Source organism: Haliotis rufescens, unplaced genomic scaffold, assembly GCF_023055435.1.
Source record: "Haliotis rufescens isolate VD_foot unplaced genomic scaffold, xgHalRufe1.0.p SCAF_2, whole genome shotgun sequence".
NCBI lineage: Eukaryota > Metazoa > Mollusca > Gastropoda > Lepetellida > Haliotidae > Haliotis > Haliotis rufescens.
The window spans coordinates 7,292,973-7,344,045 of NW_025963890.1; the positions used below are offsets into that span (position 1 = coordinate 7,292,973).

Sequence of the window (51,073 nt, forward strand, 5' to 3'; positions counted from 1 at the left end):
AATGTGGGTGGGCCAGTAAGAGAGAATAACGATACATCTCTGAATACTGTTATATATCACATGTTAACATGTGTCTTTTCCAAATGATAGCATTTTTAGTTGGGCGTGTCATGTTTTGATACAACGTTCACGTGATATTTCCGACAGAAACTTAAATATCAGTAAAACCACTGAAAGCCTTGCCACACATGATGCATAGGGTTTGGTTTGGTTTGTTGTTTTACGCCGCACTCAGCAATATTCCAGCTATATGATGACGGTCTGTAAATAATCGTGTCGGGACCAGACAATCCAGTGATTGATATCATGAGCATCGATCCACGCAATTGGGATCGATGACATGCTTCAACCAAGTCAGCGAGCCTGACCACCCGATCCCGTTAGTCGCCTTGTACGACAAGCATAGTCGCCTTTAACGGCAAGCATGGGCTTTTGAAGACCTATTCTACCCCGAAATCTTCACGGGTCTGATGCATAGGGAGAACCTCTTAAAAATTGTTAGTCAATCTGGACTTGGATTCAGTCAATATGTATATTACTGAAATATTTAGGCATTCTAAAAATTGCCTGAGTGAATCACATTTTACACATTGAGTGTAACATACATGTATACATGCGCACGAACCATTGTATCAAACATCTTTAAGACACTGCTTATTACTGTCTACAAACTGAAAAAGTTGGAAGAATGATGTTGGATGATGAATAAAATTTCACGCTCGTGTCTTTTGACATCAAAACGACGAGATGAACCACAGCGTTCATAGAAATTTCTGCTTTGCAAATTAATGCAGTTTATTTCAAAATGGTTGCTCAAAATCACGTGACTTTTGACAATGTTAGAATGCAAATTTTCCAAGTCTTTTGATTATACAGAAATATATATGTAGACTGGTAACATAATAAAGTCAAGAACACGCTCCGTTTCTTGCCTGTAAACTGACTGAATTTGACAAATATTGTCTGACAACTAATAGTCAAATACCCAACATGGATGCCTATGGTATTTTTCAGAAAGATTTTGTTTGTTTGTTTGTTTGTTGTTAACGCCGCACTCAGCAATATTCCAGCTATTTGACGGCGGTCTGACATCAAATATATCAACACTCGTTAGGGTGGCCCAGTCGTCTAAGGCGCCGCGATTCTCTGTGCAGAGTTGCGTCAGTTGGGCACGCCCGAAACCTATGATTGTGGGTTCGAATCCCGGTTCGCCCTGATTATGTTTCTTGTTTCACCATATCCGTTCTCGTGGGCTTCATCGAAGAGGTAAACGTCTGAGACCTGCATCACTTCGGGCTTTCCTCTCATATTAAACTCGTCACGATATGGCTGAAATATTGCCGATGTGACGTAAAGCATTAACTCACTCACTCACTCTCATATTAAGCTGACACAGGTACATCTGGTTTCATTACCCTGTGTGCTATTTGTTCTTCTTACGGTACATCTGCTTCATTACTATGTGTGCTATTTCTTCTTCTTAAGGTACATGTGGCTTCATTACCCTGTGTGCTATTTGTTCTTCTTACGGCACATCTGGTTTCATTACCCTGTGTGCTATTTGTTCTTCTTACGGTACATGTGGCTTCATTACCCTGTGTGCTATTTGTTCTTCTTACAGTACATCTGCTTCATTACTATGTGTGCTATTTCTTCTTCTTAAGGTACATGTGGCTTCATTACCCTGTGTGCTATTTGTTCTTCTTACAGTACATCTTGCTTCATTACCCTGTGTGCTATTTGTTCTTTTTACGGTACATCTTGCTTCATTACCCTGTGTGCTATTTGTTCTTCTTACGGTACATCTGGTTTCATTACCCTGTGTGCTATTTGTTCTTCTTACGGTACATCCGGTCTCATTACCCTGTGTGCTATTTGTTCTTCTTACGGTACATCTGGTTTCATTACCCTGTGTGCTGTTTGTTCTTCTTACAGTACATGTGGCTTCATTACCCTGTGTGCTATTCCTTCTTCTTACGGTACATCTGGTTTCATTACTATGTGTGCTTTTTGTTCTTCTTACGGTACATCTGGTTTCATTACCCTGTGTGCTATTTGTTCTTCTTACGGTACATCTGGTTTCATTACCCTGTGTGCTATTTGTTCTTCTTACGGTACATGTGGCTTCATTACCCTGTGTGCTATTTGTTCTTCTTACGGTACATCTGGTTTCATTACCCTGTGTGCTATTTGTTCTTTTTACGGTACATGTGGCTTCATTACCCTGTGTGCTATTCCTTCTTCTTACGGTACATCTGGTTTCATTACCCTTTGTGCTTTTTGTTCTTCTTACGGTACATCTGGTTTCATTACCCTGTGTGCTATTTGTTCTTTTTACGGTACATCTGGCTTCATTACCCTGTGTGCTATTTGTTCTTCTTACGGTACATGTGGCTTCATTACCCTGTGTGCTATTTGTTCTTCTTACGGTACATCTGGCTTCATTACCCTGTTTACGATACATGTGGCTTCATTACCATGTGTGCTATTTGTTCTTCTTACGGTACATCTGGTTTCGTCCAACTATCTGTGTAATACTTTTTTATCAGTTCAGTTTATTTCTCAGAAAGACCCACCAACGGTGGTACATGAGAAAAATTATAATATGAATAATCATATCAATACCATAATGACAGGAGAATTGTGCAAATACATAGAGTGATGAAAGGTTACAAAGAAATATGATAGAAATAAAGTAACAAGAATATCATACACGTTTTCTAACAGCTTCAACATTTCTAAACATGGTATTGATGAGGAACACATCACCTGTTGTTAATCTGCTGTTTGTCACAACATAGCATGTACATATACCTCTCATTAGTTGGTTGCAGTCACTCCAGCTTGATAACGGTGTAAGAATCTGCATCGTAGCGTCGCTAATTGCAAAACATAAAATAGTTACGCCATAAATCGCAAAGAACAATAAAGGACGAAGCGTGGTTTATTTCACGATAAAACATTGTTCTATCTTGACATCACTTCTGGTAATTCGAATATGCGCTCGCAACTTGATGACGTCATATATTGGACGACGTTATTTTTTTGAGGGAAATGTCCAGTAAGTTGTTCTCCATCTATTAGCTGGACTACGCAGATAAACCCAGTAGCCGAACGATCGCATCCGAAAGTGGGAGAGAGATGACATTCAGGATAAGGAAAAATGTACAGATAATCGTCGTATGAATTGTGAGAATATGCGGGAAGTTTCGAACTTAATCCGCCTGTTCGTAAAATTTAATTGTCCGACGTTTCCGAGGTCGCATTCTATTCAGGAAGTCATCATTATTAAAATTTTGGTAAATATTTTTAAAGTTTGTACATTTCATCAACATCCTTCCAGAGACTGTCCATAATGTTGATATGCGCCCCTCATGGTTTATTCACCCTGCAGTGTTTTATTGTACGATAAACAACTCCCACTTGTCGTTTATTTTTTTAAATAAGGGAGGTTGTTATCCATAAAGTTGTGTTTTCGCATTGTTTCATCTACTTCTAGAATGGCAGTCAAACAGTTGGACCACAAGCACAATCTATAATTGGTTTTGCAGCTATAGCTGAAAAATATCTAATCTCGATTACAACATGGATGCTTTTATATAAATTTGGTTTAGTTTAAGCACGAGACACTAAACATTCAACAAGTGCGTTGTGGGGCCGAGTGGTCCCAAGTTGCCCTAGCCGAAGTCTCGCATTGCAGGTTATTTTAAGTTGGGGTCTTTTCCGTCGTAAAGTCGTGGGACTTTGGTGACATCGTCGTCTTTTTTAAAACCCACATTATTTGTTGGTCAAACATGAATGGCCCTTACTAATACATATTATCACACATTTGGTATATCACTTAGCAGGTTATAAGAGAACAACGTCATTTGTATTGACACTACTTAGCACAACGTAGCCTTTAATTGTCACCTTGCGCTTGACGTTGTCTGACATGTTGATAGATAACAACGGAATGAAACAATGGTTACGCGAGGCGGATTTGTTTACAGTTAGGTCTTAACCTGATGAGAGATAATACTGTTACGTATACACTGAGCCAGAGCAAAACGTGGGCGAAAGGGTATTCTGTATCAAGCTGAATCCTGGCATAAACGAATAGCCGAGGAAAGGTTGCAAGACTATGAATTTGTCAAGTAACGCTGGGAAATATACAAAAGAGGGTACGTACTCTCTTGGGGTTATCTATTTTGTGGCATCATTGCTGGTGATGTCCGCTAATGGAGTCGTCGTTTTCGTCGTCGCTAAAACAAAAGAGCTGCATATGCCAACGTTGTGGATCGTGACTTGGATGGCCATCTTTGACTTCTTGATGGGGTTGTACGCCTTTATTTTTGTCGTTCCTTCTGCGTTTCTCAACCGTTATGCATATTCGGAAAGAACAATTGGATTTGCTTCCTGTTTAATTATATTCATAATTGGCCAAGTTGTTTTCAACGTTGCCTTGACCGCCATTGACCGCTGCATCGCAGTGTGCTGGCCACTTCAATACATCCACATTGTTACCACCAAGCGATTCATAATTACAGTGCTCATCACGATGATCCTCAGTGCAATCCGCCTGGTTCTGATAACTGTACCTGATGGGGATTTCTACTACAATGGGTATCTTGCATACTGTATTGTGGAATTTGATACAGCGCCGACTGTTGTTGCAGCCACTGGATTCCCCATCGTAACGCTATCTCTGATCGTCATCTGCATCTTGATGATCTTCACCCGAAGACTTTCTCTGAAAACTCCGGTGGGTGTCTACAATCGACCAGAGAGTCGGGTAAAATTTCCAATGATGTGTTTGGTGTCAACAAGCGTGTTCTGCATTTCATACATCCCTTTTACCATGGGGATTATTTTGAGCTACGTATCCGGTAAAGAAAGTGTACCTACAATCCTGGTCCGGATCGTCATGGTAGGGCTCCTCTCCAACAGCCTGTGGAATGTGTTCATCTACACCGCCACCTACGAGCCATTCAGGGATGCCCTCTTCCACCTCTTCTGCAGGAACTATCACAGGAAAGTTAAACAAAGGGAGATTTACTCTCTTCATAGTGCTCACTGACCGTTCAGCCTGAACATATTATATATTATTGGACGCTTTCCGAAACTATGTCGTGTATGTTTCACAAATTTAAACTTTACTCACATGTTAGGACATAATTTTGCTCATTGATATGAATAAGGCCATTTCAACCCGAGGCCAAGTCCCTCCTTACTTCAACCATGAGACCCGTGAAGATTCCGGGGTGGAATAGGTCTTCAGCAACCCATGCTTGCCGTAAAAGGTGACTATGCTTGTCGTAAGAAGCTAGGCGACTAACGAGATCGGGTGGTCAGGCCGCTGACTTGGTTGAAGCATGCCATCAATCCCAATTGCGTGGATCGATGCTCAGGATATCAATCACTGGATGATCTGGTCCAGACTCGAATATTTACAGACCGCCGTCATATAACTGGAATATTGCTGCGTGCGGCGTAAAACAGCAAACCAACCAACCAACTTTAACCATGAACGTTTATTATGTTAGAAGAAAACTGTTATGTTGTCCTTTACTTTTTTTTCCATAAGAAATACAGTGTTTCGGAGTGCGGAGACGTTAAACTTAACACACGCTGAAGGAAAACTACCCAACGTTTAGACAGTCGTTCATTTCCGCTTTCTATGTAGTTCAACGGTCCCACCTGTATGTCACTGAATTGTGTTGATTTCAAGATTGATCGGCCATGTAAGATTATGTTGTACAATTGACAATTTGTTCACGTGGGACTTCATGTTAGTGAATAAAGATGTTTATTGACACTAGTGTCAGTGCCACATCTTGTAAAATGTGTCATGTGCTCTTTCTACCAAGATTTCAAAGAGCGTCATACGACTCTTGTTCAGTAGTTGTTTGTAAAGGCCTCAGTGAAGCTATCCAAAAGTTTTATGGTAGACATGTGGAGAATATTTCCAAATTTGTCACATCAGTACAATTCCCTACCTTGACCATACGAGGCCACCGGTCGGGCAGGATACGCTCATCTTTTCGCGAACACCTGGTGTTATCAATATCTGATAGTGATCATAGGCACAAGCTCATGATATTGTCGAAATCTTACCAAAGACTGCTTTTAGCAAAGATTTCTTATGAACATGAAAAGGGTTTTGTCGCTTTTATTTTCTATCTCTTTCGTTGGATAGGGAAGGTCGGGGGTTCGATCCCCTGGCCGCGTCATACCAAAGGGGTTAAGAGATGGTACTTGTTGTTACCCTGCCTTGTTCTCGGCATTTAGGGTATAAAACCAGGACTGGGCGGTTCGATGTCATATAATGTGTCTGAGTGGGAGATCCATGTTAAATTGCGACATGATAGATCAGTTGGCTAGCACTATGGAAATCGGTATAAGTCCAGCCTTGTACAAGCAGCCATAACATATGGTGCATGCACATCGCTAAATGAATGACATATCCTAAACGCGACGTTAAACCCCATTTCACCACACCTCTCCTCACCTCACCACACCTCTCCTCACCTCACCTCGCCTAATCTCACCTCTCCTCACCTTACCTTACCTTACCTCACCTCACCTTACCTCACCTCACCTCACCTCTCCTCGCCAGAAAATCGTTCATATCCATCAAACAATAACAATTAATATATACAGACTTGAGATACTTGAGAGCTGCTCAGTGGCGCTGCTACAAAGGAGCCCAAGGGGATTGTAGGGGTTTAGTCTCTAAGGCTTCTTATTGAGAGAAGAAGAGGGTTCCATAGGGTAAGGGCTGCAACAGACAAGGATCCATCTAATAGTTTCGTTCTGGGCTCTGGAACCTTTAAATTCTTCTGAACGTACAGAGGTGCTCGGCCTGGGTGGATAGTCAGGCTCGTTTAGCGATTTGTAGGTGATGGTCAGGAATTTGAATTTTATACGCTGTTTGATAGGAAGCCGAAGGAGGCTCTGCAGAACTGACGTGATACCCTACAGGTCTTAACCTGGTTGTGATTTTTATGACAGTGACTATATGATATTCCTGATCATGAGACACAGTGAGTGAGTGAGTGAGTGAGTATGGTTTTACGCCGCTTTTGGCAATATTCCAGCAATGTCACGGCGGGGGACACCAGAAATGGGCTTCACACATTGTACCCATGTCGGGAATGGAACCCGTGTCTTCGGCGTGACGAGCGAACGCTTTAACCACCAGGCTGCCCGACCGCCACAGTATGTGGAGACGCGCATGCTTTCTACAAGTGTTACATACATAGCAGTAGAATATAAATAACATGTATGAGCTATATTCTGATTATGCTATCATACGGATGTTTTTTAAAATTATTTTGGCCTTGTTATAGGTCCAACATCAATCACGCTTGCCGTGAAAGGCGACTATGCTTGTCGTAAGAGGCGACTAACGGAATCGGGTGGTCAGACTCGTTGACTTGGTTGATGCATGTCATCGTTACCCAATTACGTGGAGCGATACTCATGATGTCAATCACTGGATTGTCTGGTCCACACTCGATTATTTACAGCCCGCCGTCATCTAGCTGTAGTATTGCTGAGAGTGGCGTTTAACAACAAACAAATAAACAAACAAACTTTGACCCGAGGCAACGAAGAGGGTCAATACAGCCTGTCGGTGGCAAATATGACCGTCCGAGGATCTCTAATAAGGCCAATCTGAAAACACCCATTTAATGAAATATTTAACAATTGACTACCTTAACTCTGTGTTTCAAAGTAGTACCAGTCAAGAAAAACAAGAAAAGGGTAAACATAAGAAAACAGGATTGGCCCGCTAAAACTGTATTGGCCCGGCAAAGCCGTATTGGCCCGGTAAGCCCGTATTGGCCCCCCGATGCTTCTATTTGACGCGGGCCGATATGAGCGTATTGCGGACAATCGATTTATAAAGCGGGTGTTGCAAGTTTTAAAATGAATTAATCATTGACGGCCAGGTGGCAGCCAGTATGTACATGTATCAGCATTTGTCAACAAGGTACATATGTATATGTAGTTCGGTATTCCAAGCTCACATGGGGATTTCTGACTAGAGTAGGGCCCTCTGGTGGTCGTACGAGGCAACTAAATGGATGGTATGGTCAAGCTCGGTAATTGTTTGATTGTGTCATCATACCTCGAATACGTGGGACGTTGCTCTTAATATCAATCTCTAGTTGTCTGGTCCCCACTAGAGTATGTTCAGTCTGAAGTATTACCGATCAACAAATAATCAGCGATTTATATCAGATAGGAAAGTGATGAGTGAGTATGGTTTTACGACGCTTTCGTCAACATCACGGCTGGGACAACAGAAATGGGCTCCACACTTTGTACCCGTGTGCGGAATCGAACCCTGGTCTTCAGCGTTACAAGGGACCACTTCAACCACAAGGCTACCCATCTCTCTTATTCAAATGGGCCACAACCACGGATGCTCATATTATGATATTGCTGAACCCACACTCCTCGTCCTTCTGAATCCGCTTCCTCGTCAGAGAACTGGACTACATGAGGCTTGATCAAGTAGTCATAATAATCATATACCTATCAATGACATGAGGTATTTTGCATGTACAATAGAGCAAACAAGGAGACGGTCATATCACAGGGGGTGTAATAACCAGACCCATATTACAACCCCTGCCGGTTTGATATGGCTTGTCAATGCATTTTAAATGGGCGATCGATATCAGCCGGGGTGGTAAGAAATTAGAGTTACGTCCCTTACTTCGTCGTCTGCTGGTTTGCTCATCGAGCTTTCTCGTGACATTGACTTCCAAATTAGGTGAAAATGTTTTACGTTTTATGTTGTGGTATATGATAAAAGGGTTATTATATGTCAGTATTCATATCATACCCCATATCAACCCTCGACCCCCATATCAGCCCTTTGGGGCACGGTTGGCCCTGTTGTCTAAGGCGCCGCGATTCACTGTGCAGAGTTGTGTCCCTTGGGCACGCCAGAAACCTATGATTGTGGGTTCGAATCCCGGTTCGCCCCGATTATGTTTCTAGGTTTGTCAGCACCATACCCGTGCTCGTGGGTTTCACCGAAGTGGTAAACGTCTGAGACCTGCAGCACTTGGGGCTTTCCTCCCACATTAAGCTGACACGCCGTGATATAAGTGTAATACTGTTAAAAGCGGCGTTAAACACAACTCACTATCAGCCCTCTTGCCTTCGGCCCTCGAGTTGTTGTGGGGTATGATATGAAAACTGCCATATAATAACCTCTTAATATTACACATTTGCTTGCTAATGATAATAAATACATGTGCCTACTTGCTGCCCTCTGCATGATCACTTCAAGTGACTTGGAATATCACGATGTACATAAATCTTTCATTTTTAATAATGCTTCAAGCAGCAAATAACTTGTTATTCCATTGCCATATATGTAATGTCAGAGCATCAAATCTAATGTCTGATCTAATAGGATGTTGCTGACATAAGACACCAATCTGATAAAATATAATTGTATGTGTGACACAACAAGACGTCAATGAACAGTGTTGCCATCGCCATTATAATCATTCCTCACACTCATGCTACTGATAATGATGTTGTAACGAATGAGGATAACAAATCAATGAATAAAACACATTCAAGAGATGGCACGGGCGATTATATGTGACTATTCCTCTATGTAGCTGTTACAACAATATCACAACATATTGATAAAACCACATGGTACAATAATTAGTTTCATACGTCTGTGTGAACATACAGTTATTACATGTGCATATTGCATGTGCTCACGTCATTCCAACCACCACCTTTCCCATTGTTACGGCTCATAATCACTTTTTAACGAATGTGGATAACACACTCACATATCGCCTGGTAAGTGTTAACTTTACTGTAGAGTACGAATGATCTATAATCTGTATTTTCATCGGGATATCGTGATTCGTGTCCAGATAACAAGAAGACATCCCACAGATTACACCAACTAGAGCATTTAGCCAGAATAACGTGACAGTGAGACCTAAGGTTGTCACATGGAGTTGCTGCTGCTAGGATGATGGAAGATTTTAGGAACGTATCGAACGGGACACTATTAAGGAGAATAGACAGCAATGGACTTGCCATCATCTATCTTGTAGCATCCATTTTGGTCATGGCTGCGAATGGGGTCGTCGTTTTTGTCGTCGTCAAGACAAAGGCGTTGCATATGCCAACGTTGTGGATCGTGACTTGGATGGCCATCTTTGACTTCTTGATAGGACTGTATACCTTGGTCTTTGTCGTTCCTTCTGCGTTTCTCAACCGTTATGCATATTCGGAAAGAACAGTTGGATTTGCTTCTTGTACAATGACGTTTCTGTTAGGTCAAGCGGTTTTCAACATTTCCATGACGGTCATTGAGCGTTGCATTGCTGTGTGCTGGCCACTGAGATACATTCATATTGTTACAACCAAGCGATTCGTTACAGCACTGTTCATCACGTTGTTTCTTAGTTTCATCCGGCTGATTCTGATAACTGTACCTGATGGAGATTTCTACTACAATGAAGATGTCGCAGTTTGTATTGTCAACTTTAATACCGCACCAACTGTAGCTGCATCAATTGGATTTCCTATGGCCACTCTGTCTTTGATATTCATCTGTTTTGTGCTGATCGGTGTAAGCATACGACGCGCGAGGAAGAAAGTACACCCTGAAGGTGTGTACATCCCCCAAGAGAACCAGGTCAAACTCCCCGTCATGTGTCTGGTGTCGACAAGTGTGTTTATCATTTCGTATCTACCCTTTTTTATAGGAATTATTCTGAATTATATCTCGGGCAAAGAGAATGTATCGCCTAGTCTAGTTAGAATAATTATGGTAGGTCTTCTGTCCAACAGTTTTTGTAATGTGTTCGTCTACACCGGAACCTACACTCCATTTAGGGAGGCTCTGACGTACCTCTTCTGTAGGTCATACTTCAGAAACAAACGGCGACATAATATTTTATCAATGGCAAATATGTGAAAGATTTTAGGAATTAGATTAATTAGGAATAAGGACAGTTTTGCAATGTTTGATAAATGTAACACGGGACTGTATTATGTTGTGGCAAAGTTCAAATTAACTGACAACACATGCATGTCCATGTAGGGTTGAAGTGTATATCTACTATATCACCTCATGCTGTACTAACTTCGTATCAAGAATCGTCAGTCCACTTGAAGTTCAATGTGAGATGTGTGATACTTCATCTTCACAACATGCCTGTCCACTCGACGTACATTGTGAGATGCGTGATACGTCATTTTCAGAACATTCCTGTCCACTCGACGAACAACGTGAGATGCGTGATACGTCAGTCCTTTGTTTTACATAGCAGGGTGTGAATCATAATTAGCATAAATACCAATTGTTTGTCACAAATCCCTTACATGTTGAAAACAGATTTCCAAATCATTGATGTTATGATGTGTTGTTTTGTCAACTGTTCCTTCATTGATTTTGTACAACTATAACCGTAAATAAAATGGGTTGAAACCCATATGCAACTGTAAGTCAATTATCAAAGTTTACTGTCACAGACGTCTATTCAGTAATTGAGAGGAATAGGAACGAGTAAGTGTTTGTTTGTTATTTAACGCCGCACTCAGCACTGTCCAACTATATGTCTGGACCAGACAAACCGGTGATTGATATTATGAGCAACGAGCATTATGAGCTAATGTGGGTGGGCCAGTAAGAGAGAATAACGATACATCTCTGAATACTGTTATATATCACATGTTAACATGTGTCTTTTCCAAATGATAGCATTTTTAGTTGGGCAGGTCATGTGATATTTCCGAGAGAAACTCAAATATCAGTAAAACCACTGAAAGCCTTGCCACACATGATGCATAGAGTTTGGTTTGGTTTGTTGTTTTACGCCGCACTCAGCAATATTCCAGCTATATGACGGCGGTCGGTCGGGACCAGACAATCCAGGGATTGATATCATGAGCATCGATCCATATATATGGGGAAATATATGTGAACCATTACGCAACGAGTTGACAATTGTTTTAGGTATGCCCGTTTGCGCTAAGACGGAACCCGGTCGCACGAAATGGCCATGAGAGGGGCACGAGTCGCTATTCGGCTTGTCCCGGAATAACACGAGTTGGTCACGAATGCAGCTGATCGTGTGTTTTAGTCTCAGGTTGGCCCTGATAATGATTATTCGTTCTTGGGCATTACACCCGCGTTCGTCGGTTTCGCCAACGTGTTAAACGTACATGACCTACTTCACTTTGGGACTCTCTCCCACATGAATCTAACATAACATTTAACTGAAATACTGTCCAAAGCAGCGTAAACCATTCACATATAGACGAACATGACCCCAAGGGACAATGTTTTAAAACTATATCAAGAAAAAATCTGTTTGAAACATATTTGACCAAAACTGCCCAAAGCGCATGAAGTTGAATCCGGTGGCCAAAATGAATGATAGTTGACACTGACACCTGACTGTAGTTTTAAACGATCAGTCACTGTTTATTCAACTCTTGTCGTCATGATGTAATGGAGAAATATGACCCTAACAAACCCAATCTATTATTTTGAACACGATTAATATTGATCAAAACGTTATCCTTAGACGCGTGTATATACCACGGACATAATGCTTGAATATGTTTGCGTGTGAAACGACAACATTTAGATCCTTACATGAATGTAATATGCAACAGCTGAATTGTTATCAAATGGTTATTGGGGGCTTCAGGAGTGTGAAACAATATCTTATGACACGACACACGGGGCTGGAGCACACGTTACTTCTTAAACAGATGCTGCACATTGTCGCGTAAACCACCCTACTCGGTAAGAGCCCGCTCAGCAGCAGAGTTATCTCAAAGGTACGTACGTCAGTATGTCCGGTCTGCCCCAGGATCACTGGTCACATAAATGATCAAAGTCTGGACTACAAGGCCAGTGCCGTTAAGACAACGCTTGTGAGTGAGTGAGTGAGTGAGTTGTTTTTAACGCCGCTTTCAACAGTATGACTGTTATATCGCGGCGAGTTAGCTTATTGTGGGAGGAAAGCCCCAAGTGATGCAGGTCTCAGACGTTTACCACTTCGGTGAACCCCACGAGCACGGGTATGGTGCTGACAAACCTGGAAACATAATCGGGGCGATCCTGGATTCGAACCCACAATCATAGGTTTCTGGCGTGCCCAAGGGACGCAACTCTGCACAGCGAATCTTGGCGCCTTGGACGACTGGACAACCCGTGTCCCCACAACGCTTGTGACGTAACTAGCACTTGTCAACAGCTTCGGTCCGTGTCTCAACCAGTATCAGTAACTCGACGTTTCTGGTAGATTTCCAGAAATACTGCAGTCATGTGCCATGTGCTACATTATGTTACTATTTCTGTAGTGAGCTTAGAATAACAATTAGATCCTTAGGTGAATCTACTTTGCAACAGCTGAATTGTTATAAAATGGTTTTTGAAGGCTCGCGCAACAGGGATTTAGGGGTGTGAAACCACTCGACAAGTGTGTTCCACATTTGATATATACCCTATACAATTGGAAGTATTGCTGAATTATATTACGGGCAAAGAGAATGTATCGCCTCGACATAGAGAGAATTTCTTTCCTCTTGGGAGGAATATAGGAAGGAGTATTTTTTGGCTAATCCGGCATAATTTATTCCCGTTAGAATGTTGTCGAGGCTACATCCCCCTGGGGGGTGGGGTGGGGTGGGGTGTCCAGATGCAGACTCGATAGGAACATGCAGCCGTCATATACCTGGAGCTTTGCTGATTGGGGCGTGAAACACAACATTCACTCACACACTCATTAAATTGGATAACAATATTTCAAATAGTTAAGTCAAACAGAAACTTTGGCGTCCGTGCATGTGAAGATATGTTTGATTGACAGAAACAAATAAAATAAATTTAAATAAACTTTATTGATAGCAAATATGTATGTACAATAAAATCCACCGCATTAGCAGCAATGACATATCAACGCCCAGTATTCGGTTAATTCTAGGTATTAAACATTTCGCATTTCCTTCAGGGTGCAAATGTACTTCTTACACTTTACACATCAGCACTCTTGTATACTAAGCATTGTCCTAATTTCTTCAAGTCTCTTTTTCCTGTGATAGGTCCGACAGAGGATGTAGGTGAGCGCCTCTCTGAATGGCCGGTAGGTTGCCGTGTAGATTAACACATTCCACAAACTATTAGACAACACTCCGAACATTATGACTCTTTGAAATCTTTCTGGTACATTTTCCTTCCCTTTCAGAAAAGACAGTATAATACCCAGCACAAAGGGAATGTACGAAACACAGAAGAGTCCTGCTGAGAAGAGGACCATTATCGGACACTTCATGAAGCCTTCGGGTCGTAGAAGACGGCCGGTTGGAGTGACGTCTTTACGACGTTGTTGAACGTGTAGTAGTATCCTAGTAAAGCAAAACAGAATCACAACTAATGTTAGCAGGGGGATTCCAACTGAGGCAGCGACTGCTTCGGCAGAATCAAAATCTGCTATGCAGGCAGCAATGTTTATATTATAATAGAAATCGTTGTCGAGAAGGGCAGTGAGAATCATTCGGGTTACACTCAGAACGAGGGTGATCGCTATGGCCATCATTAACCTTTTCATTGTGACAATGTGTATGTATCGTAGCGGCCAAAATACTGCAATGTAACGGTCGACGACGACCATCGCCACATTGAGGACACTCTGTCCGACAAGAAACGTCAAGCAGCAGGAGGAAAATCCAATCAAGGCTTGCTGGTATGCGAATCGGCCGAGGAAGGCAGATGGGACTGAGAAGATAAAGATGTGGGCACCCATACAGAAGTCACATGCTGCCATCCAAGTAATCATCCACAACGTCGGCAGGTGTAAGTGACGTGTTTTAACGACGACGGCAACGACGATGCCGTTGGCGGACATGACCAACAATGAAAGCACCAGATAGAAGGCAGGAAATGTAGCATTGTAACTGGCATCAGTTGTCAGATTCATGACGACTGCTTGGGAATGTGTCCTGCGTTACTGTTACGAGGAATCAACGATCATTCTGTTGAACCGTTAGTCAAAGTTTCCAAGTACACTGTGCGGGTGATTTAACTGTAAATGTTTTAAATACAAGAGACAGATTACCGGCGCCTTTGATATTATAGCAATGATTTCATTCATTGCTGTTTTTTGTTTAGCAATCAGCCCAATTTCTATTGACATGTGGTAAGTCTATGGGAGTTAGTTTTTCACACTCCTGAATCACTGTTGCGTGAGCCTTCAATAACCATTTTGTAACAATCCAGCTGTTGTAAATAACATTCATGTTAAGATCTAATTGTTCTCGTTTCACACGTGAACATATTTAAGCAATATGCCCATGATTGAGGCTATCTAATGATTACGATTTGATCAAAATTGATCATGTTCCAATTAATACATTGGGTTGGTTAGGGTAATATTTCTGAATTATATCGTGACAGCAAGGGTTGAATACACCGTGGCTGGTCGTTTAAAATTAAAGTCAGATGTCAGTGTCAATTATCCTGTTTTCATTCATATTGGCCACAGGATTCAAAATTCATTCGCGTTTGGCTTTTAAACAGACTTCTTCTTGGTATCGTGTTAAAGTAATGCCCTTTAGGGTTATGTTTGACTCCGTGTGGATGGTTTGCGCTGCATTAAACGACCCTATATTTAGAATATATTCCATAACGTTTTCGGCTAGATTAGTCCTTGGATAAACGGCGGAAGGAATAACCCTGCAGTACTGACCACTGATTGATTTATACGTTGACCGTGTCTTGAGGCCGTCTACCCACACTGAAACTGCAGTGCCCAGCGCGTCGTCAGCAAAGTAACATCGCGTCACCGTTATTTTAACCAATGCATCGTGTGGACATAAAAAAGTGAGCTTGATTGCTTGTGGCCCTGTCACGCTTGGGACACTGTCATTGACCCAGTGTAGTCTTTTTACATATATTCATTATTTGTCTCCTCCGAAAGAGATAAATCATTATTAATGCATCCTTCTCATGCATTACCCTATCGCCGCCTCCGTGGTCTTGTGGTAGAGCGTCCGCCCAGCATTTAAACATACAATATATATGCCAAATAAAATTGTTTTAATTATTTTTAAGTATGTTGCAGAGCTGCATCTGCGTGGACAGATTTGAAAGAAACCAAACTCTTGTGGCATTTTGTTCAGTGTTCATTAGCTTTGACGCAGATGTTTGTATGGAGAAATATGTGTCAAAAACAATTGTCCATCTGCCACTAACGGGACTATTTGGGTGCACTAGGGTTGATTACGGTGACCTTTTGCTGTATGGTCATGACAATGGCTTTCCTGACTGCTGACTACTTACCTCATACACCTCCCAATATGTCATCCAAACAGTATTTCATCACAATTCACGCCGACTGTGATGTTTGAGTGAGTGGGTGAGTACGGTTTTACGCCGCTTTTAGCACTATTCCAGCAATATTACGGCGGGGGACACCAGAAATGGGCTTCACACATTGTACCCATGTAGGGAATCGAACCCGGATCTACGGCCTGACGAGCGAACGCTTTAACTACTATGAAATATAACAATATTCTTAGATTTATTCGCACTCACTCACTCACCAACTTTTTATATAATTTATAATATAGGTAATTAAAAGTTTTTCAAAATTCCGATTATTAAAATACCTCGTACTATAAAACAAGTGGATGTGAAATAGTGCTTGCACGTCCGTCATAACTGTTTATTTGGTTCTATTCTTGATGCCGATATTGATATCTTTTATCCTAATGTTAACGAAGCCTCATATTGAAACTGATATTTCAGAAATTACATCACAAAGTAATATTCAAATGTTGATTCTGCTTTCATGCATACAGTGTATTCGATTGGTAGAATATTGTAATTCATTTACCTATTTATTTGCATCCTGGTGTCTCAATGCAATTTGTTTAATTTATCATTGGCAAACTGCAAAATGACTCCGTCTATGTCCTAAATTTCTCTTTGATTTTCAATTCGGATTTCGTCAAGATCTTGTTTCGCATCCTGGTATCTCAATGCAATTTGTTTAATTTATCATTGGCAAACTGCAAAATGACTCCGTCTATATCCTAAATTCTCTTCGATTTTCAATTCGGATTTCGCCAAGATCTTGTTTCCGTCACTGCTTCAAAAAACATTGTATTTCTCTGAAAGGGAGAGTCGAACAATTTCCCCTTTTTAATAAACATTTTTCGGGGCATCCAGCATGAGTATCCATCAATACTTTACCTTTCATAATTAATTGTTATTGTGTTATTTGAACAACGCAAAAACAACATTACTCATATGTTTTAACATTATAAGATGTTTATTAGAATACAAAGATAATATGAAATATCAAAGAAACAAAACGTTTTTCAGTTAGCTCAACCTTGTGTACTTGTAATAGCCAATACGTAAAAATAATCTATAGCTATAAAAATATACATATCTATCTATTTCCAACAGAATAAATTTCATGTTCCTATCGGGGTAAATTTGAAATACTGGCTTGAAAAAATGAATGCGTATCTCCGATATAAAAAGTGATTTTTTTTGTCACAGAGCTCATTGGATGATTTTTAGACATATACAAAAGTGTATTTTATCTTGAGAGGTAGTCCAGATTTATCGTCATTGGGAGCTTGGAAATCTTTTGATATGATATATCATTATACTGATCATCAAAAATATAAACCTCCATCGTGCGTCCCAAACAAATGACAGTGGCTTGTCTTCTTAACGAATTTATACTTGATTAAAGTACTTTAGTCATTTCCAGGATTCAGTCATCTAAAACCTCCGTTTGAATGGACCGCTGATTACTCTGCTGCCTAGAAAGCTGAAAAGCAATAAAACCAAGATTGGACTTTTTAGAAAACAGGTACCTTGATTTAAGAACAATAACTTTGAATATCATGTGCATAGATGATACGTGCTGATCAATACAATCATGTTAATAGTTACACATCTTATCAAGCAATAATAATGATGAACATTATTTCTACGTAAGAACATGTCAGTTACATAAAACAGTACTTACCAAAGTAATAATGATTTGACATAATCATAAATGTATACACCAACAATGTTGCCGAACCATCTTGTACAATAAAAAGGTGACTGATAGCAGCGTATTTTTATATATTTTTTCCTGTATACATGCCCTAATGTATTTAGTATAGAAAATGCAGCATTACATTGGCTTGACAAGAAACCAAGGTATACGTTTGGTCACTTCCCATCAGTTATTTATGGCCATCGAATTTGATTCGGTGCTGCTTTCAGAATAACATACATTCTGCCCCTAAGTTGAATACCTGTCAGCATTGTCTGTGTACTACACAAGTGAGGACGTCGTTGATCGTTTACCTAGCTTTTTTATTAACATATCTAAATTAGGTCAATATACGTCCACGAGGTATATTTTCAACATAACGTCAAATTCATGACAAAGACTAGTGCATGTCGAATAAAGACAACCGAATAACTAAAATATCTATATCACAAACCTCATTTGGGACATTGAACGTATCTAATCTTGTCATAGCATATCAAGTATGAGGAGTGAACGATATTTCAGTTGTATCATACAGTGATGCTGGTTTTAGATGTTTACCACTTTGCTGAAACCCAGGGGCACGGGTATGGTGCTGACAAACCTAAAACCATATTCAGGGCGAACCGACTTGGAACCTACACTCATCGGTTTCTGGCATTGCCAAGGGATGCAACGCTGCAGGGCCGGACGCCTTAAATTACATGGCCGCGCGTGCCCCCAGAGTACGAACAGAACATGATGATGAATTAGATTTGTCAAATATTCATGCAGTCTTGTTAGCGACGCGATATCAACTGTTTCTTGAACATGAACAATATAAATAGGTGCACGGAAACTTCAAGAACCAACTCAACAATACCTTGATTTTTGGAATGAATTTGTCCGATTATAGGATATCAGCTTCAATCAGCTACTACTAGCAAACACAAATCTATAGCTCCACACAATAACATGTATACTTTTCGAATGTCAAATGCTTTAAATTGTCAGCCCAATTAATAAAAAGTTTCTATAATGTAAATGAACAGATCCAACTTCTTTTATTCCCCTTTTCATTTAACTGCCTGTTAGATTCAACAAAGTATAGATTTAAGATAGATACACATGTTTACCACGTAATTGAAGCCATGTGTGTTATTCTGGTGTACATGGTAATTGGCCGGAGCTATAGACCCACTACAATGAATGTGCAATAAGTGATGGAATGTGCGCCACAAAAAACAACGAAACCCATGCAAATACTAACCCCCTTGAACATTTTTCGATTTAGACAATAGAAGTCTAGGAACTCTATCCTGTCTAGGTGATCGAGGAGTTACAACGGCTTCCTTTCCACGCCTGTTGTGAGTCAGAAAGGAGTTTTTGAATCAATGAACGCACAAAACGGTAACGCATACAAGTCTCTAATGGTGTACATGTGATAAATTATTTGTTTGTTTGTTGTTTAAAGCCGCACGCTGCAATATTTCAGCTATATGACGGCGGGCTGTAAATAATCAAGTCTGGACCAAATAATCCAGTGATTCACATCATGAACATCGATCCCAAAAATTGGGACACGATGCCATGCATCAACCAAGTCAGCGAATCTGACCACCTGATCCCGTCAGTCGCCTTTTACGACAAGCATAGTCAGCTTTTACAGTAAACATGGGTAGCTGAAGACCTATTTGCATTAACAATATATTCCAAACATTAATAAACACACAGTGAGATACCAGTATTGATACTGTAGATATGGAACATGATGTATTATTACACATAAATCAGGAGGATTTCAGGTTCTGAATATTGAACTATCACCATTTATTGAAACACGTTTGATATGGAGACATACGTATGTCACATGGAACAGCCCCAACAAAGCAGGAAGGCGAAAGAAGCCACCAACACAAATGAACTTTGCAATAACACACAGGGCGTGGGGAACGAGCGAGAAAGAGCTGTTTAATTGCAACACACTTTTCATTGAGTAAACATTCTCGACTGTTCCACACTACTGGCGTGTCGTCATATGTAATGTATTAGAATTATAAAATAAAATGATTCATCTCATGGAAGAAAATGTCATAGTGTCTAAATAATGTTGCAGTAATGTTCACGATGTTAAAACACGATTCCAAATGCATCCGGCTATTGTAATTGTTAAAGTTCGTTGTGCATTTAATATAAAATGAATATTTATCAAACATGCGTTCATTTTCTTGTATTGTCATTTCCATATCACGGCCACAAGGAAAGGAATTTAGAAGAGTGATATAGAATAAATAGTGAACGAAGCTGTTGACACAAGCTTGGTCAAAAGAAACAGGCGTAGCATTTGTGCCTAGCTGAAATAAGGCATATCCGTGCCAATAACACTGCATCACTGATTACCAAGGATCAAAGCGGATCTTGGCACGGGTAAGGGACATAACTCTACACGGTATGTTGAAATACCAAAGACCACCCATTATTTGACAAATAGCAGGGCAAAACAAGAAGAATATCAATATATTAAGACCCAGCCCCAAGGTAAGAGAATATTCTAAAGTATTGTCTACCATTTCTACATTACAATACGTGCAGTGCAAAATCTACAATACTGTGCAAGAGCAATGCTAATTCCTCAAACTGACCTGCTTTACATTAATATAAGATGAGCTACAAATGGGCACACTCGATACCCGTCCTTCTAAACTCTGACTAAAATTAAATCACAAATAGCTACATTTCTACTGCCCAGAATCGGACATTACTTGGCTACGTGTATTACGACACAGTATGTATCTATTCTCCCCTCTGGTATGGCTATGCAATACTGACAGTACAGAATGGCGGTTTTATACCTTCCAAAAGCGACTACATTCAAACCACAATGATATGTATAGAATCTCACTGAGCTTCGGGTGGACACCCTGTCCTGTAGTTTTGTTACTGATCCAAACAGGGCCAATCTTACCCTTAGTTTCCTGATGATATTCAACAAGACTTTATTACAAATCAGTCGGCATTCGGGAAACACTTTTTATTCATAGTGAGTGAGTGAGTATGGTTTTACGCCGCTTTTAGCAATATTCCAGCAATATCACGGCAGGTTACACCAGAAATGGGCTTCACACATTGTACCCATGTCGGGAATCGAACCCGGGATTTCGGCGTGTCAAGCAAACGCGTTACCCACTGGGCTACCCCACCGACCTGGTTTTAATTATAATGAAGAAACCATACCATTTAAACCAAAGATACAAATACATCTTAAGTTCTCTTAATACCTTTATCTTTAAAATGTAATCGATTTGCAAACTTGATATTATTTTATTCGTCGAATATAGCTTTGCTTCTGCAGTGAACATTAGAACGTTTAAAATTCGAATTAATGAATCTGTTTTAAGATTAAAAGATACCTAAAGGGAATGGGAGCTAGACTCTTACCCTGTAGAAGACCCTATACGTCTGTGAGGCATTCTTGCTTGATACCGGGGCGAGGCAACACGCACTGTTTCAGTACCATCCTGAAATACATAGAAAGTATGTGTATAATATAATTAGATAGACAAACATTAGTGAGTGAGGCAGCTTGGTTTAAGCATGATGTCAGCAATATTATGAATTTATGAATTAGCATCACACAATGTGGGGAAACGAGCTTTAAACCTTCAATTTCCTAACCGCCCAGGAAAACCTATAATTTTCAATGTCAGCGGAGTAATTATTATTTGTTTGTCACACCATCTCAGTGCTAACTTACGTCGACTTCCGTTCAATTCCGGTTTGAATTTTGCATGCAAGGTTGTCATGACTCAATATCGACAAAACAATTTATCCCAAACCAACGCGGGTAACATTGAAAATAATTGCCCGCTCCTTAACCAATCAGAAGCTAGTGTTTAAATGTAAGGTCAGATAATACGTCATAAATACATGGTCAATCCCAGATACCAGATAAACTTATTTGTAGCTTTGTGTTACGGTAATACTAATTACTTGATAAGGTGATTGGGTAATCGTCAGCATCCCCATAAAATGTTTAACATAGTTTTGAATCTCCATTTCGTTCAATTCGTTTCAATGAAACAGATATGTCAAGTTTTTTTTTCATTTTAATGCATATATTACGAATACTATTTTAAACGACAAGTCCATATTATAACCACATAAGAATGGGTGAGTGAGTGTTTAACGCCGCTTTAATTTGAACAGTATTTCAACGCGTCAGCTTATATGGGGTGAAAGGCTGAAATAATGCGAAATCCACGAGTAAGAGTATAGTGTTGACAAATATAGAAACATAACCAGGGCCAATCTGAAATTCGAACCCACGATCATAAATTTCTGGAACGCCTAAGGGACGCAACTCTGCAGAGCGATACCCACATAAGAAAACAATACATTGCAACATACTGTTTTATTCGGCCATATGTCATATTTGAACCACTTTTCATCAAAAGCATTACATGGTGAAACGTTATATGTTTTTTTTACATGTGTAGTGCATTCGTGTACCGAAGCCTGATAAATTGTTCATCTACAACAACGATGTCGTGCCTCTCTGCGGGGGAATGTGTACTCCATGATGAAAGATTTATTTGTTTGTGTGTTGTTTAACGCCGCACTCAGCAATATTCCAGCTGTATGACAGCGGTCTGTAAATACTCGAGTCTGGAGCAGATATTCCAGTGATTGATATCATGAACATCGATCTACGCAATTGGGATACGATGACATGCATCAACCAAGTCAGCGAGCCTGACCACCCGATCCCGTTAGTCGCCTCTTACGACAATGATAGTCGCCTTTTACGGCAAGCATGGGTTGCTGAAGACCTATTCTACGACGGATCTTCACGGGTCAGTGATGAAAGAATTTCATATGTGATCACATCTATCTCTTAACATTTTTCTTAAAAGGCTTTAACTGAAACAATGTATAATTCCGTGTTTATATATCAATTTCTAGTCACGGAATCGGGTATTTAATTTCAGTGTTAAGTTTCATAGGAAATAATATCGTGTACATATATTTTATTATTGTTCAATAATACACTACATGCATTTCACAACTTGGCTTTTCTCAACGATTACATTTGGTCCCTAATCCTTCAAGTATATATTGCTGACGTATTTATGAAACATTAATGCATCAAAGTAAATTACCCACCGGGTTTTGTGTAACATGTCCGTGAAGTCTCTTATTGGATATTTCCTGGGCACGTTGTAGGGGTGACCTCGTATGGAAAGGGTGGAACGCCGGGGGGCCGTGAGGCTGAAGGGTAAAACAGAATCTTTTACCATGTTATATCACATTTACCAAGACTAAGGAACACCTCCTACCTATAGGTGTTATACACAAAGAAACAAACGTGTAACTTTTCAGTGATCCATTCATATCATTTCCACCGTTATTTGGGGCGGAGGGACAGCCTAATGGTTAAAGCGTTCGCTCGTCACGCCAAAGACCCGGGTTCGATTCCCCACATGGGTACAATGTGTGAAGCCCATTTCTGGTGTCCCCCGTCGTGATAGTGCTGGAATATTGCTAAAAGCGGCGTAAAACCATACGCACTCACTCACTCCAACGTTATTTTGCCTTTCGTCCAATCAAATCTGTTTCGGCGGATTATCGAGACTGGTTGTTCTCTGGCCTTGACGGATTTGAAGCAAGTCAACCCCTTTTGCCGTTGCCAACGGGTGGGTACAGCTTTGCGTGTATTCGAAAGGATAATCGATCTAAATATATGTGCTCTCGTAATACTTTCAGATTTATATGAATTTTCCTTTCACGGAAGTGAGAACAATACTCTTAAAGGTTTCAAAATAGTTCCTGCATTTTACACGTTTGACTTGTCTTTGCATGTGTTTGTAACGGGTGCCATAGGACAGGCTCAGCTTTTCGAGAATGTCTGGTATCATCTCTATTTGATAATGATTCATAAACATATGCGCATAATATAATAATCAGAATCGCACAATCGATATTTCTAATGAATATGGAAAGGGTTTTGTCGCTTTTCTTTAGGAAATAAATAATTTACTGATCACTGACTTAATTGACATTTGTTTGGGTAAAAGGTATATTTAGATACATGTGATATTACATATATTAGTTTCCGTTCAGTTTTCCATGCAATCAAATCAATGTCTACGTCCACAGCATATATACACTCATATCAAAATAACATACCGTATCATATGAGGCAGCCAATGCATCCACATCACGTTTGATGAGGATGGCTCTCTCCTCCTCTGAGAGAGATGGGTATGGTTGTGAGGCTTCATATCCAGGACATCTTCGACCTCTCTGAGACTGGGTCTTCCGGATACTCCTTTCCACTGCGGGTAACAAATCCCCTAGTGGAATATGTGAATTGGACGCGTTATCGGTAAGTATGTAGTCCCGAGGGTCATATTTTGGAGTCCTTAAATCCCCTCTTCTTGCAGCAACCTTATTGCTGATGTTCCTATACTGTTGGGGTGAAGGTATAGACACGTTTCTGTTGATTTTAGTAGAATCTATTGTCAGCTGAGGCGACGTGTGATTAACCTGAACTTTTGATCGCTCCCTGTATAATGTGGTCTCTGTTCGCTTGAACTCGGGTGTTTCCGCCGTTTGTGTTTCTGGGGAGGAGTTGGAATCGCCAGCTCCACAGCCCTCACCATTAGCATCTTGTATTGTCACTTTCCTGAGAATCATAGGCTTTGAATCACCATCACCCTGAGTTGGTAAAAACTTACCCCGGCTGTTATTTTCGTAACCCCATCTGGGAGTTGCAGGAACGCCACAATTTAGAAGTTGCAAATTCCCAGAGTCTCTAAAATGGCGCATGTTCAGTGAGCTTGGAGAGAGGTTGCTGAGACTAGCAGCCATGATGCCCCTGAAATTGTTCCCAGTATTCTGTTTACTTAGAGTTCTACACAAAGACTCAAATTTGTCACCATTTAAGCTATAAAAAGTTTTATCTCTTTGGGCGTAAGACAATTTAACTATCCTACCAGGAGACATTCCACCAGGATCCCGGACCCACTGAAAAGAGTTCAATTGATGAGGACCTTCTTCTTCCTCAAACGTCTCTGCTAGATACTTTTCCCGCGCCAGTAACACTTCTTCGATATTCTTTAATTCCTCTACTCCTTCCGTTTCGTTGGATATTTTTGAGTCATATCCTTCGTCATTAAAATCCTCTCCTTCATCACAAGCCTTGTCATTCTTGCTCATGTATTTCTGAGCCAGTCCCATGAGTTTCCTAACTTTAGTTTTACTCTCTGCAAGATCAACAGCATTTGATGTCGTCTGGGACTGATCTACAGAAGTGCAACTCCTGGCCGGAAGTGACATATTGTCGTCTGCAATAAGTGCCTCCTTTTCCTCTGACGTTAGAACGGGTGATTGGTGGGTTGGAATGGCACTCTTACACGCACGTTTAACACTTTCAACGTTAATTTTCTGTTTAGGGACTACATTTTCTGTAGTCTTTGGAGGAACTGTGATTTGGGGTTGGGGCGGACTTGGGGCTTTTTTCTCGTTGTTGTCGTTTCCAGTGTATTGACATGATGATGTCTTAAATCTATCATGGAGACTTTGTCGTTCAAATACCCTGGCATCTTCAATTGATGGACACAGAGGAAATCCATTTTGTCGTATCCTTGAAACGTCATCCTCATCATCGTCACTGGCTGAAGTACAAGAAATGTGTGTACTAATTTATTATTGAAGTTGGTGCAAAGATCATGCCATGTCGCATACGTTTTATTGCAGATGGAACCATTTAGAAAAATATACATTTAACCACAATTTATGCTCTTGGACCAAAATAATTTCCGGTACGTAAAACATGAATTTTATGTACAATAGTTTAACCCAAAAAGTTGTATATATCAAAGCAGACAAAAATGACGAGATTGATAAACATTCCAAGTGTAGGAATATATACTGTGACGTGAAATGAATCAGCTGATTGTTAAATTTATGCACATAACTTGACACGCCTACAAAGTCAGAAGCAATCAGCGGAGAGTAAGATCAAAACAATGTTCATAGGACCTGTCAATCAAGACAAGAGGTGTAACAGTTAGACTGTCACGAGCCGGAACAAATATGTCCGGGAGAAGGCGGCTGTTTGAAATGGCATGGTCAGTTACCGCCAGATTCAAACATTAGTTCCCTGTGAACGGGAAGACACAGTTGGGAGCATGCTAGTTAGAAATGAAACCGGAAGACATGAAAGTTGAACCAAGGCAAGCGTGAAAAAACCGGCGAGTGAGCCTGCACGTTTGCTGTCTCATTCCTGTTGGCCTCCGGTCTGAAAGGGTTGTTTGCACACTGAATATGCATGAATGTCGCTAAATGTCCTGTGCATGACGATACACCAGCAGAAAGGGAATTCCCTCGACTGTTATATTGGGATTCCCCGACATTCCGTAGTAATAAAAGTAGTCCGCTTCGGTAGGCGTGGCTTATTTTTTTACATTCATTGGGGAATGAATGCAAAAACACGTGACCAATTCAGCTAATCAGAATGCAGGAATTTCAATGAACACGGGGAAATTTTAATTATTGCACTATGAATATTTTCCTGTGTAAGGCATATGGTGAAGAGACAATGTTTCCCTGCATACAGAATACACTGAGATGTGTTCGGGGAGTTCTTGTTATTCTTACCTGGCTTCATTTCAGGGTAGTCATTGAATTTCATCCAGGATACAAGTCCTGAAAAGCAACAAGACTTAACTTTAAAATAACTATATTTAGCAGTGTTGACACAATTCGTTCTTCAATTTCATTGTGTGAGGGGCGGTCGGGTAGCCTAGTGGTTAAAGCGTTAGCTCGTCATGCCGAAGACCCGGGTTCGATTCCCGACATGGGTACAATGTGTGAAGCCCATTTCTGGTGTCCCCCGCCGTGATATTGCTGGAATATTGCTAAAAGCGGCGTAAAACCTCACTCACTCACTCATTGTGTGATACAAATGTTAATACGTCCTCCAACTCAATCAAAGATATGCGTTGATTTAAGTTTGGTTTGAAGCGTTCGTAAAATAATACACCGAAATATCCATACGAATTCGTGAATTATGAAGGATTTCCAAGTGTCCTGATTCTCGACCTTACTACAGTAATATCTTACAGTAAGCAGTGAACAATACTCACCGCCAAAAGAAACGCGAACCATAGAAACATATGGAGAAGTATGTACGTTAACAAGAGGGTTTTTTTCCAATGTGAACCAATTAATTACAAAACTAGCAATCAGAAAAGTGTTATCACAAAGACTTTATTCTTATCACGATATGCTACACATGGATTCCATACTTTACACGCTGACCCTGTACAAGTCAAATGGTGCATCTCGAGTTATGGATCATGACGTCACATGGGATGCGTTCGTAAGCATCGGTTCACACAACACTCCAGTATGTTCGTTTGTGCAACGAACCAGTCTTATATCTATTCAATATGAGTAAGTCTTCATATATTAGTAAGTGAGTGAGTATGGTTTAACGCCGCTTTTAGCAATATTCCAGCAATATCACGGCGGGGGACGCCAGAAATGGGCTTCACACATTGTACCCATGTCGGGAATCGAACCCGGGTCGAGCGAACGCTTTAACCACTAGGCTACCCGACCGCCCCTTCTTCGTATATTAACCAATATGTATGGTATTCGCGTTTCTTTTGGCGGTGAGTATATGTATTTACGCCTACCCATGTCATCATCAGGGAGTGGGGCCTCCCATGCGTTGAAATGGTTTTTCTCCGGTTTCCTACAAGGACAAACAAAAACCAATATTTACATATTGCAAAGACATAGAGAATCTCACCCGAGTGTCTTTTGATATCAAATATATCAACACGAGTTGATAAAAGTGGAAAAATCCGAGGCTTGCCGAGGATTTTTGCCACTTTTATCAACGAGTGTTGATATATTTGATATCAAAAGACACGAGGGTGAGATTTTATTTATCATCCAACATCATTCTTTCAACTTTTTCAATTTGTAGACAGTAATTAGCAGTGTCTTCAGTGTAAAAAGTACTGCAAACAGCTTCAGTAGCAGAGCCATTAGTGATGTCATTTGATTGTGACGTCATGGTAACCAGTGACGTCACAATGGTCTGCAAAGCATTGTGATGTAATTTCATTGCAGCGATATCTACAGTGTAGATATCGCTTGATCTCATCCAAGCGATATCTCCTGTGGGAGCCAGTTTTGGATGATAAAATTCTTAATCAGCAGGAGCGTTGCTCTGTACTTGATGTCAATACTTTACGAAACTCACCTGTGTGTATTTTTCTGAATAAGCCTTTTTTCTGTGCCCAGACGGTTACAACACGATTCGGAAGCACATTGTGTTCATGATTGTGACATGTATGCACAGACGCTACTTGAAACCACACTTACCACTTCTCGCTCACTTTTTCCTGTACACATAGCGAATGCACTATGCAGATAAGTGTCGGGAATTAGTTTCCTGGGGTTTTATTAGCTTGCAACATGTTGTGCTCAATCATATCGGTCATAGTGTGTGAGTAAGAATTTTGCCACCAAGGTCAACGTCTTAACGGGTAAGAGCGGTGGGGAAAGAATAGGAGCGAGGAGTGGGGTGGATTTCAATATACATTAAGTTCTAAAATATACATGTATGAGTAAGTTTCAGCGCATCTTTTTGTCAATTGGTTCACGTATTGTTGCTTTTGTCCTATACTGAATAAGGTAAGGTGAGGTGAAATTGGGTTTAACGTCGCGTCCAAGATTATTGCACTTATATAGCGACGTGCATGCACGTGTATGTGTGTGTGTGGCTGCTTGTACTAGTCCGGACTGATGCCGATTTATAGTGCTAGCTCACCGAGATACCATGCCGCAGTTTAACATGAATACCCCACTCAGACACAGTATACTGACTCCGAGCCGACCAGTCCTTGTTTTAGCCCCTTAATGCCGAGCGCCAGACAGGGTAACAACAAGTACAATCTTTTAACGTCTTTTTGTATGACGCGGCCCGGGATCGAACCCTGGACCTTCCGCTCTCCGGGCGGACGCTCTACCACAAGACCTATACTGAATAAACTGAAACTGAGCGTTGTTTTACGCCGCGCTCAGCCTTGTTCCAGTTATATGAGTGTACAGTCCGGACCAGACAAACCAGTGACTGATATTATGAGTAACGACCCCGTCTGTCCTCATAACATATATGAGTAAGTGAGTGTGTTTGGTTTAAATCCGCTTTGAACGGTATTACAGTTATACCACGGAATGTCAGCTTGATGTGGGAGGAATCCCGAAGCGATGGTTGTCTTTACAATTTGGGGGAATCAGTGAGTCCTGGCATGTTGCAGACAAATCTAGAAGCAAACAGAGAGAATCTGGGATTCCAACCCACCATCTTTAGTTTCTGCCACGTTAAAGAGACTCAGCTCAACACGTAATTGTGGCGCCTTTGACTCCTGAGCAATCAAGGGGAGGTAATTTCACTTTCGTAATTATTTTCGAGTACAAGTTTTGTATGGGTGTACTGATGTACTTCCACCTCATTTGCTATGAGTGGTGCAATCTATAAAAGTAAATAGGAATATATGACAATTCATAACAGTATGAAGAATTAAATATTTGGGTAACGGTCGTTTCATAAAATTCCAAAATGTCACCAATGAAACTGCTGTTTGAAAGCATTATTGAAATTTTCAGCTTTTTACGGTAATAATTTTTATCACTAAATATTGTAAGAAATCTTTTTGACAAGGAATTGCTTTTCAACATACCTAATACATTCCTTTCTGCAGAATTTTATAGACATTTTACATTCTCAAATTTGCTTTATAAACACATGTAATGTTCACATTGTTAAATGCTACGTTGTTAATCAAATATATTGTTATCGATTAAAGCACTGTACAATCCCAGTCTGGCTTACAGATACACTAAGACGATACTAAATGTAAATGCCAAGCCCTTGAGCATGAAATATAATCCTGGCTGTTCGTATCCAAGCGTAGACAGCTTTATCTGCATGCTCTCGGATATCGATTTAAGGCAACGAGCCGTGTATGCGGGACAATCGGATTTAAACCCTGACAAGGGAGATTGACATATGGCACAATGCAGTTGACACTGTTTTGACTACCTGACAACGGTAATTCACCGTGTTTGTACTGATATTGACAATGAGAAGAGATATGAATATGGCAAATATTGCTATAGCACATACTGCATGACCTTCCTTTACGTAGCGATGCCCGCTGAGCATGCAAAGGTACATGTATTTGGGCGGGCCACATACGTGTTTAAAAATACACTCACTAGCGTACATCAAATTTGACTCATCTGTACGATTATACATATGTGGGATAAACTACATCACGAGCTGACAATTAATTAAAAAGATAATTGATTTTTTTTCCTGAATGTCATTTTGCCTCAGTTTTTTTATTTTTGTATGACATGTTCTAAATATTTACATTTATTATTGTATGACATGTTCTAAATATTTAATTTATTATTGTATGACATGTTCTAAATATTTACATATATTACTGTATGACATGTTCTAAATATTTACATATATTACTGTATGACATTTTCAAAATATATACATTTATTATTGTATGACATTTTCTAAATATATACATTTATTTTTGTATGACATGTTCTAAATATTTACATTTATTATTGTATGACATGTTCTAAATATTTACATATATTACTGTATGACATGTTCTAAATATTTAATTTATTATTGTATGACATGTTCTAAATATTTACATATATTACTGTATAACATGTTCTAAATATTTACATATATTACTGTATGACATTTTCAAAATATATACATTTATTATTGTATGACATTTTCTAAATATTTACATTTATTTTTGTATGACATGTTCTAAATATTTACATTTATTTTTGTAAGACATGTTCTAAATATTTACATTTATTATTGTATGACATGTTCTAAATATTTACATTTATTATTGTATGACATGTTCTTAATATTTACATATATTACTGTATGACATTTTCAAAATATATACATTTATTATTGTATGACATTTTCTAAATATATACATTTATTTTTGTATGACATGTTCTAAATATTTACATTTATTTTTGTATGACATGTTCTAAATATTTACATTTATTATTGTATGACATGTTCTAAATATTTAATTTATTATTGTATGACATGTTCTAAATATTTACATATATTACTGTATGACATTTTCAAAATATATACATTTATTATTGTATGACATTTTCTAAATATATACATTTATTTTTGTATGACATGTTCTAAATATTTACATTTATTTTTGTATGACATGTTCTAAATATTTACATTTATTATTGCATGACATGTTCTTAATATTTACATTCATTATTGTATGACATTTTCTAAATATTTACATTTATTATTGTATGACATGTTCTAAATATTTACATTTATTTTTGTATGACATGTTCTAAATATTTACATATATTACTGTATGACATGTTCTAAATATTTACATATATTACTGTATGACATTTTCAAAATATATACATTTATTATTGTATGACATTTTCTAAATATATACATTTATTTTTGTATGACATGTTCTAAATATTTACATTTATTATTGTATGACATGTTCTAAATATTTACATATATTACTGTATGACATGTTCTAAATATTTAATTTATTATTGTATGACATGTTCTAAATATTTACATATATTACTGTATAACATGTTCTAAATATTTACATATATTACTGTATGACATTTTCAAAATATATACATTTATTATTGTATGACATTTTCTAAATATTTACATTTATTTTTGTATGACATGTTCTAAATATTTACATTTATTTTTGTAAGACATGTTCTAAATATTTACATTTATTATTGTATGACATGTTCTAAATATTTACATTTATTATTGTATGACATGTTCTAAATATTTACATATATTACTGTATGACATTTTCAAAATATATACATTTATTATTGTATGACATTTTCTAAATATATACATTTATTTTTGTATGACATGTTCTAAATATTTACATTTATTTTTGTATGACATGTTCTAAATATTTACATTTATTATTGTATGACATGTTCTAAATATTTAATTTATTATTGTATGACATGTTCTAAATATTTACATATATTACTGTATGACATTTTCAAAATATATACATTTATTATTGTATGACATTTTCTAAATATATACATTTATTTTTGTATGACATGTTCTAAATATTTACATTTATTTTTGTATGACATGTTCTAAATATTTACATTTATTATTGCATGACATGTTCTAAATATTTACATTCATTATTGTATGACATTTTCTAAATATTTACATTTATTATTGTATGACATGTTCTAAATATTTACATTTATTATTGTATGACATGTTCTAAATATTTACATTTATTTTTGTATGACATGTTCTAAATATTTACATTAATTATTGCATGACATTTTCTAAATATTTACATTCATTATTGTATGACATGTTCTAAATATTTACACTTATTTTTGTATGACATGTTCTAAATATTTACATTTATTTTTGTATGACATGTTCTAAATATTTACATTTATTTTTGTATGACATTTTCTAAATATTTACATTTATTATTGTATTACATGTTCTAAATATTTACATTTATTATTGTATGACATGTTCTAAATATTTACATTTATTTTTGTATGACATGTTCTAAATATTTACATTAATTATTGCATGACATTTTCTAAATATTTACATTCATTATTGTATGACATGTTCTAAATATTTACACTTATTTTTGTATGACATGTTCTAAATATTTACATTTATTTTTGTATGACATGTTCTAAATATTTACATTTATTTTTGTATGACATGTTCTAAATATTTACATTTATTATTGTATGACATGTTCTAAATATTTACATTTATTTTTGTATGACATGTTCTAAATATTTACATTTATTATTGTATGACATGTTCTAAATATTTACATTTATTTTTGTATGACATGTTCTAAATATTTACATTAATTATTGCATGACATTTTCTAAATATTTACATTCATTATTGTATGACATGTTCTAAATATTTACACTTATTTTTGTATGACATGTTCTAAATATTTACATTTATTTTTGTATGACATGTTCTAAATATTTACATTTATTTTTGTATGACATGTTCTAAATATTTACATTTATTATTGTATGACATGTTCTAAATATTTACATTTATTTTTGTATGACATGTTCTAAATATTTACATTTATCATTGCATGACATGTTCTAAATATTTACATTCATTATTGTATGACATTTTCTAAATATTTACATTTATTATTGTATGACATGTTCTAAATATTTACATTTATTTTTGTATGACATGTTCTAAATATTTACATTTATCATTGCATGACATGTTCTAAATATTTACATTAATTATTGCATGACATGTTCTAAATATTTACATTCATTATTGTATGACATGTTCTAAATATTTACACTTATTTTTGTATGACATGTTCTAAATATTTACATTTATTTTTGTATGACATGTTCTAAATATTTACATTTATTTTTGTATGACATTTTCTAAATATTTACATTTATTTTTGTATGACATGTTCTAAATATTAACATTTATTATTGCATGACATTTTCTAAATATTTACATTCATTATTGTATGACATGTTCTAAATATTTACAAGCTCAAAGGGGTATTGGTTATTTTGGACGTTTTCATATATATAAGACGTCAAAACGATAGAATAACGATTATCATCCGAAACAGATTCCATTGGGCGATACAATTCATATGAATAGATCACTGAAAATCAGTAATGACACCAGGTGTTCGCGAAAAGAGTAAGCGTGTCCTGCCCTACCGGTAGCAGTTTGCGGTCAGGAACAGAATAAAGGGATCAGGTCTTTGAATAAAGGGATGAATTAAAACTCTTTTACTCTTTGCGATAAAACTGTCGAAGATGACATTTGAAATGGCAGCAATACCAACCTGGCCTCTCCAGACACCCGCCGCTTCTTCTTCCATATTTTAATTGGTTTGAGTTGTTTTGGTTTCTTCCTCGATATTGGTAACTCTGACGACAAGTTTGTAATAAACCAGATGTGAGGAGTCTTGAGGTCTAGGTCTCCAATCAGCATGTTTGAAACACGTATGTAGGACGGAGATGTTAAATATCAACAACTGGACATCTCACAATGGGCCTGTATCAGTGATAAAACTGTATCCATCCAATCAGTGAGACGGGACGAAGGAAGACATCGTCAGAGGTAACAACGGACAAACTATAGTCTTTAGAAAAGTAAACATCCCACATCATAAACTCAAATGCTTATCCAATGATGGCCGCAAGTGTTAAAAGTTGGAATCCAAATCAATCGGAATTAATGTGATTTCAAACACAAGATATCCAAAAGTAAATTCTGTCAAGATATATTAAAAAATCCATCCACTGGTGCAGGGCTTCTCAAACAGTAAAGGACACAAAGGCGTATGATTAGCCACAAGCACATTCTCCCAGAGGTTTGGAGTGGTCTCCTGGTGATGAACGATAACAATCAATATACACAATGTCTGGTAGACATGTCTGTCTGAAACAGTCATATCTTTACATTGCAGTCTTTCATATATTCACTATACAGATCCTACATTTTTCACAGGGTCATAATGAACTGAACGCGATTGCTCCCACACAAGCAGCCAATAACACTGTAATAAATCGGTCTACTCTCATTGGACTCGGTTTACATGCCCTAATCTAACCTAATGAAGCGCAAGCAGCGTATTTGACCATTGTCCAGAGGGCTTAAGTAGGCGTGTTAACCGCGTAACACCATTATTACATCAAAACATCTCATTAAGGACCTAGGCCTGGTCATGTTCAGACGGGGGGTGTCGAGGCTTATATGTTGCATATGCCTATTCTTCAGGGGTATATATACAAGCAACGTGCCCGTGGGTTTCACCAAACTGGAAAACATCAACGGCCCTCCTCCCACATGAAGCTGACAGACCGTAAAATAACTGAATACTTTTCAAAGCCGCCTAATATCAAATCAATCATTCAGTTGAAGGGTCTACTTGGCAGGTATCTCAGTGTGGTAGCACTATAAATCGGCATCAGTCCTGATTAGCGCACACACACACACACACACACACACACACACACACACACACACACACACACACACACACACACACACACACACACACACGTCGCTTTATAAGAGCTGTAATCTTGGATGAAGGAGTAAGCATATACTCCGAAACGTTGTGTCCCTCATAATAAAGAAGTAGACATCCATAAATTCTCTTTAGTGTATCACTTCTAAATGCCTTTCAAAGACTTCATAATCTTGGGCTCGACGTTAAACCCCATTTCACCTCACCTCACCTCTTTCAAATGTTGATGCCATTTCTGTTGTGTTATCAGCAGATATTACCTCGAAAATTCAAGTCGTTTTCAGCATTTACGTTTTAATACGTTAGTTTCAACCAATCAAGGACAAGATACAAAAGTGTTATATGCTAAAGCTGTCATCGAAAGAACGCATTATTTGCAACTATACTATATAATCATTGTTTGATTCAAAGCTTTATGTCAACGTGGACACTTGAACGCATATATGCTATTTAATGTAAATATTCATCTGGTATTCTCCCCTGGAGGAATGACGGTTTATGTATGTAGATTAAAGGAAGAAATAAAATGTGCAGTTCTAATGATAAAGTATTTTGAAATACAAATACAGCCATTCCTGAACTACTTACCACAGCTTTCAAGAAACTGCATCTACTTCATAATTTATTCCAACATTTCTTTTTAAGATAGCGACATCTTACAAAAATGTTTTAATTTGATCAAACTCTTCCTGTGTATTTTAAGCGTCACATCTGGTTATCATTCATTGGCGTGTATTTGATTTAAAGCCTCATATTTATTATTTTTTTAAATATTAAAAGAGAGCCAATGTGTACCCACCGGAACTAAATATAAAAGACCAGTCAGACCTCATCTGTTTAATTTTTAATCTATGCATAAGGATTCAGAGTGATAACAAACTGTCCACCAGACAAGGGATGACTTCAACTTTCCAAAGGTCAACTGTCCCTTTATGTCCAGCAATATTCCAGGAGCTCCAGCCTTTGGTGTTTACATTTCACATCTTTGTAGGCATAATCGAGCATGCTCTATGTACGAAGATGTCAAAAGTTGTTTGATCAGGGTTCTGATGATACCCGGTGTTCTCGGAAAGGAATAAAAAGAGCTTCTGACAATTTTAGTCGGGATCGTACAGTGGACATGGATCATGGATCATGGATCATGGAAGGAGTCTTGTCGCTTGTATTTCTAACACCTATTGGGACACGTGTAAGTAAGTGAACGGCATGTCATAATCCACATCAATACACATATATATTACTTATTCTCGACGATTCGCATTTTTGGCTAAATCCTATAGCCTTCAGCCATTGTATATATACTGAAGAAAGTTGTGAAAATACCACGTGCATATGTTACGTATTTGTAATTATTTGTTTAAGTAAGAAAGCATCTCTGTCCATGGGTACATATACATTACGTAAACGTCCAGCCTGCGTATTTCAGCATCAACACACGTACACGTACATATATCTCAACAAGAAAATGCATACATGGTGCAACAAAGGCAGCACGTTTAACTTTCCCTATAATGCATCACAATGTGGTACTGTGTCATGAACGTGTTTATCTTGTTGAAGACGGCACTATAGACAGTCTTCGAGGGAGTGCACTTAAACGATTCTGTTAATCCAGTACTCCATTCAGTCTAATCCAGTCCACGGCCCTACACATACAGGGTCCCCAACCTAAGCACATCGGCAAACCATCAGCCAATTGTTACGTGGAGGATTCGTGTATGCAGAAAACCTTATTAACAATAAAACTGTCACGGCCTTCACAAGACTACATTCTCTATATTGACATGGGAGCGACTGAAAGGAAAACACTCATAAAGAAAGATCGATAACTCATTCTGCCTTCTGTCTGTCACAACAGAGAAAGGAAAATGTTAAGGTTATAGAAGCAAATGGTAATGCGAGGCTACGGTGTGTAGATTAGCTATAAGTGACCACTGCTATGGTTTCTCCACATGAATAATACTCTTACGCTACCCTAAACAACATTTCAACATAGCCTCGAGGTAAATCATTCCTGACACCCAAATGCCAAGATCTAAAGCAGGTGTACTCAGCGCCCATGCAATTTTGATTTATAGTGAGTGAGTGAGTATGGTTTAACGCCGCTTTTAGCAATATTCCAGCAATATCACGTCGGGGGACACCAGAAATGGGCTTCACACATTGTACCCATGTCGGGAATCGAACCCGGGTCTTCGGCGTGACGAGCGAACGCTTTAACCACTAGGCTACCCAACCGCCCCTATTTTGATTTATAACCAGGGGGATCAACGTCAGACAGTTTATATCATTCGCCCAATGGTCATGGGTGAAATTTTAGCCTTTAGCTTTTTCTGGTAGCTAAAGGAAAACAAGAGTTCATAGAACATGGCTATATGGCTAGTAGTGAGTGTGGTGTTGTTTATGGCAGTAGAGTGTAAACCCTTTTGAGCATATACTTTCTAAAGTGTAATAAAAGCGTCAATCCTTTTATGGTATGTTTATATATCGGTCGGAAAAATAAAAAAACTCTTTGTATTTTTTTCCTCATGACAAAAGGTATTAGTTCGGTCGGCTAAATGTCGAGTGATTGATATGTATGGCTTCAGAGAAAATATACCTACGTTCATCTACATTATTGTACTTATTGTAATACAAACTGCGAACTTGAAATAACCGATCACTTCAACTGTAGTTATTTACATAGTTCCGCCAGTGAGTTATGCGCTGTTAGCTTTTCATAAGGCTGAACACCAGTCTAACGTTTCGATAAGCCTCGAGTCCACACAGGTCGCTATTACTGACTTACTACAAAGAAAGTTTGTCGGACTTCTAATAGCTTGAGCAGCAAGCTTCATACAACACTTGAGGCTATGAAAGTTTGAAAATTCAAATACTTTCCTTTCATACAATATCAACCATGTTCAACCCTGAACTGAGTATGGACATATACAGTTCAATCAGTAAACCGGGATCGAAACGAGCACTGCACTTTCGCCGAACACAAAGGGCAAGTCTACAAAAACTCTGTTCTCTGTGTAATGAAACATCACATCCCAGACGAGCATTATTAAAATATATATCTGTCAGTATCTGAGGCTGGGAAAGGCAAGGTCGGGATTAACGTCATGATTAACCTGGATGCACATACTAAAGCCTTCAGTATCTAAGGCTATGAACGCGACCTTCGGGATTAACGTCATGATTAACCTGGATGCGCTTAATATAGCCTTCAGTATCTGAGGCTGTGAACAGCACCGTCGGGATTAACGTCATGATTAACCTGGATGCACATACTATAGCCTACAGTATCTGAGGCTGTGAACGCGACCTTCGGGATTAACGTCATGATAAACCTAGATGATAGCCTTCAGTATCTGAGGCTGGGAACGGCACCGTCGGGATTAACGTCATGATTAACCTGGATGCACATAATATAGCCTTCAGTATCTGAGGCTGGGAACGGCCCCGTCGGGATTAACGTCATGATTACCCTGGATGCACTTAATATAGCCATCAGAATTTGAGGCTGTGAACGGCACCGTGGGGATTAACGTCATGATTAACCTGGATGCACTTACTATGGCCTCCAGTATCCGAGGCTGTGAACGGCACCGTGGGGATTAACGTCATGATTAACCTGGATGCACTTACTATGGCCTCCAGTATCCGAGGCTGTGAACGGCACCGTCGGGATTAACGTCATGATTAACCTGGATGTACTTGAAATAGCCTTCAGTATCTGAGGCACCTACTATATAACTGATGCCCACAGACAAACATATCGCCGACTGCTGTCGTCTTGAAATAATCCTTCCAAGAAATAAAATTCCATTTTCATATTGTCCAGCGTTGTGAACTTGAATGGAATGTGGTAAACTCGGGGACTATGGTGAGAGAACAGCAATTGTGTAAGATGGTGTGGTGTTGCTTTTGCTTGAGTCACTTGCCTCAGGGATTTTGGGGAGAGGAAATATTATGTTCCCGAAAATGCCCGACAGAAATCATTTGTCATCGGGTTTTATCAAAAGAGGCATCGTTGAATGGACACGCTGGATTGCCAGTGTGAATGTCACAACTGCAAATTTCAAATGTCAAACTTGAATTATATCATAATAATGTTATAACGTAGAGATATTTGTTAAGTTGGGTCGTTATGTAACACCGTTTCATTAATTAAAGAAACAGACCTGAAAAACCTAATGAAAAAAAAGACCAACAACACATACCGGGAGCAAACAAAACAGTGTTTTCACAATGGTAATTTTGTTCAACAGCAACGAAATACAAGAAGCTTTGGTCGAGTAATACCCCAACTGGTTATACATGTAATACATCAATCATACGCGCTATGTTTTACTCCCAGGTCGATATCAAGCTGTGTTTATTGCCTTATGAGTAGCTACATGTTGTATCTGGCTGTGCCGGGTTGTGCCTTGAGCCGCGAAATCAATAATAATCGATTGCTACAGAGAAGCAGTTCGATATACCACACACATCAAGGTGTTAATATGTTTTGCGCAAAAAATGTTATAAAGAAATTGTTTAGACATAATCTATATGTCATTACGCAATATCTTAGAAACAACAATGGTAACAAGACATATTGCTTGTTTAACATTATGGTTACGTAATATGAGATGGGCTTAAATCGCGAAATTGGAGGAGGATTGGTTTGTTTTACAAAACGTGATACTTTCAGATTATTGTCAACGTTAGTAGTTGCTGTTGTTGTTGATGTTGTTTGTTGTTTAACGCCGCACTCAGCAATTATCCAGCTATATGACGGCGGTCTGTAAATAAACGAGTCTGGACCAGACAATCCAATGAGTGATATCATGAGCATCGATCTAACGCAATTGGGATACGATGACATGCATCAACCAAGTCAGCGAGCCTGACCACCTGTTCTCTTACCACAAGCATAGTCGCCTTTACGGCAAGCATGGGTTGCTGAAGACCAATTCTACCCCGGATCTTCACGGGTAGTATACCAGGGCTGGGGATATTTAGCTTCATAAACACAACCATTACACATAGTATTCAAGCTTTCCTTTGAGAGGTGTTCATTCTATTCATTAACCTAAATGCAATAATGTGGAATCTGTCTGAACGGACTACGCTGTTTAGTCCGTTTGAGACAGTGGTCCGGTTAAATGAGATTTTAGCAGCAGTTGCATAACCTGATGTCATGTGATAACCACGCATTTATGATAACCCCTGTATATATGATGTTTATGATTCCGTTTAGTATTGGTCCTAACATTCGGTGGTGATCGTAAGACGCGACTACATGGATCTGGTTGTCCGGCTTGGTAACTTGGTTGATTGCGTGTCGTCATTCTCCAATGGCGTTGGTCTTAGCTTATGATATTAATCACTGGCTTGCCTGGTCCAGACTCGATTGTCAACAGGCCTCCGTTATATAGCAAGAATATTGCTGAGTGCGGCGTTGAAAAACAAACAACCAAAAACAAATACAAAAACATATATATGTTTATTCAAAACTATGAGCTTGAATATTTTTAAAGAAAAAAACGTTGCCACAATGTAATTTTTGTGGCAGGCAATTCCTTTTTTCCAACAGTCTGAAGCATAATTAATTCTTCCACAAATTTTCCGGGACAATTTACTTTTTTCGATAATACCTTAAAGGAATGATTAACTAGATGAGCTAGAAATATTTTTCTCGTCAATACAGCGACGTGTCTGTTTAAGCAGTTAAAGATCAAAATTGGTTATCTATTAACAAGGACGGTTTTATGAGACGCATTGTTGATATCTGCGAAGAGCTGGTATTCAGTATTGACTTTAGACACCAAGGGGTCAAAGATCGGACATGCTACACTCGAGACGGACCAATTGAATACCTGCCACAATGGTGACTAAATATCTGTTTCACAAACATCAAGGAGCTGTCGACCTGTCAATGATTAATGGTGTTTGTGTAGGAATGTACAGGAAGGACATTCGAGTGAGTGAGTGAGTGAGTTTGATTTAACGCCGCTTTTAGCAATAGTCCAGCAATATCACGGCGGGGGACACCAGAAATGGGCTTCAAACATTGTACCAATGTGAGGAATCGAACCCGGGCTTTCGACATGGCGAGCGAACGCTTTAACCACCAGACCGAAGGAAAAATGAAATCACAAAACAACTTTGGGTGTAAAATGGGTGTAACGTTATATATTAAATATATTACATTTATTTATGTTACAAAGTGCCTTTCTTATGAGATATAAACATTTTATATATATGTTTTAACGTTAAACTATACGCCCAAAACCACATTGGTTTAATTGTTATGTTTATTGTGTGCACACTTAAAGATTTCAACCTAAAAGTACTGCAATGCTGACTACCAGTGTGAATGCCCTCACATTTACAACGTAACTGGGGCCTCCATCTTCCCTAGGCAAGGGAGTTAACTCACAATAAACATTAGTGAGTTATATTTTGGCTGAGTCTATGCATAGTCCAATCAAAATCGCGTAACGAAATCGACATCCGGTTCGTAAACTGCCATGCAGATTTCCGTCGATTGTAGGATTAGCAAAGCACGTGTATCGTCAACTCGGCGTCAACAGATATTTTCCAAATCTTGTCATGTTTTTAATGAAGGTGCTGACGCTATTTGATGCACTTCGCGACGTAAGACCCGTTTTATTACAATATAGATCTTGAGTATCGTCTTGAATGGTCGCCGCCATTTTGGTCGAAGCAAATGAGGTGATATGAGAGGTGGAATGTGATTGGTCCATATGAGGGACATAGAAGGGAAACTCGTTATAGTCACCGTTGGTGGTACGATCGAACCCAGAAATTCCAGTCCAGTTCGGCAAGGGTGGAAACTGGACATTTATAGTCAGTTAACTCCCTTGCCTTGAGAAGATACACTATGATTTGGGGATAAACACTAGATACTGACATTTCTACCTTCAAGTATGTTATCTCTGAAAAGCATGAGAGTAAAGTGTTATGTCAGGATTTTCATAAAGTTTACGATCACCTCAGAGTAAGTCGATGTTGTATTACGATCAACTATGTCGATAATTATGACTATTTTACCTATCATTAATTTTTTGCAGTTTAAATAAACATTCCTGTTTTCAACAGTAGCAAGTTGATTTCAGTGAGCCTGGCTTATGTGAAGCATACCCTCGTTTATAAAGATTCCCCGCATACAAACAACACCTGATAAACTGGACTATACGAAAGTAAGAATAAGATCCGAATTTTTAATGCAAAGTGTTATTTTAAATTAAAATGGGAAAGTCATATAGTATAGAATATAGTGGAGTATAATATTCGAATAGTTAATATGCTGAACATAAACACATATTTATTTCAAAGTCAACGCATTGGATACTCGTATCATATCAGATTTGCTATTATAAAATGATACAGGACAAGCATAACTATTACTAAACTGATCTTAGATCAAACCAGATCAGGTGTATTAGCATGTAATGTCTAATAATTCTAATAATCATTAAACGATGCATTAAATGTTTTGTATTTTTTAGGGGATCAATAAATTTGTTTCAGTTGCGGTTGTGAAACAAGATATAATATGAAACGAGATAAGGGCCTTAGTGATTACTGCCTCTCTCTATTGATTTGCCATTTGCAAGCCCTTGTCATATTGTCAATACAAGGAGAATATTCTAACCACAATGTGTCATACAGGATTGAAAGCTCCACTATACATGACTGCCTATGCATGTTAGGGCAATAAACAAATCTACAGTTCAACAGAGGAACCAACTGTTTCAGGTCTTCCTTTGTCAGACTTACAGTAGTATATCCAACATGGCTGTCGATAAGTCTTTCTGTGGATGACAGTGGTTTACTGAGGGGCCTGCTGTGCCTGCGGCGAAGTGTAACACAATATGTTTTCTGTTTCCTGGGTATAACTGGTATTTCATTAGGTTAGCGGTATACCACTACAACGTTTCATTAATATTGACGTTGTAATATGAGACATCTGAGTGCATATAATGACATTGTTTAAACATTAGAGTTATCAGTAACACAGACATTGTGTACACGTCAGTGACAAAGACATATTCCAGGGTCTGTATCGTGTATAATGTGACAGCGTCCAAAAACGGAACATACCCTTTATTGTCCACTGAAAATGTATCACCTAGACATGAAACCAATGTGAAATTATGGAACACCGATATTGTGTCTTTGTTAGGAACCTACGTACACTACTAATATAGCTACCTATTTTAATAGGCCTGCCTACAAGATTAAAAACACTATTTCTAAGATAAGCTAGATTATCCAGGATACGAGAGTTTTCATATATATTAGAAGTATATTAGAATTTATATCCAACCAATGCGTTAAAAATATTTTAAACACCTCAGTTCGGAGAAGTACAAGCACACGCACATACACGTCGCTATATAAGTGCAATAATCTTGAATGCGGCTTTAAACCCCATTAAACCTCACTCGCCTCTTTTGTATAATGTATGAATTTAATTTAATTTGTACTACATCATTAGAAACTGCGGAATGGTATCCCACTGGGCTATTATTGCGGCCTTTGTCCGGACTAGTACAAGCACACACACACACACACACACACACACACACACACACACACACACACACACACACACACACACACACACACACACACTGTCGCCATATAGGTGCAATAATCTTCAATGCGACGTTCAACCCCATTTCACCTCATCATCAGTTTCACAGCAATATATTACTTTTATCAATTCTGTACAATACAAACCATTGTTGGTAGGCACGTACATATATATATATATATATATATATATATATATATATACTAATACCAGGCCTCACACTGTAAACACCCAATCTCAACTATCTTTATAACCACACGGATACTGCGTGAGTGATTAAGTCAGGAAGTGTAGCTGTTCGCCACTTTGGAGCAATACCCCAGTCATACCACATAGGAGGACCCCAAGGATAGGGTGCATACGTTGTAACCATGGTGGGAATCGAACCCGGGTCTTCAGGATGACAAGCAACCCTTTAACCACCATTCTACCCCACCGACCAAGGGGATACTTGGAACCCATTATTCCTAAGAACATTAGTAAACATTATTATCTTATAATGCTAATCCTCAATATAAACATGTATTCGTTAAGCATCATTACCTTGTAACATTTTGGCCATGTTGGGTACGTTCCCTCCTCAGACCCAGGAGTTTGTCTCCAGCTTTAGGCGGCATGTCATGTCAGGGATATTCACAGTAATCCGTTAATCTTCCAGCGCTCCAAAGGTAATCTTATTGGTTACAGCCACAAGCTTCGACCTCCGTCAATCGCCTGATTTGTTTTATTGAAACTTCGCGTGAGCCGATTTTACGCTAGAATTGGGCAGTAAACAGGGAAGATCAATAAATATAGATTGGAGGTAGTCCTTTGGTTTGATTATAGATATGACTCGGGTGGTATATCTAATACCCGACTGTGAACCTATGAAGATCATTTGACATATCTTCAGGCAGTCAGGCATCAATCATGTTATGCTGGACCTCCGTATGAATCCAACTGCCGTGAACATTAGAAGTTACTGCAGTAAAGATGCCATGACCGCCATGCTTTTGTGTTTACGTTGATGTTCCGCCCGATTTCTTGAACTAATACAGTTTACCAAACAAGCCCTAGCTGCACGTTCCGATTACAATACGACACACAGTCGGATATGAAACTTAAGCACATTTCCTCCAGGTCAGGTTATGATGAGATCCAATATCAGAATGTCGATACACAGTCAGGATTACGATAAGAACTGGATGCCTTTGTTTAGTCTGTGTAACCAGACTTACTGAGCTGATTGATTGGCTTAATAATTTGGTGAATAATGTGATTATCCCGATCCGCTGGGTTTATAGCATATGTCCATACTGCGGCAAATGACACGCCGAGGAACGTCCAACAGATTTTTTGTAAATATTTGAGCGGTTCTTTCATAGGTAAAGGCTTCCTGAAATCACAATGCACACTCTCAGTTGTTCCCGTTGTGTGCAGTCATTCTTGGAAGGGCATGTCACATATTCTCTTGCTTTCAGTATATCTACAGTTTGATCTTCAGTATATCTACAGTTTGATCTTCAGTGAACACAGTGTATGTCTCAGTAAAACAAAACTAAGCACGTCCACATGTGTTATCTCCGTTAGGCTCCTTAAACATGTGACGTTAGATCCTTGTGATCAGTTAAACCCAACTGTATGTATACAAACCAGTTCATATGGCTTCAACCAACCACAAGATTAATTCAAACGGTCTCAGGACATGACCTTGTCGTAGAGCCAGTGTCTCAATGTACTGATTCCACAACACATATCCCATACACGTTACCTATAATGTTTCTAGTGTCCTTTCCTCAAGCCACGACAAGCGCGTCCCTCTATAATGTATACAAAGGCTATCCACAATCACCGGTGAACATAACCTGTTCCTTTAACGCAAGGCAAGGCCGTAATCCATACCGCCAACACTACAGATAATCGAAGTCTGTCGTTGTAGTTTAACTGTGCCTGCTTGTTTGGTCGATGAGACTAGCCTTTCCTAGGTAAACGCCCATGGTCTGTACCCTCACTCTGACAGGCACAAATCTGTATTTTCCACCCCCGGGGAGGTCTGTGTGTGTATGCAAGGGGGTCAGATAAAGCGAGGAGATAGGACATGTCTGTCCGAGTAGCACTTCCGACGTAGTCAAGTGTGAATGGGTATTATGTTAGACTCACTCTGGATAGCTTTTGTTAACATACGCATTTATGTTTTAACTCGCCTTTTCGATGTGTCAAGCTATGTGATAATTCATAAGCTGGGTGTTTACTAGTTAAGCATAAGTGTGCAGACATATATACGGGGACGAACAATATCCGAATTCACGCTTGCATAAATACGCATTGTTACGTAAATTTGCAGTCAGTAAGGTTACTTAAATAATATCATGATGTATAATGCATGACTACGTTGTGCATTGTTAAATCGGTCGTGGAGTAATGTAACTGATTAGACCTCCAACTAATGTTCATGCAAATGCAATGCTCATGCTCATGAATATAGAAAACACAACCAGCTTTGATTGTCTCAACCAGCTTTCGTCTGTGACACGGTGTGCCTAATGTAATCACTGACACGACTCTTGTAGGAAGTGCAACAAGCCTGGTTGGGCGGAGTGTCCATTCGACCCATAAAAAGAAGTTGAGATTTATGAATGGTGTATTTGAGCTAAATGTAAAATGCTACCTGGGTGAAACGATTGACTTCATGAGATATATCCGACGTATACTAAATTGTCCCCGAAAATGGAAACTGTCTGCCACAAAAATTTCAATTTATGTAAGGCATTTTTCTTTAAAAAGTATTCAGACTCATTTTTAAATAAAAATATATATATATATGTACTGCCATATGGGGCCCTAGAATGTTACTATGTTACTATCTCATCTCATCCTACTGGGCAATGCAAGTATATATACAACAAAAGACGTTAAAAGATGGTACTTGTTGTTACCCTGCCCGGCGCTCGGCATTAAGGGGCTGGTCGGCTCGGAGTCAGTATACTGTGTCTGAGTTGAGTATTCATGTTAAACTGCGGCATGGTATCTCAGTGGGCTAGCAGTATACAATTTGGCATAAGTACAAGCAGACACACACACACACACACACACACACACACACACACACACGTCGCTATATGCGTGAGATAACCATGAACGCGATGTTTAACCCCATGTCACCTCACCTCACCTGCATATTCAAATCACAATTGAACACCTATAACTGAATACAGTAACGTCTCTCTGATCTAACGGGTATAGGGGCGGTCGGGTAGCCTAGAGGTTAGAGCGTTCGCTCGTCACGCCGAAGACCCGGGTTCGATTCCCGACATGGGTACAATGTGTAAAGCCCATTTCTGGTGTCCCCCACCATGATATTGCTGGAATATTGCTAAAAGCGGCGTCAAACACAACTCACTCACTCACTCTAACGGATATAAAGGAGCAACAATAATCGACCTCACAAGTATTAAGTAACAGCCTAACCTTTACCACACACCATGCTGGTATTATATATCCACATTCAGTGAGGGTTACCGGTCAATACCTGTCCCCTTGTATCTATATATCCTGCGGATCATACGTGCACTCCCGCCAGTAGACTTTGGCAGCGAAGCTTATAGAAACACGCCAACAAAAGCATAATTACCTAACTGGTGACATCCGTTCTACTTGAAATACGTTATTGAATCGCCTGTGATATCAATATCCATCCCATGGGGCGATATCTTCAGACGCTTATCACATTTAACACGATATAATCTCTACCGTGCTAGCTCTTCTTGAGTCGCATGGAAGGTTTCAATTGTGAAATGTCCTCATGTCTTGAGGGTTAAGTCCCACCTTGACTTCCATTAAAATGGATAACCAGTTGTCGGACTTCCATTTTGGGTGGCTGAGCGGGTTAGGTCCCTGACGATTAGGTGCCTCACTCTGAGAGTGTGGGTTCCAATCCCGGATGGGACACAACCAAAAATAAGTACAAGAGTTTGAACTTTACTAAGAAAGTGTCAGATTTGTTACATTTGACCACATTTCTGACAGGCATTCTGTATTAATTACTCTTGCGTCTTATGACGTTCTTTGAAATTTTCGGAGTAAGCACATGCTCGTGTGTACCTGAAGAATTTTGAAATGTAGACACCAAGGGCTGGAGCTGCTGGAATATTTCTGGACATAAAGGGAAAGTTAACTTTTGAAAAGTAAAATAAAAGTGACAAAACCCTTTCCATATGCATAAGAAATATCTGCAAAACAGCACAGCCGATTGTACGATTCCGACTGTATCATGAGCACGTGTTTATGAGTGAGTGAGTGAGTGAGTGAGTAGGGTTTAACGCCGCTTTTAACAATATTCCAGTTATATCGCCGCGTGTCAGCTTAATGTGGGAGGAAAGCCCGAAGTGATGCAGGTCTCAGACGTTTACCACTTCGGTGAAACCCACGAGCACGGGTATGGTGCTGACAAACCTAGAAACATAATCAAGGCGAACCGGGATTCGAACCCACAATCATAGGTTTCTGGCGTGCCCAAGGGACGCAACTCTGCACAGCGAATCGATGCGCCTTAGACGACTGGGCCACCCGTGCCCCCACGTGTTTATGAAGTCATCTCTGTTGTCATACAGTCTTGTGGAGAGTGTTTTGTCTCTCTGAATCTTAATGCAAAGATATATATATATGAAATTGATGGGGCGGCTCACCGGCCTCTTTTTTTCTAGTTCAGGTGGGAATATAAGTGGGAGGAAAGTGACCATTTCACCGTTCTTGAACGACATTAGATCATCGATATACCCGAAGCTAAAGTTAAACTTCAAGGCCAAATTCCCTTGTTTCGATTTTGTCAATCCGTGCAGAATTCCAATGTTAAATGCATGAAGAAACAGAGGAGGGGGGAGGGGAGAACAGTTGGTGTCCAGGGGTGTGGTACAGCAAATAGCTGGAAAAAACGTATCAGGAAAAACGGTATGATGTAAGAAAGTTTTGGAACAGCAAATTCTCTTCATATAGGATAAAGTTGTACCCTTCGGTAGGTTAGTGATACTCGACTTTCATATTAGAGGCCGTCTAAATCGGTGGAAGGGAAGGTGAAGTGAATTGGTTACAGTCATCCAAACAGTACAAGCTACCTTACCAGTATGGTGTATACTCAAAAGGCAGTCAGTTGTGCTAATCGTCCAAAAGCAATACAGAAAGTTTTGAAGGCTCTTGAAACAAAAACTTCTCACGTCTAAACGTAAGCCCATTTCTCACATCTGTAAAGGTATTAAATAATTGATACCAGCGAAATACAGCAAGTTGTAATAGTCTGGCAACGGAAACAAACCCGACCCTCCTGTAACATCACTGCCAATGATGCTCAATAACTGAAAATGTTATACTCCGGAATTAGCAAAAGGCATCATCTACGTAGTTGCCTGATTCAAGGTTTTTCGAAAATTATTGAACCAGTCAATCAATTCCGAAAACGAACCTTAATTTTTTTTAGATGATGTCAAATCTTTGCGGGAAAAGCAAAATATAAAATATTACATATCATCAACAATACATATCATCAAAATTCTCCTGTTCGGTCATTGTTTGACACACATTCTCACAATTAATGTTGAACAGCTTTATGAGCTATACTCCGGAATTAACCCTACTCAGATTTGAACGTATATCTTCCACGTGTAACCTTGGAAACACAAACAATCTTTTTTATGTTACCGGATAGGATAGGGATTTGGTTTGGTTCTTGTCTAATATTTATACAACATTTCTAAATAAATATGAGTCACGCACCGCAAGTGAATTCTAGCTTCGTTGAATTCTGAGTTAGATGCTTATCGCAAGAGGCGACCGGGTGGATTGGGTAATCAGTCTGGTTGATTGTGTATCATCATACCCCGACGGCGTGGATCGGTGCTTATGATATCAATCACTTGGTTATCTGGTCAAGTCAGATGTTTTACGAGCCGCCGTCAGTCAGCTGGAATGGTGCCGATTGCGGCGTTAAACAACAATCAAACACAACACAATTCCACATTTGTCCGACTTACTGCCTTAGAAATGCAAATGACTTTCGGCCCTTACTGGTGTGTATTCAAAGTTTCACGTTATGTCCCGGAAGGAACCCTATCTTTATATCCAACCGTAAATCTTAGAATAAACACCCATTCCTGACCAGGTGAGACGTTTGAAACAATATTCGAATTTAATTTGAAACAATATTTCTAACAAACAACGTCCGACTCGAATAGGGTCATAGGGACTTCGGAAATAAATACAAGCACGACACTTATTCGAGTATTTATGGGGATCCCGTATGCCGCCGTAAATGTGCAAGTAAAATAAAACAGGAAAACGTTGTTTCGAGGCATCAACACGGCGACATAACGCTCGCAAGCTCTGTGTGACATAAGTACAACATTGATACTTTCACCAGTGACCATACACCAGGGTTCAGTATAACCATATACCAGGGTTCAGTATTACCATACACCAGGGTTCAGTATTACCATACACCAGGGTTCAGTATTACAATACACCAGGGTTCAGTATTACAATACACCAGGGTTCAGTATTACAATACACCAGGGTTCAGTATTACAATACACCAGGGTTCAGTATAACCATACACCAGTGTTCAGTATAACCATACACCAGGGTTCAGTATTACCATACACCAGGGTTCAGTATAACCATACACCAGGGTTCAGTATTACCATACACCAGGGTTCAGTATAACCATACACCAGGGTTCAGTGTCACCATACACCAGGGTTCAGTATAACCATACATCAGGGTTCAGTATAACCATACACCAGTGTTCAGTATTACAATACACCAGTGTTCAGTATTACCATACACCAGGGTTCAGTATAACCATACACCAGGGTTCAGTATTACCATACACCAGGGTTCAGTATAACCATACACCAGGGTTCAGTATTACCATACACCAGGGTTCAGTATTACAATACACCAGTGTTCAGTATCACCATACACCAGGGTTCAGTATTACAATACACCAGGGTTCAGTATTACAATACACCAGGGTTCAGTATAACCATACACCAGGGTCCAGTATTACAATACACCAGGGTTCAGTATTACCATACACCAGGGTTCAGTATAACCATACACCAGAGTTCAGTATCACCATACACCAGGGTTCAGTATTACAATACACCAGGGTTCAGTATTACCATACACCAGGGTTCAGTATTACAATACACCAGGGTTCAGTATTACCATACACCAGGGTTCAGTATTACAATACA

The 51,073-nt window shown here is 39.0% G+C and overlaps 1 protein-coding gene across 5 annotated transcripts; it reads right to left on the reverse strand.

Annotated features, from left to right (window-relative positions):
• Positions 1-17,308: 17,308 nt before the first annotated feature.
• LOC124147974 lies at positions 17,309-45,945 on the reverse strand. 5 transcript variants are annotated; one of them, XM_046518859.2, is made up of 9 exons: positions 34,061-34,768; positions 27,740-27,798; positions 26,697-26,744; positions 24,222-25,711; positions 23,199-23,303; positions 21,474-21,553; positions 20,938-21,010; positions 19,306-19,397; positions 17,309-17,840 (listed from the first exon to the last, which is right to left on the reverse strand). In XM_046518859.2, exons 1-8 carry the CDS (start codon positions 34,207-34,209, stop codon positions 19,359-19,361), a joined length of 2,043 nt encoding a protein of 680 aa, XP_046374815.2. In that variant the 5' UTR covers positions 34,210-34,768; the 3' UTR covers positions 17,309-17,840; positions 19,306-19,358. The 5 variants fall into 5 exon arrangements, with proteins under 5 accessions (XP_046374815.2, XP_046374819.2, XP_046374814.2 ...); XM_046518863.2 differs by lacking the exons at positions 19,306-19,397; positions 34,061-34,768 and adding an exon at positions 44,391-45,945; XM_046518858.2 differs by lacking the exon at positions 19,306-19,397.
• Between the last annotated feature and the right edge of the window lie 5,128 nt (positions 45,946-51,073).

What these genes read in the sequence shown, in the direction of transcription:
- LOC124147974 (XM_046518858.2), bottom strand. Translation starts at nt 34,209, where the DNA reads ATGCTGATTGGAGACCTAGACCTCAAGACTCCTCACATCTGGTTTATT. An exon ending in TGGCTGCCTCATATGATACG is followed by an intron (nt 23,304 to 24,221) that starts GTATGTTATTTT and finishes TTTACCCTTCAG; the next exon opens with CCTCACGGCCCCCCGGCGTT. An exon ending in CGTATAGGGTCTTCTACAGG is followed by an intron (nt 21,011 to 21,473) that starts GTAAGAGTCTAG and finishes GAATATCATCAG; the next exon opens with GAAACTAAGGGTAAGATTGG.